This window comes from Argiope bruennichi, chromosome 3 (assembly GCF_947563725.1).
Source record: "Argiope bruennichi chromosome 3, qqArgBrue1.1, whole genome shotgun sequence".
In the NCBI taxonomy this organism is placed as follows: domain Eukaryota; kingdom Metazoa; phylum Arthropoda; class Arachnida; order Araneae; family Araneidae; genus Argiope; species Argiope bruennichi.
The window spans coordinates 8,708,133-8,780,221 of record NC_079153.1 but is presented as its reverse complement, the minus strand read 5'-3'; the positions used below and the strand labels follow the sequence as shown (position 1 = coordinate 8,780,221).

The 72,089-nt window shown below is 28.7% G+C and overlaps 2 protein-coding genes across 4 annotated transcripts; one reads left to right on the top strand and one right to left on the bottom strand.

Moving 5' to 3' along the window:
• The first annotated feature begins 3,993 nt into the window (after nt 1–3,993).
• Nucleotides 3,994–17,665, top strand: LOC129964168 (putative uncharacterized protein DDB_G0282133). Its single transcript, XM_056078877.1, has 5 exons — nt 3,994–4,155; nt 8,046–8,097; nt 10,801–10,838; nt 11,264–12,571; nt 13,399–17,665. Exons 2-5 carry the CDS (start codon nt 8,058–8,060, stop codon nt 16,606–16,608), a joined length of 4,596 nt encoding a protein of 1,531 aa, XP_055934852.1. The 5' UTR covers nt 3,994–4,155; nt 8,046–8,057; the 3' UTR covers nt 16,609–17,665.
• A 26,021-nt stretch (nt 17,666–43,686) lies between these two features.
• LOC129964169 (uncharacterized) lies at nt 43,687–60,482 on the bottom strand. 3 transcript variants are annotated; one of them, XM_056078878.1, is made up of 4 exons: nt 60,289–60,482; nt 51,311–52,133; nt 49,233–49,469; nt 43,687–44,648 (listed from the first exon to the last, which is right to left on the bottom strand). In XM_056078878.1, the coding sequence occupies exons 1-4, from the start codon at nt 60,329–60,331 to the stop codon at nt 44,501–44,503; spliced, it is 1,251 nt and encodes a 416-aa protein (XP_055934853.1). In that variant the 5' UTR covers nt 60,332–60,482; the 3' UTR covers nt 43,687–44,500. The 3 variants fall into 3 exon arrangements, with proteins under 3 accessions (XP_055934853.1, XP_055934854.1, XP_055934855.1); XM_056078879.1 differs by having other exon boundaries at nt 60,293–60,482; XM_056078880.1 differs by lacking the exon at nt 60,289–60,482 and adding an exon at nt 55,984–56,059.
• Between the last annotated feature and the right edge of the window lie 11,607 nt (nt 60,483–72,089).

Genomic DNA, 72,089 nt, shown 5'->3' with positions numbered 1-72,089 from the left:
GGGACGAATCATCAAATAATTCATTTTATTCATAATTATGATATATTTCGAAAAGAAATAGTAAATGCTTTCAGTATCCTTTTCTTTTCTTTTTTTATCAATTTCTCATTTTTATTTTATTATCAATTTCTTATATTTATTCTTTAACAATTTCTTAATTTTTTTTTTTTTTTTTTTTTTTGGAAATTGCTGAAATGAATATTGTTTTAAATAGAAGATAAGATATGCGTTTTTTTCCAAAATTTTATGGAAATAACTAGGATTTTTAGCAATTTCTTTGCTTATTTTTAACATACTTGGTAATAAATACATTTGATATAAACAACAATTTTTATAAATTAATTACTTTCCTGATCTCATATTTTTTACTCAATCTCTAATCAGACAAAATAGCACAGACTTAAATTCAAGGTTTTCTGAAGTTCTCTTTCAGAGAAAAGCCTTAGAAGGAAACTTTCTAAAATTGAAACCATTGTTTTTGCATCACAATCAGTCATCCTAATAAGTATCCCGAGTTGATGAAATTAGTAATTTTTGATGAATGTATCAGGATTCAAAACATATTTCACATGGTTTTGGAAAATCCATTGTCATTCAGTTTTCCACTCTGTAATTTCAAAAAGAAAGAAAAAAAAAGAGTTATCGGTGACATTACTTCAAGATATTGTGTTTCGTTTAATCCTCGATTATTAAAAGATTAAACGAAAGATATTAATACTTTAAGTTGACGTTGTTGAATTTCATTGACTCATAAAGAGGGTTAATTTAAAAGAACCAATTCTTACTTCTTCAATAAATGAAGCTTAAAAGTTTTGTATCATAAGTGAAAATTTCAAAATGTTCCCAGCGGTTGCTACACATTTCTTGTTCTGAGTTTACTCATCAATGATTGATACGCCCTTCCTTGTGCTCATACCACGGATTAATGGAGAACACAAACATGGGTAGAGCTAATTATACAATGAATTTCCGTGATCCTTTTTCTTAGGCTAATTGCAGGGTTAAACATAACAAATACTCCGGTCAATCTCGCACTTTTCTTAATACTTATAAAAAGTATACATTTTCAGATAAGTAACAAATTAATTATGATACGATCTATATCTTAGGACGAATAAAATTTTGTTTTAATGTACGTCTTCTTGTCGTGGAATTCGAAACTGAAACAATTTTATCAAACCAATGTATACATTGTATGTTCTCTATTCCCTAAAGTATAAATGCATTAAATAAATTGACAAGATGAATAAATATATATTTAAATATTTTTAATTTTAGCGTAGCATGATAAAATATGTAAGGATATTTCTAAATCTAATTAAGATCTTTAAAAATTTCCAAATTTTTTCTTAATTTAGTCCATATTAACTTAATTCTAAAATGTTCTGCCATTTTTCTAAATGCTCATAAAATTTCCTGATCCAATTCCACCTTTTTTATTTAATTAATGCAACAGAAGCGCCGTAAAAATAATTAAATCTACAATTTCACACGTTCCAAGTGAAGGGATAAAAATTTGTCAAGCTAAGTGAATTCTTTTTAAAAGATATCTATAATTCTCTTAGCTAAATAGACACGTGTAAAGAAATCCCTATCAGAATCTCATGGTATATAATGACCAGGGAAAATTATTTCGTTCTCTGCACGCTCTTTTGTCTCTGTGTCGCGCTGAGGATTGACGAGCCTCACTGCGTTTTGCCTGTACCTAAATTATGCCTCTCGGGATGGTATAAAGCGAATTTTAAAATTTCAAAGTGACTACTCTCTTCGGCCACGAAATTGCTAGAATCCCAGGTATATATATCAAGTAGTTCCGACATTTTTAATTTGAACGACTTCATTTCAAAGCTTATGTAACTGAACTCTTCTTGCACTATAGTTGTTTATCATTATTAAATACACCTCATTTATAACTTAGATTTCAAAATTCCTTGTTCACAGTCTTTCAACTCGGCTTTAATGCAATGACCAAAATTTCTGGTATTTACTTTTAAGATTACCCTTTACACTTAGAAAAAGTTTTGGATTTTATTTTGGAATTCAGATAGTTTCCTCAAATCTTCCCACTACTTTTTTTTGTTTTGTTTATTCTTGGTAAATAATTTCAGAGTTTTAAATTTTGAATAAATTTGATCAGTGTCTATCTATCTCATTTTTCAATGATTTTTCGGAAACAGGTTTAAAGTGGCATGGATTATTAATATCCCCTGATTTATAAAATCTAAACAAACCAAATTAGAATATACTCGTCTAAAAGAATGTCAAGGTTTGCTTACTTTTCCGAGGGCAATAACTACAAAGAGCATTTTCTTTGAAAGTATTTGCATCAGCACTAAACCTTGTTACAGCTTCATCCACTCAATTCTTCTTTTGAATGAGAAAAAAAAATTCAAGTTACTTTAATTCCAGTGTTTATTTTTATTTTATTTATTTAGTTAGTTTCAGTTATTTTTATTTTTCAGAAGTTATTCCTGTCTAATTTTCAGTTTTGGATATAAATCCAAAGAATTTCTACTAAGAGAACTGAAAATTAAACAAATATTTGCAATTATTATTTTCTCTTCCGTATTTATATTTGGTATATTAACCACTTAACTGTTTTATTTTCTTTACTATCTAATAAGATACCTTCTATTTTGGAAATATTTTCTTATTTTGATTCAAATGGAAATCCATTGAATACTTGACTTATCTGTGCATTCGAAGTAATTTTAATATTGAATTATAATCCTTGCGAATGGTTTATTTTTTGCTTACAACTATTAAAATTCGATAAATCGATGCACGTATGGCATACGGGCAAAACAATGGTTAAAAGATAATAGAGCCCTTAAAATTAAATTTTGGTTTTTAAAAATATTTTATCCAACTTTATAGCATATTGTTTAATAATTGTTTTTCTAATACTCGATTATATAGTTACTACATTATTCATATATTTTTAATAGTATACATATCTGCGATAACTTGATTCTTTTTCTAGTTTTCTTTTCAGTATTCAGAATCTTAAACAATAAGAATGTGGACTCTAATCTAAGTGTTGATAATTTTCGAAGCTTACTGATAATAATACATAAATATGACTTTTAGAAAATGGAAATAATTTCAATTTTTTTTAGAATTCACCGATAATAATAAATAAAAATAAAAAGGGAATAAATTATTTCAATTCCTTTTTGAGAATAATCTATAAAATTTAAAATATGTATTTTTAATCAGCAAACAGGTTACTGTTACATATCCATAGACTTTAATTGTTTAATGTACAGCGATTTTGCAAATTTATAATTCAGTTATCGATTATTTTTTTTCGAAAAAACTTTAGTTTAAAACTCATTTTTTTTATCAACATCAGAAGAAATTCAAAACAATTTCCCGTCAGATAACTCTGAATTTTTGAAAATAAATAATTTCGAATTGAAACATAACAATTAGAATAAAAAAGATTAACATTATTATTAAACGAACAACTTTTGAAAGTATATGTAATGTAGATCAAAATCTAAAGAAAAGTGGGAGTATTTACTTCTAAATGTACCTATTATAGCTGGTGAAAGTAAAAATAAAAATGAAAAACAAAAAACACGAGCTTTATAGATGAAAGAGATTTAATTCTTTGCTGATTCTAAAACGAGGAGTAAAGAGAGGCTGCTTAAAAAGGAATCATCATTTCGAGATATCTAAACTTTCCATCGCAGATTGCGATAGAACTAATTTCCGAACAAAATGGATGAAGTCCATTGTTCTCGCTTCCCGCCTTTTTTTTTCCTGTCAATGCGCCCCCGCATTTAAAATCGGGAAAAATGAATTGTTTTGCTCGTTGTTTCTAAAATTGGAATCGTCTGCGCTTCTTTATCAGAGGAGTTGAGTAGTGTGATAGCCGCTGGTCTGCTTCTATTCCCCCTCCCCCTTCCTACTTCCAGAGAAGATGTTCCGAAAAGTGACAGTGGCCTACTTGAGGGGCAAGACGGGTATAAAAGGCAGTCGGAAGCTTTCACCGGGTCACTTTTTAAAAAGCGAAAGCAGGCGGTTTTCCGAGAGAAAGCATGATCCGGAATTAGGAGGAAGACTTTCAATTTTATTTAGTCACTCCTTCTTCAAGTAGCAGTGGATTAAGTCTGAAAAACTGTACTTGCTTTTAGTTGCTGTAGAAAGGTCAGTACTGATAGTTTTCATCATAAAACTTTTTTTTATTTAATTTGAAATTAATAATACTTCTCCATATCTGATAAAAGATATTACTTTCTATTCCTTTTTTTTTTTAAGAATTAAAGATTTTAAAAATATATCTACAGATTGTGTCAACATATCTCAAAAAATTTTTATGTAATTTTATAAATTATTGCAATAGTTTGTTATTTGAATGAATTTTAAATCCTTTTTAACATTGTATTTTAAAAAATGTTATTATTTACTGATTTGAACAATTTTAACTAATTTTATTTCATAAAATTTTCAGCGTGTGATTTTTAAACTATTATATTTTATTTTTAGCATAATATTCTACATTGCAATGGGATATTGTCTGATTTTTTTGTATTATCTTCCTTATATAATTATGCTACATTTTGATGTAGAAAATCAGTCTTTACGTTCATTTTCAAGCAACTTCTAGCTATCTAATTTGCTAATTTTCCCTGTAATGTAAGCTAAAATATCTGCAAACAAAAGACATAGTCTTGATGACATTTGATGGTTTTGAAAGCTTTATGATGAGCTTTACTAAAAGGTTAATTTTAACGGAACAACGAAAATATCTAAATGAAATGAAATATTATATTCACGCTTTTTTAAAGTTTTAACAATAAGAAAAAAAATGGCTGCAGAATGTACTAAAATTATGATAGTCATGAACAAATTAATTAATCTTCATGAACGGAAATCTAAACTTTAAAAATGCTATTATATCTACTATTTCTCTTTCTCAAACACTGTAGTGAGGGCGCTCAGAATATTTAAATATCCTTTTCATGTCTCCATGTAGGATTAGAAAATTATTTAAACGTCCCACATAAGATTTGACAGACATATTAAATGTTTTTTCTTTCTTTCTGAAAATCTTTACGGAGGTAATAAATTTAGTCCAAGAAAATGGGACATTATTTCAATTTAAACAATGATTAATCACTTTTAAATGTCTCAGTACGAAGCTTTACTTAAATTCTCTTTATCAGATGATTTATCAAACTATTTTCGCTTACAAATATTTAAGAAACGGGGAAGATGTATACAGCGCCAATGTTTTCGTGGGCTTGGTACTTACCATTTACATAGATCTGATATGTACATGTGATGAACGTATGTTCTTCAAATAATTGATTGAAATAATATATTGAAATTCTCTGTTCTCCATATGATTCTTCTATTCTCCATAATAATATATTAAAAACAAATTATACAGAAACTTAAAATCTTATTTTAAACCAGGAGTGCAAAATTGTGTGAAATACAAACAATTTAATGCGAATTTATCGGAACTTCCAGTAAGATACAATGTATTATTAAATGAAATTAAATCCTCGGGATGATATTCATAAGTTTTAAAGGTCATGACTGATTTTTTGACTAATTCAAAATTTTCTGATTATCATAAAAGCTTGAATGACTTCAATGCTAATTTATCAGAATTTCCAGTAAGATGCAATGAATTATTAAGCACAATTAAGTCCTCAGGATTATATTCATAAGTTCTAAAAGTCATGGCGAATGATTTAAAACCATTTAGAAAATTTCTGAATGATATAAAAGCCACTTTCAATACTTTTGCATCTTATAAACTTCCATTGTAATGTCACTTATAATTTAACATTAAAAAATGCATTTTTTTTTCATTATATGGTGTAAAGATTTTCCTGAATATGATTATCGTTCTTAAAAATATTTTAGAAAAATAGCAAATGCGACCATCTTTAGAAAGCTGAAAAAAATAATAATTTTGAAAAGATTGAATTGTTGATTCGTTTTAAACGAAATTTTATATAGAAAAATATAAAAATAGACATTTATTTTTATATAGAAACATATTTTTATCAAGATCATAAAATCGTAAATTGCTAAAGAGCCCACAATGAACTTTTTCCTTTACTTCTTCTCAGTAATTGCTAATTTAATCATGGCATATTCAAATGAATGAGACATTTGGTTTTGTTTATTCGGAAAGAAATGTATACTGTTCAAAATCATGAATTTTTCTGATGCTACAGTTTAGTTTTAAAATATCTTTCTGAACCGTATATTGAATTTTGGTTATTGCAAAACGCTAAGCTAATACTTTTCTGTTAAAAAAAAAAAAAAAAAGGAAGGAAGGAAGGAAGAAAAAAAAAAGCGAAAAGAAACTAGATTTTTTTTCTGCTCTTTACTTTTTGCATTTATAATTTCTAAATGAAATAATATGTTTTTATAGACAATTTACAGTTGTTCCAAATTTTTTTTTGATTTGAAGTTTATTTTATATCAACATTTCTTGTCTTTCATTATTGATCGATATCAATCATACCTATGTAAATATCACTTCACGAAGCCTATTTTAGTGTTCTGCGATCTAGAAAAAATTTCATAGTCAAAGACATTGCAAATAATTTCGATAAATCCTCATATTGAAAGTGACAGTATGAACGTCCGCTATTGACAAATTTTCCCTACAAGAAAAATCTTCTTTAATATATGATTAAAAAAGCAATAATATTGTTATCAACCAAATATCCTATTTCATTTCAAGTAATGGTAATCATAGTATCTTTTGTGAAGTTGATTTAACGACTAATGATTAATCTAAAATATATTTGTCCGATTTAAATAGCGGTTAGTCTTTATAAAATATGAACAAAGATTTCGTCGCTCGTTGAAATTCAATTAATTTTGCTTGACAATTGGTATAGATAACTTTTCAGCATTATTTTATTTAAAGTCCTTTGAATCAGTAACTTCAGTAGTAGCAGCATGTGTCCATTTTTCTTACTTAATCAGTTTTCATTTGTGCACTAGAAAGAGTTCGGAGTGCATTTTAAATTTTCCCTAATTACACCGGAAATATTTTATTTTAAAACAATTTTATAATACTATTTTAACCTACATCAAAAAATATCTTTAACCCACAAAGCATATGGAAATATTTAATATTATAATGGCAAATTATTGAGCTATCTTTATTTGATATGTTTTATTGTCATATAAGCCATTATTCATAAGAATTTAATTTTTTCAAAATGGTACTCTAGAGTTTCCGATCAAATTGAATAAACAATCATGATTATATATATATATATATATATATATATATATATATATATATATATATATATATATATATATATATATATATATATATATATATATACGCAGAAGATATGAAGATATCTGAAATTATATTTCTGTCCCACAGGCCAAAGATATATAATTTTGATTAAAAAAATATCTTGCTTCAGCTATTATTTTCCTATTGCAGAATACAGCAGCAACAGCTTCAAAACTTCGAAACGTATTACCACCAATTCTTACCAACTTATTATCTTATCAAATCAAATTATTTCTCTCCAAAGAAAAGAAACAGATTTGTTAGCACATATTAGTTAGGCTGATTAGTTCAAATGATATCTAATAAGTAAATTGCAACTCAAGGAAACAAGAAAAGTTCAAGAAAACATTAGATTATTCTAACTCAATGATGAACAGTAATTAGAAGATATCCTTATGTGAATAAAGTATCTTGTTTTATACATATAATGATAAGACTCTTATCTTTTAAACACTCATGAAAATCATTTGCATAACGCTCTCAAACTCTCTGCACAGCTAACTTCCCCTTGTTATTGAACAGGAAGAAATTAAAGTGTTATTTAATACACAAATAAAATAAAATTCACTCCAAATTCCGTAATTTGATCTAAACATTTTCTAATTAAAATTGCAATCTTGTTATTAATGATTCTTCTCTATCAGCTTAAAGAAGCAGGTCAAGCATATGATTTTCCTGCTTCTCTTTCACTTGAAGATCGTCTACATTTGATAAATTCTGAAAAAAATTAATTAATTAATTTCTTTTTCAGAACTGTTCAGCAATGGGTCTTCTGAAAGTTTCCGTGGGATTGTTCTGTTTAGGTAAGTGCCGCTTAATAAGTTATTTAAAAGAAGAATTTTTTTACATATTTAAGGAGTAAGTATGATCTTTTGAAAAAAAATTCAAAGATAGCAGTTTTAAATTTTACTAAAAAAAAAAAAAAAAAAGAATATATTTATTTTTTATGCCAAATTTCCTTCAGAGTATTTCTTATACTGTCAATCGAAAAATTCATAAGTAATTGATAAATGTATATTATAAGTATAATATATACCTTCATAAGATCAATTGCGGAATTTCATTTTATTTACATTTCAGTATAATAACAATTTGCGCATTATTTAGAAAATTAGATGCGTTTTCTTTTCCTTTACCAAAGCCAATTCATGTTGCACAAAAGGAGAGATACGTGGTACAAATCATTAAGCTCAGTCAAATTCTTTCCATTAGGATCCTTAAGAGTTCAAAATAAACGATTATATTCAATATAATTTAGATTAACATATTAATATGTTTCATATCACAAACCTTCCACTAGAAATGCAAATTGTTTTATTTAGTTTGATTCTTAACATACTTCTTAGACACTTAAAAGCAATCATCATACCATCAACTTGTGATGCAAGCACTCACAAATCGTAATAAGTTTTTATTTTTAATTCATAGCTGCCTTAGTCACTCTTAGTTATATTAACGTCCCGTTTTTAAAGCAACCAACCCTAGGGCAATTTTGGGACGGACCTCGTAATTTTGAATCGAGGTCAGATGACGATGGCGACACCTGAGCTGCCCCCCCCCCCTTTCCACACCAAGCCATACCAGCGGGAAGACGTTTGGCCAGGACGTTTAACGTGCACCAGACCCACTTACACGACAGTTCTTCGGTGAAATCGGGTCTCGAACCTGAAACCGAATTCATTACTGCAGGATTCATATTAAAACTAGATGTAGAATTATATAATTGTTTATAGATATATTCAAAATTTTGATTTAACTAAGCAAGAAGAATTATTTTTTTTTTTAATTTCACATTTACTGAGTAAGGAAAAATATTGTAATCGTTAAAGGATATGAAATCGAAATTTTGATGAATCTCCAGAATTCAGATCTGTTCATAGAACATCTTTTTGGCATTATATTTGTCTCTGAACACGAAAATACTTTGAGCTAGATGGATGAAATTGGTACATGAATTTCTGATTAAATTTGTAGATTATTATGGAATTTCGAACGAACTTAATGTCTTAATGTCAGCTCAGGTATGGTCCTCGCCATCTGACCTCGATTCAAAATTGTGAAGTACGTCCCAAAATATACATATTATTGCTTTAAAATGGGACGATAGCGTAACTGAACTGAACAATACATAAGAGATAAACAAAATTTATCGCATAGTTTAGGAGTAAATATGTAAACTTTTATAATATCAAATCTGATAAAATGTTGATCGTCCGTCGGTGTGTAATTTCTTATGCTTATAAACTCAAATTTAATTTTGGCACTAATCTGTCGGAAAAAAGACATCCAAAATGGATATTTCCCTGACAGATTTAATAAAAGGGAATATTCACACCAGAGATCTATATTCCGTAACAATTATTCGAAAATGCTATGCAAATTAGCTCATGGCTTTACCAAAGATCTCTAATTTTATGTGTGGGAGAGGGAGAGATAATAATTTTATTAGAGGGCATACGAGAAGGATTTGAGGACACCACTATACCAGGACGAAATGAGTCAATAAGTTTTAATGAAAATTAAGCTAAGTTCTTAGCAAAGAATTAAGATGTATTTCACTATTTAATCGGGTGTTTAGGTAATAAAAAATTATATAAAAAAGGCTACTGAATTACATCCATCATCCCTTTTTGCATATTTATTTTCTATGTCACTCATTCATAACGAGAAATGAAATTTTATGATTTTCTTTGCTTCAAACAATGCATCTAGTAAGGAATTATAATATTTTTTTTTCCTTATTTGCGGGAGATCGAAAAATAACTCAAGGAAGTTTTATATATAGCATCTTCATTTCCATTCTTTTTTTTTAAGGGGGGGAACTGGGATATGACAATATGAAATAAATAATATCTCATTTTATAAATTTATTTCATTTTTTTTTTAATTTTAGGAATATAATTTGCTTATTAAATATCTGAAATAATAAAAATGGTTTTTAATGTATTGAACAAAAAATATGCATTCAAAATAGTAGAAAATGGAGGCGTTTTGTGACGGTATGTCAAATACGATTTAATCCAGACTTCACTTATTTCAATCTTGATTTTATTCTATTTTTCTTGTATCGCGAGGATTCAGATAAACCTATCAGGAATTAGCAATGCGTCAGTTATGTGATTATGGAAATTAAGTTTTAAAAAATTGCTCAAATTGTTTATAAAACAACATTCGTTCTGAAACTACAGAAATGGATAGATAACGCATTTTAATCTACATTTTCAATGATTTGAATAAATAAAATCTAATAAAGACAATTTTCATTTATGCAGTTGTAAATATATGTATAACTATGCTCTGTGTAGTTATGCCTATTAAAAAGATATTTTAATTATAGATAAAAATATATTTTTTAATTATAGATATTGAAATTTAACGAATCAAATATCTAAGATTAAGAAAGTTATTCTATTATGTTACTATCATATGCTTAATTAAATATAAATGTATTGTTTTTTAATCTTTCTAATAATTAATTAGCATAATATTCTGTTTTTCTTTTCCAGCCTGCTTGATTTGCTTGACGAATGGATCAGCAATTAAGGTAAGCTCTAATGAAAAATTCGTATGATTTTACCATCAAAATTTGAAATTTTAGATATGTATTATTTCATTGCTTTTCAAATGACGACTATTTTATCTTTTCCAGTTATACTGTGGTTAAAAACTATTAAAAGTTAAAGCACCTCTTAAGGTTTTAATTTATATAAATATCAAAAAGAGTGATTTTGTTTCTATTTAGTACTTTTTTGTTGCTTCATCTATTGAAATACGGCTTAAGTATTTTAATTGTTTTTATCAAAATCTTTGAACTGTTAAAGCATGATGAATGTTTCACAAATTATATTTATATGCAAAAAATATTGAAAACAAAACGGAATATATACGAATTGCATACTAAATTGCATTAGATTACTTTTTAATGAAATTCTAAATGGTTAATTCTAACAGTTTATTTTATTATTCTAGACAACGAATCAGAAAATAGACGATACGCTCCAAAGTGCAAGTAAAACTTTCGGAGTCAAGACAATAACGAGACAAACAACACACTCTAATAATGGCGTTGTGACAAGGGTATTCAAACAAACTCAAATCACAACTGGAAACACAGATGCATTCCCTGAAAGTGCAGGAAACCAAGCACAGTTTTCAGACACAGAAAATACTCAAGGTGACAATCAGCATCATAATTTTCAACATTTCCCAGACACAGTTGCTGTTGATCACTCATCCGGACAAAATGACTTTGTTCATGGATTGTTACCCCTCGATGAGGCTAAACCAGTACAATTTGGTACTAGACTGGGAAGCAATACTAAGAAATCTGATTGCAGTATCAAAGGAGGCTGTTTAACTCAAGTTACTACATCTGGAGGAAATAAATTTGATAAAAAAAATACTGAAACTCACCAAGAGCAATTGCCACAGGAGATAGACCATCAAGAACAAGAACAAAGCACAAAATCGAATTTTGAACCAGAGGACGTTGCAATTACCAAAACTCAAGAACAAGTTGTTGATCAAGGAGAACAGCAGCTGCCTGAAAAGGCTTTTGGTACTGATTTTGATGGTCAGTATGAAGAAACTTTGAGGAATCTTGGACAAGGAGACCAGTTCATAGAAGACAAAAAATTTCCAGGCATTGATACTCAATTTCCAGAACAAGGCGACAGTGAAACGAATTTTGACGTAGGAAACCTTGTACCTTTCGTGAAAGAAGAAGATTTCATTGAAAAGCAACAAGAAAATAAAGAACAATCAGAAACTCCTTTGGACTTCGGTTACGTTGAACAACAAAATCAAGGAGATTCTCAAGATGTATCAGGTGTATACATAACTTCAGCAGTAAATCAAGGAAATGTTAACTTTCAGGAACAGAGTCAAGCAATAGAAGATCAAGCAAGAAATTTCGAATCAAATCAAGGAAATTTCCAACAGCAAAGTGGAAGCACTGTGATCGATCACAACAATAATTTCGCATTTCAGCAAGATACAGGATTTCAAGAGCCATTTGTTCCACATTCACAAGTATCAAATGAATTCCAACAACAATTCGTTCCACAATCTCAAGTATCGAACGAAAACAGCTACAGTTTTCAAGACAACAGTCAGGACTTTTTTCTCACCGACCCAATCGAGGCACTTAGGTACAATGTTCCAGGTAATCCCGGGGAAGATTATCCAATATTTTATAAGGTTCCTGAAACATCTTTCCAATGTAGCCAACAACCATTCGCAGCAGGAATATATGGGGATATGGACGCCCAATGCCAGGTAAGAGAAAAAAAAACAAAGTCTAAGAAATCAGCATCTGTTTCAGTATTTTTTTAATTCTTCAAAAATTACTTTTATAACCCCTTAAATTTCAATATTTGTTTATCACCTTTATGCACGGAAAGGAATTAAATCTTATAATATAAAACGAGATAGAAATGATATTTCTACTGAAGAAGAAGGATTTATTTTTGTGTTCTTAAACACACATTAAATGATTTTTTTTTTGTAAATTCTGTACTCATATATTCAATCTATATATGTATTTCGTCTAGAAATTTAATTTAATTCATATTAATATAAATTCTATACTTATATCATTGTCGTATATCTTTAATTGAGGTCTAAACATTTTCTTATATATTTTCAACTTTGTGTTAATAAAATATATAAAGGGATAATACTGATTAGCTCTGAATTGGAGATTTTTTTAGTTTTTACACGATATTATAAAATATGAAACATTTGAAAATTTATGATAATCTAAAATTGATTCGAATATTATTCTAACATCCATCTTATTTTGGAATCAATTTCACTGTTTATCAGAAGTCTGAAACAATTATGATTAGTGATTATATAGGGATGCTTAATTTTGAAAAATCTCAATGATTTCTCCCATATCCAAATGTATTTGTTACAAAATTAAATGTAATGAATAAAAAAAAACCTTCAAGTGTATCATGTAGTTAATTCACAAAATTAAATGGGAAACTCTGCCAGTTTGTTATGAGGAGTTTTCACTTTCTTGATGCATTTACATCACGAATCATATATATTTCTTTTTCTTAAAACTTAATATAGTTTTTTTTTACTCTCTTTTGTAGGTATTTCATTTTTGTACAGAAAGTGGCGGCCAAAATTCCTTCCTTTGCCCCAATGGCACAGTATTCAATCAGCAATACTTTGTATGCGATTGGTGGTATAATTACAACTGCTCTGATACGCCAAGTTTTTACAATCTCAACGCTCAACTCTACTGGGACTTTGACAATTTCGAACCTACTCAGATCATAACCGGAACAGGAGTAGGATCTTCGGAAGAACAACATTTCAGCAATACGGGAGAATTTCAAGGTCAAACCAATTCACATCAGTTCTCTGGTTCCATTCCAGAACAAGTGCAATTTCAGACGCGTGTTACACACTCAGGTCAGAGTCAAGTTGATACTACGTCTACGAATCAGCAAATACATTCTTCAGTACATGGTTCAGTTCATGGTGTTGATTCTTATGGAATAAAGCGACAAGATACAAACAATATCCAAAGTAATGTAAGAACTAGCCTTACTCAACAAAGCAACTTAGCTCAAAATACAAATTTGGATCAGCAAATCATTGACACTTCCGAACACAATTTCAATACTCAGCTGGGCCAAACACAAATTAGTGATTCTCATCTTAATAATAAACCAGCCGCATCTGCTTCTGTTTCTGAAACGCATTCTGGAACTTCCAGTCAGCAAGAAGTATCATCAATACTACAGAACCATAATGTCAACAAAGAAGAAGGAAATAGTTTTGATCATTCTCAGGCAACCAAAACTCAGCAGAATGTGAATTCAGAAGATTTCACTGTGCAAGAAAAAAAATCACAACTTGATGTTTCGGTACCATCCATATCTTCTGACACTAGAAGAGGATGGAAACCTGATTCAGATAGTGGAACCCGGTATCCCGATCAGAGTGGATTCGAACAACAACATGTAGATGATCAACATCAATTTCAAACAAATGATCAAAGTGTAAGTAATGTTGCTTCTCAACAGACAAATTCAGCAGAAGTCTCTTCAGCACATGAGATCAACCATCATAATCAAGTTACTCAAGATTTTGTTCCAACAGAAAGTTCAGATGGATTTAACGGAGAAAATAGAAATATTGTAACGCAGTCAGAGATTCAACAACAGCATGTCCAGTTTCCATTAGAAGTGAGTGCCCGTTCGGATCAAGATAGCAACATAGATTCGCATGAGCAATCTGAAATATCACAGAAAGGAGCTTTCACTACACAAAGTCCAAAAGACATTGGGAAGCAGCAAAATAATATTGATGCAGTGCAAGATATTTCCTTCAAGAGACAGGCTGTATTTACATCATTTAATCAAGAAAATGCGAATCAAGACCAGTCATCATTTCATGACTCTGGATCTGTTACAGATCAGCCAAATTTATTAGACGTTTTGCTGCCGGAAACTTTTGAGGAAGTAGATCAAGACAGTCAATCAGCAAGGGATGGAGATGTAGAGCAAGTAAGTCAAGAGGAACAAATCGATGGGCCAGTAAGAGCAGCAGATGCTTTTGATGGTCAGCAAATGATAGATGCTATTCAAGATGCTGTTAATTATGATGATATTATAAATGGATTTCATAGTAGAAACGTTGCTTTCATGAATATTGCAACAACCCCTGAGCCTTTCGATAGCAACCAGCGAGTCTATGAGAATAGACCAGCACAAGTTCATGCCATTTCTTTCCAGCGAAATTCTAACCAAAATGTGAATATTAACACTGAATTACAAACTCCAAGTCCAAATTTCCAACAAGAAAATATTAACGTAGGTGACGTTTATACCATAATGAGAGGATCTGCTCATAAATTTCAAGAGCAAAATGGTCAACAAAGATTAAGTTTTAGACCTTATGGAATTAATTTCAATACACAGGAGAAGAAAGAAATTCAAAACTTAGTAAATCATAATGAAGGCAATCAACAAAATGTTAACCAAGGAGTTCGTGAACAAGTAATATTTCCAGTAGATCAAAAGCAAGAAAATGGACAAAATGAATGGTGGCGTAAGACACAAGATGCTGAAAACAACCAGTCCGTAAAACTCTCAAAGCAAGACGGTGGAAGAACAGAAACCAAAAATCAGAATATCAATACTCATATTTCTCAGTCTCATTTGAATGCCGACGTATCATCAAACGAAAATTTAAATGTACCGACTGATGATCAACTTGGGCAATCACATAATTCTCTTAATGCTAATCAGCAACATAATGATGGTCTTAAACAGCAGATTGTAAATCAAAACAATCAAGATTCATTTCAATCAAATGAGCAACAAAGACCTTATCAAAATATTAAAACTGGGCAGAGAAATCACTTTCAAACTGAACACTCACGTTTCCAAAATGATATAAATCAACCGCAATTTCAAAATCAAAATGCACAACCAGATATAGATAATTTTAGAAATCAGCAAATTATTCAGAGCCAACACCAATTTCAAGCAGTAAATGATCAGTCACATTTCAATGGAAATAACCAACCTGAATCTCAAAATTTAAATAATCAGCAGAACTTTCAAGATATTAAAAGTCAAGTTCAGCTACAAGACCACAGCAATCGTCAGGGTTTTGGAAACGACAACAGTCAACAGTACTCAGGGGATCAACGCCAATTTCAAAATGTAAATAACCAACAAGAGTTTCAAGACGTAAACAGCCAGCAGCAATTCCAAGAACAGATCCAGTTTCACAATAATAATAACCAGCAACAATTCCAGGAAGAGCCTCAATTTCAGAATGTAAATAATCCAGAACAATTTCAAAATGTCAATATTCAACAACAATTTCAAGAACAGCACGAGTTTCAAAATGTAAACAATCAGCAACCGTTACAAGAGCAGCATCAACAACAACATTTTGCTAATGAAAATTCCCATTTTGAAGATCCCAACATCAACAATCAACCAAGATTTCCTGATACAAATATTGAAAATGCACCTGGCCAACACTTTGAGCAAAATGCTGGTGTCAGAGACTTTTCTTCACAAGAGCATTCTCAAGCGCAAGACTCCGCCGAATTCAATTCAAGACGCCCAGCAGGAGGTAACACTCCTCAAAGCCAAGGTATAAAAGGATACCATTCTCAACAGCATTTCAGAGAAGCAAGAAATGGATACAACTTTCCAAAGCCAAATCTTCAAGTGATAAATGCAAATGATGCCGTCATCTACAGCCAAAACGATCCACGCTCTTCCGAGTCAGCTATTAGTTATAACGGTTGGAAACCCATTGTGAGGTATTAAATTCAACGGTGCCAAAATATTTTTCAGTAAAATGAAAAGAAAACTTTGACGATGGAACGAAAAGAGACACTTCACTTGCTCAAGGATTTTCGTGATAATCATCGTTCCTAGTTCCTGTGCCTCAATATTATTTTTTTACTTGATGTACTTATTTGTTTAGTATCATATTTGTTGATGTTCAGGTATTTCGCCATTTAATGTTTAGTACCAATTAAGTGTTTCTTTCTTTCTTTTTTTTCACCCAGGTGCTGTTACTCTAACTAGTATGTTATAAATGAAACATATTTTGATAATGCGTAATTTCAAATTAACTAAATATTTCTCTTTTTTAAATCAGATTATTAATTTCTACATTTACCAGATCATTATTTTCTACATTTACCAACATATCAAATTATTATATTTAATAGCTATAATTTTTTATGTTTACGTCCTTTACATGGAATTTTACAAAAATAGATTGGTTCGTGCTTTACAATTTTCTAGTATTTATAGACTATGGACTAAAAAGTTTAATTAAAATTTCATAAATTAAAAAATATTAAAATATTAATCTATCTGTATATATATATATATTAATCTAAGGTTCACAGAAATGCAGAAGGAATTATTTTAAGGCCTAGTATAAAAAGGAATTTCAGAGTGAGCATTTATTGCAGAGTGAATTTAATCTGAAACTTAACTATCAGTACTTCTATTTAAACAGAAAAATTTTCATTATTCAAAAAACTTTTAAAGTTTGTATTTTTTTTTCAAAGTTTGATTTATTTCGTTGATTTCAACTGAGAATCCAAAACTTTGCTTGAAAAAAAATAGTTTTGAAAATTTGTTACTTTTGACTTTTTTTATTATGTGGATTCATATTTGTACAGACTATAAGAATAGTTCATATTTTAAAACTTCTTTATAACTGAAAAGAAGCTTCTCAGATGTAAAGGCAGAGGAATGTGCTATTCATATGTTATATGTGTATGTTTATTCCATTTTTATATGTATTTCTTTGTTACTTATTACTATTTTGTAACTGAATGTGAAGTAAAAGAATTTTCAAAAGGAATTCGTTTTTGTAATTTTTGGAAATTATTTCAACTAAACAAGTATTTTTAAGTGACTGTGCTGTTCAATATTATACAATCTGATGCTAAACCACTAGCCTGAATGCATGAATCAGAGATTTATTTCTTAAATGTTATTTAAAGTGTCAAACTTTATGGATTTTTGTAGCTTTACTTCTTTTAAAACCCTATTCCTTTTCTTGCTTGACTTGCTATACAAGTAACTAATCGATCAATATAATGGCTAGATATGATTTCTTGATACAACACAGTAATGCAATTGTATAGTTAGAGGACATTTTATTGATTTTTTTATCTTATCTTTGATATTCGATATTTTGATGTAGAAACAATATCAGCTTTTTTTTTTTTTTTTTTTGGTAAGAGCAAATGCTTTCATTTTATTTTCTTATTATTATTGCAAAGAAACGATAAGAAAATCAAATGAGAAAAAAATTTAAATTAACTTAAACATTGAAAATGTTTTGATATTAACCAAAAAATTTTAAAAATATTTTTTTTCTTTATACAATTTTTAATTCTTTTATGATATAATTGCTTTTATAGATTAGACTATATGATTTAAATATGGTGGATTTCAAACTTCCAAGAATGTGAAAAAGATAAAATGAAAAAAATTTCATTGTGATAAATAATTGAAGGAAACGATAAAAAATTAGAACAGACTTTTTTTATCAAATGAATTAATTATATATCGTTTATATTTAAAATTATTAATTTAAATTTATACATATGTTAAAAATTAAGGGGTGAAATTATTAAAGATCTTAAGTGGGAACAATAAAATATGAATTTATATCTAATAATTAGTAACTTATCAATATTTTTTTTTTTAAAGTTTTCATAGTATCTCATCTTTTAGTTGCCTTAAATATTTTAAGCAATTAGAATTTATTTTTTCAGAAATAAACTTTAATGAATACAATAAATATATAATTTATGTGTATATCATTAAAATAAAAAACATTTAGGTGAATTCTCTCCATAAACCTTCATGTCCGATACACACGAAATATATAGTTTGTAAGGCATAGGAAAAACAAAGTGGTGCTCCTACATCCTTAAATATTTCCAATAAAAACAAAATAAATTTTACGCAAAGTTATTGAACCCCTTTCAACAATTGTTAACACTATTGCTACATAAAAAAATTAAATAAATTACTTAAAATAATTTTAAATAAATGTATCTCCAACTTTGATCTATAACATTTAAAGATTACTGTCATCTACGTTTTAAAATCAGACTTCCGCATTTAAGACATAATTAATTCACGTCATGTTTCGCATCCTTTAATTGATACTTCGATTAATGATGACACAGTTAAGATCACATTGTGATATAGGGCAAGAAGAAAAAAGTTGATAATTTCAGCATAATTATTTCCCTTAATTAAGAGATTTGCATAATGAAATTATGTCAATCGCGCTTTTTTTGTAAAGAATAAATTTAATGTATTTTATAAATAAAATATTCAAAAGTTATATATTTATTTATTAAAGGAAAACTATATATTTAAATATTTCATTAGGGGTACATCTTGTAATATGGACTCTTTTATGCATCTATTAAAGTTATGAATTTAATTAACAAATTTTTCATTGAAAATTAAAATATTTTATGATGAAATTAAAAGAAAATTGACATATGCTAATTTATTAACGTATTCCATAAAATTGGGTACGTTGCATTCAATAATAAGAGTCAAAACTTCATAAAAATATATATACTATACAGCTAATATAAATTTTTGATAAAAAATGCTGATTGACTGGAAAGAAAAGCCATTTCATTTTTTCATGAATTCATATAATAGAAATGTTTTGCGATGCATTGTGGAAAGTAATGGAGAATCGAAATTTAAGAGTTGAATAAACACATTTTTCATAACATATTTAATGACTTTTAAAGTTTTCCTTAATATTTTTTAATCTATATTTAGAATAAATAATAATAATAATGACATGTAAGCAATTATTTTCAAGACAAAAATAGTTTTATTTTTCTTAATTATACTATTACGTTCGTGCTTAAATATGATCTCAGGAAAAACAAGGCAACTGAAATTATTTCGTAGGCGAAATCGTAATAACTTTCCTATCAAAACCCCTGAAGCTCTAATTTTTCTTTGAAAATAGTAATCTCAATCTCATTTTGTTCAAATAAGCTAAGCAACTAGAATTAACGAAACCAGTAATAAAAATCATTATCAAAACAGTTTATATTTTTATTAAAAACTGAAGCTGGTTCTGGCAAAGAGCATTAATCATCTACTTCATAGAATGGGGAAATGACGAATAAATCTCTGCACAAACAAAATTATAAGCACATTTTCTAATTTTCTTATCGACAGGCAACCATCTGAGATTGCCAGCAGCAGAAGATTCTAAGAAAAGATCCAACTGCAATTAACCCAAGTTGTCCAGTTTCTGTGTGACCACAACCACGAAACTGCCGAAGATGTTATTTACGTATAACAGGTCGAAGAACAATGCTTGAGAGCCAGCTGATCTTGTCTGACCTTTGCCACCATTCTAGGTCAGGGAAAAAGAAAGTAAAAATCATGTGGCAGCAAAACTGGTTAAAGCGTAACCCACAATATCGTGTCATAGCATCTACCTTCAAATATATATTCCAGGTTATTCAACTGTGAAGTTTTTCTCAGGTGTCTATTTTTAAATTAAAAATTTTCATTTTAAGTTCCGACATTTGCTTTTCTTTTGAATATGGCAATACCGATTAAAATATAATAAATTGAATTATTTCTCCAAAAAAAGTTAAATTCGATTTACACATTATTAATATTTAATGGTTCCGAATGTTTTCTTTTATTCTGCTTTAATAACGTTTCTTTCAATTTGTTAATTTAATATTATGAATTTTCTATTTATAATATTATGTTATAATACGATTTTAGCCAATTTTTTTATAAGATGACTGGAAAATAGTATGCTCTAGATGGCAATAATTTAAAAAAGCTAAGCGTATATGTATTTGTAAAATCCAAAAAAAAATTCTAAACTTAAAAGAATTTTAAAACTTTTTTATAAATACTGTACATTCCAGAGTATACGCCCTAATGTGGTGGGAAGGGCAGGTCGGATAACAAAAAAGCCGGATAGACTGGAGTTCTATGAATTCATTTCTTTACTCTCGCAATACCAGAAGACAAAGTTTTTATACGTAAACTCACTGTTATAATATGTATTTTCTCACTTCTTATTGAGTAAGAAGCCCTCCATTTATATGAATGTGAAAGGAGTCACGACCCTGTAAATCATAGAAACAGTTGCCGGTAACGTGTCGAATTAAATTAGAAGGCTCTGTACTGGACGGTTATACGTGTTTATATACTTAACATCTTAACACCACACCACACCTCCGTTTCTAGAGCTCATGTAGCCCCTTTCCGGTTTCGCATAGATGTAGGTGGACTTTATTAAAAAAATTACACAACAATTAAAAGGAAAGAAACAAACAAATGCCAAGAAACATATACAAACAACATAACAAGAAATTATAAAAACTAGAATGAAAAATATCTTGAGTACGAAAAATTGGATGAATGAACATAATGTACAGTATGAGTGAAAATATAAAGGTATTAAAAATATTAGTAACTTGAGAGAGGTTAAAAAATAAATTATGAATAAAATGCGAGGTGAATTAAATGGTTCCTAAGAAATTAATAGGATTTCATCTAATTGAAGCAGTTCTCCTTGATCAATTAGGAATCTAATCACGTTTATGATTCTTTTTTTTTAAAGATGAATTATTAAGGATTCTTTTGTACCAAAGTCTTTCTAACGAAGATAAGGGTTTTCGGAGGTGCCATGAAAGAGCAAGATGTCGCAAAGTGGATGAGATCGCAGACTTCTCCACAAGAGCAATAGTCATCTCCTAATGAATGGAAACTGTGCAGAAAAGAAGGGAATGGACCATGTTCTATTACAAACAGGATTTCTTCCCGAGTCCAGGAGAGTGGTTGCAATCTTACTGTTTTGATGACTTTATAAACAGAGTGACCAGTAGAGCGACCATTATCTCAAAGATTTTGCCATATTTTTAGAAATATTTTCTGAAGACGCTTTTCCAATGGAAAAGCGTCTTCAGAAAATGGAGCTTCCAATGGAACTCCTTCGATAATGGCTGCTTTTGATAGAATATCAGCTTCTTCATTACCCCGATAGCCAGCATGTGCTTTGATCCATCTTAAGAGAATATTTGGGTTTTGGAGGAGTAGGGACTGAATGTCTCGGACAAGTTGATGAGGAGAATGGGGATCTTGTACTGCTAGCAAACTTAGAAGACTTTCTGTCCAGATGTTAATCGTCTCGTTTTCTTCACTAGCTCTTTTCAATCCAAGTAATTCGGCTTGAAACACAATATGGAATTCCTGTAGTTTTCCTTCCCATTCGAGGATTTTCATGCCATTTTCTGAATAATTTTTAGAGAATTCGTTACGTTTTGAAGAAGTGGCCAAAAATGAGTCTGATCAAAGAAAAGGTTCTTATGCAAGTTTAGTAAATCGAGAGTCATTACTTAAATAAAAAATTACTTAGTAAATGACTGTTTTCTGATATAAATGAACTTCTGTTATAGAGCAAAGACAGAAATGGGCAGCAGCAGAGTGTCGGATGTCATAATCAGTGCTATTTTTATAGTTAGATTCATCACAGTTTATGCAAACTGGATGCTTGGCCATACATGTGCGAGTGTCGTGATTTTCTGTACAAATCGCGCAGTATTTCTTTTTGCTTTACACTTTTTTTGGATATGTCCGAAATTTTGAGATGGAAAACAGCGACGAACACTGTAAAATTCTTTAATTTTAAAGAAGCTCCTATTAATTATCAGTTTTCCAGTTGCTTCCAGAGTGAAAAAAGCAGAAGTTGGAAGCTGTGCAACCCAATGTTGGTATCCTTCATCTCGCCCTGTAAGTTTAAGTAGGAATACTATTAAGTTTTTGTCGCATTCAGCGGCTATCTCAATTGCATTTGAAACTTCTTGCTCGGTTGTATCCTTTGATATATTATAGATGATGCATTTCGGAAATCTGTTCTTTGGTGCTTTGTGAACGATATTTTCCTTCAATTCTTCGGTGTTCTGAATTTTGCTAATGAGTTTTTCGATGTCTTCTTCATTCTCACAGTCTTTGCCATTCCTTTGTTGCGAATTTTCCAAACGACTTTCTTTTGATTTTTTCATTTGTGTGCTTAAGGCTTGGTACTTAAAAGTTTTCCTACTGAGTCAGCATTAGGAGTTTTTTTGCTTCCAGCTGTAGTTTCATTAGAGGCCGGATAAAGCAAAATAGTGCGCTTAGTTTTACTTTCCCTTTTGAGAGCTTCAGCATATGTCCCCGAATTAATAATATCTTGCTGATGTTGACAAGTGGTTGAGGTTTTGAGAGCATTGGGGGACTTTAGTGGAATTGCAGAGGGAAAAGCCTGAAGCAGCATTTTGGCGATCAATGTTTGATCATCGGCGAGCTGGTATTTCAACTTAAGCTTGCTGTCTATATTCTTGTACAATTAAGAAAGTATTTCCTCACTTGATAGGCAATTGATATCCATAACTAGAAAGTCTTTCTGATTCATTGAGTAATAATTAAAAGATTTGGGAAAATTCTTTGAAATTATATTCTAAGAAAATAAACAGGAAATGATCAGTAATAAGATCAAAGCAACCAATATTTTGACAAGTGAATAAAATGCTTATTTAAGAGAAATTAGAAATTGTGCTGTAATTAAAACAAAAAAAAAACATTTAAGAAAATAAAAATTATTACTAAAAAGAAATTAATATTTGATTTTAACTGTAAAGCTTCACAATTAACAGTGAATGATAACGGTAGATACTGTTAGTTAAGTATCGTTCAGTGAACTGCTATTTAACAAAATAACTGCGATATAAAACTACCTGGTCAAAAATACCAACAAAAAGAAAGAAAACCTTCACATTCAGGATTTAAACAGCCTGGAGATCATTAGAAGGATACAGCAATGATATTTATAAGTACAATTTGGTATTTGTTATACACTAGAGTAGAATACTAATAAAAGAGTAGTATATATAAATAATATATTTTACAAATTTTTATCTTTAACAATTAAATACAAAAAGAAATTATGGGTTTAAACATGGAAATTCTAACAGAGGAAGCAGAAATGTTGCATTTGGTGGAAGTTAAACAGGTTCTCAATATTCAAAAGTTTCTGATGATGATGTTATTCCAAAAGAAAACCAAAAATCAAAATCAATCCTACCATGGCAGATTGGAGACCTCGAGACATTGCAATCAAGCACAGTAGTCCTGTGAAAGTTTTCCTTTGTGATAGCGGCTTTGAATAATAGTTGACTCGGGATGTTTTCTTCGCCTGCGGATAACTTCACATTCATTGCGGTGGGGAGAGAGCGGGGTCGAAGGTCACCGGCTTGTTTACTTCACATGGAGGGGTTGGGCGCGTGTCGGACTGACAATGAGAGGCAAAATTCGTTGTACCTAAGACAGTTTTGTAATAGTAAACTCAATATTGATTTTCTTTACTAGCCAATTTTCAATATGCATTAAATACAAATATTAATTATGAAGTCATATCGAGTATTTTTTGTTTTTCTAGTCAGTTTTCTTTTTTAAATTAAGCCATTTTCTAAGAAGTTCATTTGCGCATTATTAACTCTTTACGGCAAACAATTCCGCACATTGAACGGAAGAATATTGTCTTGTGAATTTAAACTGAAATTTTATGAATTAAGAGTCAAAGCACTCTTAGAAACTAACGCAGCGTAAAGTAATATAAACTTGTACGTAGGTATTAATCCACTTTGATTTGATATTGGCATTTTTTGCTAAAATAAAGAACAAATTATTAAAAAAATAAACGAACATTATTAAATACAATTCAGATGATAGTGTTCACATATCTTCCAACTCCCAACGATATTAATGAATCCCACCAAAGCAAATAGAGTAAACAAAAGTATTACCATCTTTAAAACTTTGAAAGTTCAGATTCCCACAGTATTAAGATCACGCATCACTGTGACGTTATTTACACATTCCCATCATTTTAAAGTCAATTTATGTTTCATCGCTTTTTACTGATATACTTTCACAAGCCTTACTGCTCTTGTTATTTGATTTCATTTGCTTTGCAAATTCTTTTTTTTGTGTATATGTTACGGCCAAAGCCCGAAGTACGGCCAGTTCGCGAATTGGCTGGCCAATTCGCGAACTGGCCAAGAGGTTTGGCCAAAGTCCGAAATACTTGCATTTAATATTGTATTTTCTACTTTGGCTGGCCATTTCGCGAAGTGGCCGGGAATCCTTGGCCAAAGCCCGATGTGATAATCTGTACTTATAAATAAAGCTCAATGTATGTTTGTGCGTGCGTGCATGTGTTTGTGTGTTGGCGCTCTACAGTCCAAACCGTTTGATACACAGTTATCAAATTTGGCATATATATCTTGGAGGTAGGTAATGTGCACCATGGAGCGATTTTTAAAATTTTTTTAATTAAAATTCTAATTAAAAATTAAGCGTAATTTCGGCGTTTTGTTGCTATAACCAGAAAATATGACAGCACAAAATTGATTTTTGCATCAAATTATAGCTTATTTTAATTAAAGCTTCAAATTTAATTTATAAATTATGCTTAGATTAAATTATGCTAAAATTTAATCTGCACGATCACGTCAAATTAAAAAAGACAATAGCTTTTATCAACGTGTTGCCATCACATTGATAGAAGTTTAAATTAAAAAATAAATCAACTATTATTGCAAATTTAATAAACAAAATTGTAATTTTCGGCAGGTGTCTGTATAAAATGAAAAAAAAATGAAATAAAATATTTTCTGAAAAGTAAAAGGAGGAAAAGTTTTCTATGACCTTTGACAATATCTATATTATTAATTCAATAAAACAATTTAACTTACGACAAACATAGTTTAATATATTTAGGATAATCATTCTAATCAGCGACCATCAGCTGATTTGGGGCATACATTTGCTAACGAAATGGTCTAAAGGAACTAAATAATTATATTTAATATAACTTTAGTCAATAAATGTTCCGATGAATCAGGAATTTTAAATTTTTACATAGGTCCTCTGCCCTTTGAATCATATTTAACAAAATATTCTTGAGACACCAATATTTTTAATAAAAATTGTTGAACTTCAACCAACTAAATCAATCACAAACTGATTGATTTATGAAATTTTAATATCATACTTCTATAAAAACTGGTGATTTTAGACTACTTCACCGACTATCTCAATGAAGATACACTAATCCTCTGCAGGATTTCTCGACAGTGATTGGCCTGTGATTATAAAAATGTTGATTGTTCTAAAACTGATGCATAAAAACTTCATAAATCGGTCAGATTCATCGCAGAAGATATGGAAGTTTATTTATTTATTTAAAAGTTGGTGTCAAGAGTATTTCGCAGAATATGATTCCTGGGGACCAAAGGATTGTGTAAAATTTAAAATCCGTAACTTTTTCATAAGTTTATTTATTGACTGAAATAAAATAAAATATTTTTATTTGCATCGTCCTTTTGAAAGTAAGAAATTAATTTTACGATGAATCAGAGAAATTTTTGCTGAATAATTCTTTAAGATATTATATAAATTTTTCTGCAGTACACATATAATTTCACTGCCTAACGACTCTGATTTCAATTTTCATATTTAAAAAAAGACATGGTTAGCTTAAATATAAAACGCTTTTATATTGATTGCAGTTTAACATTTCCACTTTAATTTAAAGTAGAAATTTTATGGATACTGACAGAACATTAGAGAAAGCAGTACAATGAAACAGAACTGTTTAAGGCCTACATAAAAGTACGACTGAATCATATAACTACCAAAATATGAAGTTCAAAAATATTTTGCAGAAAAAGCTACTAAGAGAACAAGTTACAGTAATTGAAAATTTTAGCAATCATTAATACTGGTGAGCCGGCTGGTCGCAAAGGCGACTAGTGGTAAATAGACATTTGTTTACCACTTTTATACATTTTATACATTTATGTATAAAATATAAATAAGGACATGTTGTAATTGAAATTCGACAGATGGCGCCAACAAAGAAATGTCTTTAAATGATATTAATAACAAAACTATTTGTCCTTCATATTTTCTTTAATTAGCCTTTATTTTTGCAATTATTTTATTTATTATTTAATTATTTATTTTTGAAGCGATATTTCGGAAGACAATGTGATCTGGGATCTTTAACCTTAGGTCCATGGAGCAGAAAAAGACTAAGGATCACCCTTAAACGTAATTGAAAACTGAATACTCAGTTTGCCTTTGCATTCATACACGATAGGCAACGCCTTTGCTCAAGATATAATTCGTTCATTTTGAAGGACGCAAATCTAATCTTCACGTTGTTACAGTATATACGTTCACTGAATAATTTCTATTATGGCTTTAATATGAGAACAGAATAACACGAGATCATATTTTTATCTATTACAAGCTTATTTTTAACTCAGAGGTGTCACTTTAATTTAAACTCTTTTCTGAAACAATTGTACTTAAAAAAAACAGTACACAGAAGTACTCGTTTTTAAATACTTCATTTTTAACAGGGTGTAAAACAATCTACTCTTGATTCCTTTCTTCCTACTTTGGCCGATCGTCCCAAACCATTTCGAGAATTGGACGGCCAAAGCCCGAAATCAAGAAAAGATCGGACATTGGCCGGTAAGTTTACAGCAACGTTGGCCAGATCGCGAATTGGCCGGCCAATTCGCGAACTGGCCAATTTCGGGCTTTGGCCGTAACATATATAAGAACAAATTAATCGTAATTTCTCTTAAATTTTTATTGTAACCTTTGATTTTGTCTTAGTTAAAATCATTGAAGCTATTTTTGCCTGTTGGAATTTTGTAATGATATAGACAGAGTAAGTTTAAGAAATAACGTTTAACCAATCCAAACTGGCAGATTTTGTTGACTTATTGAATTCAGATTCAGGTGGGTGGGTTCAGCAAAATTATTCATCAAATTTCGAATACTCTCAAAATAGCCTAGCTGGCTTCAGATTGTGATCAGTGAGTTCTGGTTTTTGGAAAAAAAATTGACTTCTTTCTAAAGGGATTTTCCGAAATATTAGATAGTAGACATCTGTTTAGTATAACATGATTCAAAAATTTATTTTCGTAAAACCATTTCAATGTCTGCTACCATTTGAGCCTTTCTCCAAGATCCTTTTTAAATATATCACACAAAATTTCGAAATATTTATAAAATTTAATAACATCCATTAGGTAAAGCATATTTCTAACTAAATAATACCACGCACTAGTTGCGTGTTGCGGAGTCACTCCACACAGTATTTATTCATTAAACTGATCATATTTCATATAAATACGAATACACTGACGTTAAAAACGATCTATTCTAATTTAATCCGTCATATCTGATAATATTTGTGGATAGAAATTTTTATTATTGTTTAGAAAGATGATTTAACCCTTTCTAGGATCGTAGGAAGTATGCTTCCCACCAAATTTACCAATCTTTGTATGGAATTATGTAGGTTGGCATAAGTTCTGACATATTTTTTTAATAAGTCAGAAACTTAGATGCTTCAGTTCTTTATCTCAGACAAAATGATGTGTCTTGATTTTCTAATTAATTATTAATTAACCACATTAATTAATTAAATAAATTAAATTTATCTAATAAGCTAAATGAATCCCTTTTCTTATTCTAATGTCAAGCCTAAAAATATTTTAATATAATATGACTAGAAAAAAATGGCCCTTTAAAGGGTTAACTTAAAAACCTGAGGTCCTTAATTCTAGAGAAAGTGAGAATTCCATTCAATATCCAAAATTTTTCGGACAGTGATCAGAAACTTCAACTTTAGATGTCTAGCCTCATACATGTCCCTCCCACGTTATAGGAAAGTGGACCAAAATCATCTCCCATGCTTTAAATCGTCGGCAACAGCCATGTATGGAGTTGCCCGCTTCACAGTATTATTCAATTCTCTCTCATTTCGATATAAAATTTATTACAAACAAATGTTTAAAAATCAATTTCCATTTCTTAATGCAATGAATTGATGTCAAAAATTCAAATTAATCTAATATATCATTCCTTAACACATACAGTTTTGAAAAAACATCATAGTTATATTCCAGCATAGAATCTATAGAGCCCTTGATAACGAACACCTCATAAATTTTTCATCAAATTCCAGTAGAGCTATATGCTTAAAATACAGCTTCATCTGCAATTATTTTTAGAAATACTTTTATGAATTATTTTAGAAATTCATTTATGAATTATTTTCTTTGCAGAAAATATTTAGAAAATTTTACTTTAATCACAGATAGAGCAACACTTTATAAAAATTTGGTATCTTTTTGCATCAAATAAGAATATTAATTGCCACATTGCATTGATTGTTAAGTTTGTTATAAGTAAGTAACAAAAAATTTTTACACATCCTCAAATTTAGATTATTAATAATATGTATTAATATCATCTTGACTTAAAAATATGATTAGAAATAAATTCGAAAGAAAATCTATTCCAAATCCCAATCACAAAAGAATGATTTCATTGCAATGTAAAAATGATTTCTATTTCTATTTACTGATATCATCAATAATAACTGCAATTTGAAATAAGGAAAATATCTTTATTTAAATACTTTATATCAAAAATGTGGAATTTTTATCAAGATATGATTTTTGAATCATTTATTTGTCTAAAATATTATTTTTTGTTTATTTCATAACTTTATTTTTTGCATTATATAATCTACAAAAAGACATTCGATTTACTAATAAGAAAGTTTATACATAATATGTACAATAATCGCATAATATGTACAATAATTTGGCAGACATTAACGAATGTTAAATACATATTAAACCCTGATCAAGAAGTAATCACGCATTATATTAGATGCCTTAAAATAAAGCTAAATGAAAAAAAAATTCTAATTCTATAAATAAATAGAATTCAATCAGTCAATAATAAATCAACAAATAAATCAAATGTTCAACCAGAAAATTAATAAATTCTCTTCAAAAATAATTCATATTTTAACGCCTTCATTTTTATTACGAAGTTCTTCGTTCATTTCTTTTAACTTTGAAACTCGAATTTGATTGAGAAACATTTTACGGTTCTTTCATTTTGTGTTCAACAAATGTTTCTGTTTATCGAAAGCCTGTTATAGCTTAATTCGATAATAACACTTTTATGAATGTCAGGAAAGATGATGACAATAATAATCCGTTATTGTCCGCCTATCAAAAGGCAAGTTATATTGTTGAGCCATTGTGTCTATTTTTATAAACTGAAATAAGCGTTCTTTCCTCTAAAATAACCAAACGATAAATCTCAGCTCTCTTTCAACTGCGGCAATAAAAGTCGTTTGCTATTTTGATGCACACTGACCTGTCATTTACAATCAGTTTCCTGTTTTACAGTCGTTTATATTTTCTGGGAGTATGGTGAATTTCTATGCCCAAAATTGCAGGAAATCCTTGTCTTTAAACATTGATAGAAGAATGTGAAATAAGAAGACTCATCTTTCCTCGAGACATCCCCAGATTTTCGATTATCGCACGAGCAGAAGGGAGATTCATGCAAACTTCCTTATTAATAAAAAATAAATCGAACAGAACCAGTTGTGATGTAGATGATAGTTTACGCATGTTATTTTACGCCTCTGTAAGTGAAATCGCGTGTTGGCGTGATTCGAAAATTATCGTTTTAGACAGGTGGTTTGAAACTTCTTTTTCTTGTTACTCCATTTTTATTTTCGAACTAATTCGGCTCCATTTTTGTTTTTATAATTAAATAAGTGACCTGATGAATAATAATAATTCTTTTGTTAACAGGGCGGAGAATCATCGTCAATATATTTCACTATAGAACATGTTTTTGTTCTAAGAGTTACTGAGTAAAATACTTTATTGAATGTTCTGATATTAAATGCCTTATACGTAATGAAGTTTATCTGGTTATATTTTCATTTTTATCAGAAAATTATCTCTTGAAATGTTCTTCCATAATAAATAGAAGTAAGTGTATGATTGCATTGAATGTTGTTAACATGTCTAAATGGCAATTTTCAATTCTATATGCTTAAATAATGCAATTTCTGACTTGCTGTACAGTGGTTTTATGCTTAAACTTTATTCTTGCCTAGTTTATTTTTGCTCCAGTATCCAATATTCTTTGATATATTGTTATTTCAAATATCAGGAGTTTTTAAATACTTTATTTAAAAGACCCATGCAATTTTATTATTTATTTTAACAGTAAATAAAGACAAAATTTTTATGCAACTTTTATTAGATATTTAAACAAAAGTTTAAAATAATATAAATGCGAAATTAAAATTACACAGTAACATTTCTAAATTGTTTACTCTCCTAAATAAAAAGATATATATTTGAAAAACTAATATGAATTCAATAAAATCACCGCTCTTCGGAGTATGAGTTCCAGTTGCCACAAATATAAAAATAATAATCCTCAATTAATAAAATTTTTAATTTTTCATATAAACAAGAAAAATATGCAATATTTATAATTACTAAACGGTGAAACTTAAACACATTAATATTAATGTAAAAGAAAAACGTAATTAATGTTTCATAATTTTCTTTGCTTTAATTTCAAAATATTTATTTGTTATTTCACTTAAATTTCAGGTTTCTAAAAATTCATTTTTTGTGGAAAACTATATTTTTTTTGCTAATAATCACGAAGAATTTTTTTCGTTTCACTGAAAGATATTTCTCACAGAAGAATATAATTATATGAATTATCCTTTCTGTCATGCATAACTATATAATATATACTAAACCAAAAGAAAATTTAAAAATTTAATGTTTTTTTTTATTATTCTCAGATGAATAGCAAATGATTAAATAAACTCGCAAGATTTTCGTCTTTAAATGTTCTATTATATCTATTATATTACTATTTATTTTTAATGCATATAACTATTATTTATAGCTATATATTTTGTGAATGTAAATGTTCATTCTAAAGTGTGTTTTAGAGTGTGCATTTGAGAAGTGAGAAGTAAGGACTTGAAAAAAAGTAAATGAATCTGCAAATTGGATTTTTAGAATATTCTTGGAACCACCCTTCCTTCTTCATGAGAGTTGATTCAGAAAAATTTCAAGAAAATAAAAAAATATTTTTTTTTAATTTCTAAAATTTCACAATTCAGCATGAAATTTCTTTAAAAATTCCAATGTTTTTCTATAGAATTTGTGCATTATGATGACAATATCATAACGTTATTATTGGACATATATTTCTAAATGAGTTGCTGGTCAAGGAAACGTCAAATTTGCTTCTTTCAGTCCACTTAAATCCAAAGAATGTTATTTAATTTCAGCAAGTCGGAAAAATTTGGATTTCTTTAGGTATAATAGTTATTTAACATATTTCCTTTTTATAGCCTCATGTCCTCTGACATATTGTTAGCGGTGCGGGGGGGATATTTTCTTAAATGAATAAAATAAAACTGCAGTGAAGTTTAATACATAAATGGAATTGTTAGATAAAAGGATGGAAAATTGCAATATAGTCTACAAAAGAAGTGATAAAGACTTTTGAGGAAAAAATGAGTTTTTATTTTTTGCTTTATAGATAACATAACATAAAGTTAAAAAAGATTCTTTATAAAGCTCATTAAACCTTATTATATTTTGAAAAAATGTAGGATATCGAATAATTATTTATATTTTTATCTAAAGTTGTATCACGGAGGAAAATTCATTTGGGATATGAATTACATCAATTGCATGATATGCAAATGCATTATGCATGTTTGCATATATAACATATTTCTGCATTCTTCAAACTCAAACTTAAATCAATATGCCTTACGAATCAGCAATGCAATTAAACCCTGGAATGTTTTTTTAAACTATTGTTTAAATAATGAACATGAAAATTAAAAACAAATTAATTGAATTTAGTTCCTTTCCTTAAAATTTATAAACTCGGTAACTGGAAAGCAATGAATATCTGTGGACAATAATTTTATAATTATAAAAATAATTGACTTGCCTTTTCTATGGTTTGTAATGCATTTATTATTTTACAGTCCAAGCAACCTAAGGCATAAAACAACAATTAACTAAAGGGAAAACTTCAAAGAAAAAAAAATCACTTTTCCATCTCTTTGAATCTTACATGTCTTCCTTTGACTGGCAATTACGTTCATTTTGTGACGGAAGACAACGTTTCCTTTTACTTATTTTTCTTTCATAACTGACCTACTTCAACTTTACCATACCAGCGCTGATTGTAACCTAATTGGGAGCCATCTTCACGACGACTAGATTGCTTCAATCATTTTAACAAATGTGTGAGGAAAAACGGAAAGAAACAAGAAGAAAACAAGATGATCCCAGGTCCACTTTCGGTTTTCATTTCTTGTATTACTTAAACTGAACGACCTGTTTTCGAACACCTTAATAGTATTCCTCAACCGTTGTCTCATCTTCTTTTGCAACACATCAAATGCATCGGTGAGATATTGATTCCGGTTCAGTGTGGTTGGATATCGTGCACCCACTTGCGATCATTTCATAAATGCTAATTCTTCCATAATGGCATTTTTCGTATCTGAATGTGGTTGCAAACGATTTGTATTATTCATCGCAATAGTTTGTGGTGAACTCTTCTGGATTGCCATGACCGACCTGTATAATGTGACACAATAATAAGCATTACAATGATTATATATTAATATATCGTGTCGTTTTCCAATGTTACTTCTTACATACACCGTCATCGTATGATTTCTTCTTTAAGAAATAATTTATTTAGAGTTTAGTAATGCTTAGCAACAAGGATTGATTTGTATGATTTCACCAACTACGGAGACAGTTGTTCTTGCGAAACAGAGTCAATTGATTACAAAATTGTATGTACAGAAAGATCGGGATAGTAGTATGATAAAAACACTTGGGTAAGCAGGGGGGAATCTCTGCACAATTTTTTGAAATAAGAATTGAATGCGAAGATTTGAATAAACATAATCAGAGCATGAACTAGCTGTGTTTGATCTTTTAGCGAATATACAGTGTCTCTCAAAAGTGATGGGACACTTGTGCTTTACAAAAGGAAACTGTAATAAAATAAATTAAAAAAACGTACAATTTTTTTGTGGGTGTGTTTCCTACTTACATTTAGTAACAATTATAACATAACATACATTTTGTCAAAATATTAAAATATAATTTAATAAAAATGCAATTGTTTAGAACGGAGCAAAAAATAGCTCACATAAGTGATGGGACACCATTAGATATGCAGCAAAAATCGTCTGAAATAAGCAATAAAAATATTTTTTGGTGGTTTTATTTTTACTCAAAAGCAATTGGCAATAATTTATAAAATCGTCTGCAGTATTTCTCAAATTTGTTTTGGAATTTTTGTGTTTTTTAGCTCTGTGCAGCCATGAATGCTAAACGAAAAGAAACTTCGCCTCAAATTCGAAAATTAGTTATTAATTTGCATATTGAACGTGGAAAAATCTGTCAGAAAAACTGCTGAAACAGTTAGCTTGAGTCATTCAACAGTTTTCAATATCATTAAACGATATAAAAAGAATCATATTATTCAGGATAAAAGAAGACCTAGCCGACCACCAAAGCTATCCAATGGAATAAAGCGAATTATCGTTCGAAATATTAAAAAAAAAATCCAAGAAAGAGTGCTCCTAAAGTTGCTGCTGATTTACAAGCATTATATGGAATCATTGTTAATCCTGAGACTATTAGAAGGGTAATTCGATCTGCTGGATATCACGGTAGAGTAGTCAGGAAAGAAATCTTCGTAAGTGAAAAGAATAGAAAACTCAGACTAGTTTTCCCAAAATCCAACATAAATAAGAATTCTGATTACTGGAAGAAAGTTATATTTGCTGATGAGAGTAAATTTAATATATTTGGTTCTGACAGTAGAATCTTGGTGTGGAGATAACCCAGGGAAGAATTTCGCAAACAGAACTTGCTGCCAACAGTAAAACATGGTAGAGGAGGAGTTATGGTATGGGGGTGTATGTCGTCCGCTGGGGTTGGTAATATTGTTTTTATTGACAGTATAATGGATCAAAACAAGTATATTGACATTTTAAAGCACAATTTGAAATCTTCAGCACGAAAATTGAACCTTCATAGCGATTTTAAATTCTACCAGGACAATGACCCCAAGCACATTGCTTTGAACGTTAGACTCTGCTGCTGTATAGCTGTCCTAAAATAATAAAAACACCACCACAATCTCCAGACTTAAATCCCATAGAGAATATTTGGCAAGAATTGGAATCAAGAATTCGCAAACACACTATTTCTTCAATACAACAATTAAAATAGGTGCTTCAAGAAGAATGGAATAAAATCACTCCAGAAATCACAAAAAAATTAATCGAATCCGTCCTAAGAAGATTAAATCATGTTTTAAAAATAAAAGGAAATCCAACAAAATATTAAAACCTTTTAAAAAGTAAAATTTTTGGATAAATATTTGATGGGAAAGTAAGTGTCCCATCACTTATGTGAGCCATTTTTTGCTCCGTTCTAAACAATTGTATTTTTATTAAATTAACAATCTGAACTATTGTTAGTTTAATAAAACTCTATTATCTGAACAATAATATTGGTATTATTGTGAAACTGGAAATAATAAAATTTAAATCAAATATGAGGTAACCAAATTGCATTGTGTACATAAAAATAGGAAAAATTCTGCAAAATATTACAGTTTCGACTTGTGTACATTCTACAAAATATGATGATAATTTTCTCGCTATCTCAGAAGGGTTTTGTCTAGAGATTCAATAAGGAAATTCAAAGTACAAAAATAATGCGCTTTTTTTTTTTTTGTCAAATTATATGTCATATGTTAATGTTGCATAAAATTAAAACAAATCGTAAAATGGAACAAAATACAAGACAAATATGTTCTGAAATATTTATAGAAAAGACTACTACAAATTTTACTACAAAATGTAAGTCGATGAACATAATATATTTTGAAATGTTTAAAAAACGGCTAAATATAGAGGAATACTGCATCAAACTGAACACTGTGAACATAAAAATACATAAAACAAAAACTGAAATGCTTTTAAAAACCTTTCAATATTTTAAGATGAAGTGAAAATATTTTTCATGCGACAGTATTTTCTAACAACATTGTCGACAAACATAAGAATTTCACCAAATTAGCTAAAATTCCGTGAAATTACCAAAAATTCACATGTACATTTTCAAGCTATATATTATATTTGTATCAAATTTGCAAACCATTCATTGTGGAATTCCAAAAATCAAACGCGTACACGTAATTGTTATTATTATTATTATTGGAGATAACTAAAGCGATTCTATATTAATTTCGAGTAGATTTAAGTTATACAATATTTTTTCTAATAAATCACAGATCGAAATCGCAATTCCAATTAGTTTATTATCCGGTTGTTTTTGGCTTTCGGTGTTAATTCATATTTCGTTTTCCTTTCATTGAATATTCAAGTGAGAATATGTAAGAATCCTGGGCATATGCTTTTAATAATATATTCCATCAATGTGTTACGTTTGTCTTATGTATCAACCACCTTTGTAATTCTTTTAACAGTCGAAATTGATTTATAAAAGCAATTCTATTCTCCTTTCCGGTGTCACTAATAAAGCTCGGTTATAATTCAAACATAATTAAAGTTCTAAAAAAGAGTTTTGAATGAAGAAAAATTACTCTTTTTATACCAAAGATGCTTTATGCAATTGCATAAACAAATATGTCCATTTTCTCATAAAATCATATGATTATTTTTTTCAGTGACCGAAACTATTTATTTCATTGTACATACGTACTGAGAGTTTTACATATCACTCAACTCTTTGTCTGCTTTAGAAATATGAATTCCATTCGTAATTTTATGTTTGCTTTGCACAAAGATCCCTCAAAGATTTTTAGTTCTATACGAAATAATTTTATCTATGTATATATTCGTAGATTTTTTAATTAAATAATATCCAGCACATTCATCATTCCATATGTTTTAATCATGAAATATCTTTCTCACGTTCGTGACAGGTTTTCCATTTGTCCAGTTTTCGAAACCTTTACGGCTTTCTCATGCAGTGTTCGATTTCTCAGAGAGATTCAGTGTTTCTGGTACTGCGTAGAACTTGTTCTATTTCTCTAAAACCATTCCTCAAGAAGTGATGTATTGATGATGTTTTAAGATATTTTCTCAAGAAAGCATTGTATATTACGTCAGTACTATATTTTAGGAGTCAAAATATTGTCATCTTTTTAGTACACCCTGAGATTCATCATGATCATTAAATTTGTGATAGTGATATGTGTTCGTGTTTATATGTTGAAAATAAAGTAAATAAAATCTTGTACTATGGGATTTGTTACAAGCTCTTTAAACAGAACCAATGCATAGTTATATGGATATATAGATATAGTGGCACCGCTTAATATGATCACGATTAGTGTTATTATATTCTTTATGTTGTCAAATTCCTTTGCTACCAAATGGTAAATTCGAAAATGTTCGTTTAGTGTGATGATTGCATTATTTAGTATTATCGGTTTTGAAGTAGATAATTGACTAATCCTTCATTTTTAATCAGCGTTTATTATTGATATTCGTGGGATTTCTTTCTTCCTTAGAAAAGAAATAAGGAAGAATTCTTTTTCCCCCATGTAATAAGGATCACATTCTTTTGCCTGGACTTGAGTGGTCTACGTTGATTTAAAAGACAGCTAAGCTGCGAAACCAAGTTTGAAATCTGTTGAAGTCGTAACCATTTGTTTCTTGAGATTCTGATTACGATAGCAAAATTTATAAAACAAAAAAGGTTATTTCGAATTTTAAAAACAAAATTGAAATTCATAACATGCATAAAAGTTTTTCTACGATGAATTAACACAACGTTGCGGTATATTTGAAAATTTCTTAACTTCTCCTTTGGAAAAGTTTGAAAAATTATGAGCTTTTAGTGAGAAAGTGTAAGCATTGATAATTATGATAGGAATAAACCTATTGTTGAAAAAAACCTTGCAACAAATGCAGGCATGAGTAACGCATTTGTTATTTTGAAACCCGGCAGGCAGCATCGTTCAATAAATCTTAAAAAACAAATATTAACAATAAGTGAATAGTTGAGGAACACTTGTTAAAAAACAATGGTCAAATGTTTTTAATTCTTGTTTTTGAAAAAAATTAGAAATTATCAAGAAGTAAGTGCCTTCCTTTTTTTTAATCTTTCCTGTGATATGATTAAAATGTAACTGCTTTTTATCCATTTTGGTTACCGTTAATATTTTGTTTGTGTTATCAAAATTCTTAAGTCCAGAAATGGTCACATTAAGTTATCTCTAATGCATTGGATAGCATAATTATTTTTTTATCTTTTAACTGTTCACTATTAAAAAGTATTCTGTTTCTAAAGAAATAAGCAGAAAAATTTTTTTAAAAAATCAAAATTAACTTTTAAAAAAAATAATTGCTTTAAATTACAATAACAATTAAGAAGATTTTAAAAATTTCCATTCATATACAATTTTATGTTTCCATTTTTATGCATTTAAGATTAATATTTTTTTTTTTCGTAAAAAGTCTTGTTGCTTTAAATTAGACAGACAACTTTGTGATTTGAAGCATGAGAAATCTACGAAAAGAGAAAGATTGAAAACAATGCTAAAATTATTTTTTTTAAAAGAAGAAGAATACAGAGTTTTAAATTTAAAATTTATCAAATTCAATGTACTTGAGTAACGCTGAATAGAAATGCGATTCTGTTTGTTTTAAAGCGAAAAAACAATAAAATAAACTCGGAATCTGAGTTTTACCGAAAATATTCCATCCGCTTCGAATATCAAAGGGATATATTCCACGAGAAAATTTCATATTTCGGAATGATAACGATCAACTTCTATCAGACAGAATCTTTTCACAGACGATTTCCTGAGTTGTCAGTTTTGATGCCAGATATTGCTCGTTATTGTTAGCCCACGGAACTTTCTTCCTTCCCGCCCTGCACGAAACATGAGTTCTCAAAATAACCTTTAAATAAATTTTAAAAAACGAAAAAGATTGACCTTTATTCGCTTGTGGTATTCTATTTTCCCGGAAAGTTCTTTTAGAAACTTGGCCTCTTTATAGCGATTTTATTTTCAGTTAAATAAAGGTCTCCACAGAACAAAAATGGAATGCTTTATGCCGCTCGTAAAATCAAAGAAAGCTTTTAAAGCGTGCCCATCTTTTATTCAGTATCATCAAGTTAAGTATTTGGCAACGGATGACTAAGGTTTATTTGTAGGTACAGTTTATTCGAATTCGAATTCGTCTTTGGCTTTCTGTATGGTAAAAAAGTACCAAAAATAGAGTATGTATTCAAGTGATACAAAATATTTCATCATTAAAATTAATAATGCGTTAAACATTTTCAAATGACGACTAAGAATGAAGGCTTAAAAATTTTTTCATGATAAAAATATATTAACAAATATTGTTGAAAATTATTCACATTACTTTGATATATTAATAGAAGTCATAATTACAGGATTTATGTTATAAATTAAGGAAATAAACTACAAAATTGTATTTTTAGCAAGCATTTTATTTTAGAATGATTGTTTTAAGCAAAGGTCTTTACATAACTTTTCATCATAGAAAAATGTAAGGAAGGCTACCATATTATATTCCTCCAATAAAATCATATAACTTCCCGTAACATTTTTTTTTTCATAATTATTTCCCAAAATAAACTAAGTTATATACTTCCATTGTGACATGAAGCCTTATTTTCTAAATAATAAATTAAAACAATAGTTTGTTATTTCTCACAAATTGTTAATCATCTAATATAGTTTTGTTTATAAACTCTTTCTCCGTTGATAATGAAATAGACTTGAATAAAACAGATTTAACTTCAAACATATAATAATATCGAATCAAAATCAAACGTGTAAAATGGATTTTATTCATGCTAATATTAAAATAATATTAATGGAATAATAAATAGACTAACTTAATAATAAACTTGATCAAACTTTTAATAGTAGGTGTCAAAAAGGAAATTATTGACTGATTTATTTAAAGGTTTTGAAAAATTCGTATTTTTTTTTCCTAAATAAATGTATCAGATAGCAAAAATGCATTTTTCTAAGATTTCGATTCAGAAAAAATGTTACGTACATTTGTACAGTACGTAATGTTTTGTGAGAGAACCAGATTGCTCCTGCATGACTCGGACCTTAATACTATTCGTGTTAAAACTGTTGAATTTTTTAGTTTCCTAACTTGGATATCCCACAGTTTTCGTTCTTGAATTCTTTCGCGGGATTCGAAAAATCATTAACTGCTCCTTTTGTTTTCCAACAGCTGTTTTTATATCATCGCTATCAGCATTCTTTTGTGCCAATTTTTACGGATGGCTCGAAATATTGGCCGTGTCGGTTGTGGAATAGTTCTTACAACTGACACATTGAGCTATCGTCTTCACAATTGCTACTCGGTTTTTACTGCTGAGTTAGTGGCAATTTTCTGTACTCTTCAAAAAATTTCAACCTCTACTCAGTGTAAATTTATTATCTATACCGATAGCATGAGTACTTTGGAGACACTTTCGCACTACAGCATTCGGATGCATCCGATTGCGATTAAAATTTTATTCCATTTACGACTTTTAAAAAATGTTGACTTGCACATTATTTTCTGTTGAGTACCGAGTCATGTTGGCATCTTGTGAAATGAGAAGGCGGATTTGGTGGCAAAATCTGCAACTACCTTTTTAAGTATAGGACTACCCTTTAGTGACATTAAAAGGTCGATCTATCATTATATTTGTTCTAACTGGCAAATGTCATGTGATCTGCAGATACAAAATAAATTACATTAACATTGTTTCTTGGCCTGTTCATCCTATACGTGAGATGGATGTAAAATTGACTCGTCTCCGTATAGGGCATACGCGCTTCATCCACAAACATCTCATATTCGGGGAAAATGCTCCTATATGCAACAGCGGCTATTTCCATTTTGCTGTTCTTCATGTCTTGATTGAATGTGCTGCTTTTAATTCTTATCGTGCTCACTTTTTTACCTCGTCTTCAATATTACACGACTTGGTGGGTGAAAAATACCACCGAAATATTTTTAAATTCTTAAGAGCTATTTGCTTTTTTACGTGCATATAGTTATTATTATTATTATTATTATTCTATTTGTGTTGAACATTCCTTATTGTGTTCTTGTACATAGTATCATTGTTTAAAATTTTCATGAATCATTGTTTAAAATGTTCAGACTCTAAAATAGTTTTTTACATTATACTTACACAATTTTATCTCTACACATCTGTGCTAATTTAACAAATGTTTTAAATATAATTTTATACTTTTACCATTTTATTGGCGAGTATAGCTAAATATGGCTTTTGTGCCTATAAACCACACAAATCCTATCCATCCAAACAATACGTAATGATTCCTCTTAATTTTAAGACGTAACTTGTGTATTGCCGTGATATCTGAACTAGTCAAACAGTAAAATCTAACATTTACCAGAATTTATCAGTCCTAAGTATAATTAAAATTATGTTATAACTGTATATGTACTATTCCATTTAGTATCTTATTTTTTCTGTAAAATACGAGGATTATTATTTCAATCACCAATTGATTATTAAAAAGGAAAAGACTCAAATGACTTTATCACCATCTGTAATGTACAAATGAGATTACTTTCGATATAATCGCCAAGAAGATTCGGATATTTTTCAAATCAGTTGAACAGATTTCCGAACCGTTCTTCGATGAATATTACCACCAATGATGTGAGATAGTCTTCACCTTTCTTTTTGAAACTTCTCTCCTTAGTCAGAAAATTTGGCTTCCAAGTCACTAGTTCAATTCAGGGAAGATAAGAATATTACTCAGCTTTACTTGACATTCTTGGTGATTACAGATAAGAATGCCAGTCTGTTGCAACAACAGATCTTGTTAATGAATTTATCACATAATGAGATGGGGGTTGATTACATGGAAAAAAGGAGGGAGCTGGAAACCCAGGCAACGAATTGACCACAAGCCTTTCTTTCTTTCACCACAGAATATCCCTGAACTTGAAATCCCTGTAGGTTGAAAGGATATACGTGGAAAGATTTATTAAGAAGAGAATATTTTTTTTACATGCGGTAAACACAAAAAAAATAACTATATACAATACAATGATGATAAAGGGAGTGTTCGATGGAGAATATGAGTTGAGAAATTCTGTTGAAGTTAATATTTCCTGGAGAAGGGCTTGATTGAGGTAAAAGACAAAAAATTATTCAGGGCTTGGGTCTGGGTACATCAATTTCTTGTTGCCTTGCTGGAACTGCACAAGATTTCTAATTTTGAACATGGACATCTTGTTTCCCATAATGCTGATCCACCAGATGTGTTCGAGGTATGGGTGGGTTTGTTAAGATGGAAAGATGTGGTGAGAGGGCAGCTAGTGGCATAATGAAAGAGATCGCCTACTTCACAGCAGCCACATTGAATATTAAATCGCTTGAAGTACGAAGGGACAGGACCATGACCAGTTGCAATGATAATATCTTGCCTTTCCAAGATGTTGGGTTAAAGGAGACTTTGGAGATAAGTCGGTAAATGTTTCTACCAGTTGAGCCCTTGTCCCATTCTTCTTACCATCGCTGTAGGGCTCAATTTATTTTGTATATTTTTAAGAGGGCCTCTCGGAGCTGGGTATTGAATGGGAAGAAATGTCCTGTTCGGCTAAGGAATCTGCAGCCTCGCTGCCTGAATTGAGACTTAATAGGCTGAATGTTTAGAATGGTTGAACATTTTTGCTCCAGATTCTTTTTTTAAAAATTCAAAGAAATCCCAGACTAATGGAAAGCTTCAAACAAGCATTAAAACCCCTCTCGTATAATTGGGTTAAATGTTTTTCTAAAAAGGGATCGAAAACTTGGTCCATCGATATGACAAATGCCTTCATGGGTATTATATCGAAAAATAACTATGTTTGTCCGTAACTTCCGGTAATAAATTTATTCTGTTTTTTTATATCAATCTTTTTTTTTCTTATAGCCATCGAAGCTTGAATAAAAAGCCTCTCATAGCTTTTCAGTTATTAATCTTGAATCCTTGCCTTGTTTTCAAAATTTATTTCATATTACTTGAAATTTACAATAAGTCATCGCTACAAAATGGTATAACTCACATTTATATTACAACTCACACTTTCATTAAGATTTTAATATTACATTATTAAAATATACCAATTTTCTGTAGTAATCTTGTCATGATTCGACAAATCTTCTCATTTTATGAAATGCTCGATGCCTTTTGCTTATGAGTTAGCTTCATTTATACATCCCTAATTTGAATATCTTCACAGCTTATCTTTTTAAGTCAATGATTCAAATAAAATTATTAGCTAATTTCATGTCAGAAATGAAGTCCCTGGAATTAAAATATTATAATAAAATGAAGAAATAACTAGAAATGAAACTTATTTACCACGAAATTGTAAAAGCCTATAAACTTTTAAACCAAAATATTTTTATTAAAAAGAATATAAAAGATAATTTCAAAAATTGATGGATTTGAAAGCTTGGTGCTAGAAGTACTCAAGAAAGTATTTCTCAAATTAAATGTATGCATCTTCCTCTACATTTCATGAAGATGGTAATATACTAAATAAATATGCAATGAATAATTTAAAATAACTCAAGTTATATATAGAAGTTTTTATTTGTTTAAAATTCTATAAGATATAAAGAATTTCACAAGAAGTGATATAATTATCATTTGAAATATCATCAGTAGATTTAGCATATCTATACAATACAGGACAATAAATTAAGAAGATACGCATTTTTTTTATTAATTTTCCTAACTATATAAAAAGAATATAACGATAACTAAAAAAATGAATATCCAATACAAAATTATTTCCTTGTAAGGATTAGAATATTAAAAGAATAAAAGCCTACAGCTTATTTTCATATTCTGTCTTAATAACGATTTTTTTTTCATGTGAAAACAATTTCATTTTTGAACTACTTTTATTTCAGCTTTTAAATTCATGTGCTATAAAGAGTTCAAACTAATGCGATAAAGTCAACAATTACAGTATGATTGAGAAAGTGTAGGTGATGATTTAATTTAGTTTAGTTTAGTTATATTAAGGTCCCGTTTTAAAGCAACACTAGGGATATTTTGGGATGGACCTCGTGATTTTGAAGATGATGAGGAAGACACCTGAGCTGGCACCTCCTATCCAAACATCCAAATCACACCAGTGAGAGGACGTTTGGCCCCGACGGATTTAACGTGCACCAGACCAGCTTACACGACAGTGTTTCGGTGAAATCTGGTCTCGAACTTGAAACACTAAGTTTTCCAAGCCGATACCTGGCCATCGTGGTCTATAAGTGATGAAAGAGAGCGAAGTAATAGTTATTGAAATATGAAACAATCTCAAATGTTCCTAATTCATAAATTAGGCTTATTTAATTTCTCCCGTTCTTTTATTTTGATAAATAGTTCTCTGTCAACAATGCAGGATTGTTTAACAGAAAATAAAATTTATAATATGCTAAGCATATTTTAAAAGCTCTTGATTCGTATTTGCTTATAGTAAATCTTTCTCTCATCGTAATATTTTTAAAATATGAATGAAAACTTTTTTTTCTGTAACATAATATAATGTATCTGTAACATAATATTTTCTGAAAACATAATATAATGTTGAAATTTATTTTTTAACTGTGTACTTTCCCACAGCAATCGTTTCATGTAAAAGTCTCCGTCTATCCTCTATCAAAGGTAAAATATTTTGATTTTTTACGTATACATTATTTCTATGAGCTTCGTGGTGGAAGTGATGGTCTTTCATTTCATACCTGTAAAGAAAAGGAATTGCATATAGAAAATTTAGAAAAACATAAAGTTATTCCTCAAAAAATATAGAACACATTAATGTTTCAGTAGAAAACTAGTTTATTTGTGACATTGTCTGCTCACACCGGGGCGCACCTCAGAAATAAGGACGAGAAGCTACCAGTATAGTGGTTGATTCTAGCCACCCTGATGGGTACAAAAATATTGGAGATCCGCTACCTCTTATCGATGATGGAAATAATTACCACCGAAAGTATTGTACTATGGCCAGTGTTCCGGTGGTCCGATCATTTAAACTTTTCCGCAGGCCACCTCACCGGACGTGCCTCAAAAATGAGGACGAGAAGCTTCCGGAATGGTGGTTGATTCTCACCACCTTGGTCGGTACAGAAGTGGTGGTGTTGGTGATGGGGGTGGCTCCTCTTATCGCTGACGGGACATACTTCCTAAGGGAAGAGTTGTACCGTGGCCGGTGATGACCTTTAAAACTCACCCATAGTTCCCACCAGTGTTGCTGTCGCTGGGTCGTTCTGAGTCGCCGGTCATTAAGTCTTTTCCGGATACTTTAGGGTTGGTCAAAATAGCGGCTTATGGTATGATTATTACATAGTTTGTTATGCGTTGGTTATATCCAGAACGTATACGTTGATACATTGGAAATTTCCAGGACAAAAAAATATATTCTAGTCTGTGATATCATTCTCTTTTTAATTTTCTTTATAGTGCCAAATAGAACAAATTAATTTTAAGTTAATTTTATTTTATGTTGTTTCCAAGCTCTAATATAATAGTCATTATGAGAGGAATTCTGAAGGTTAAATTTTATTATTATTTTCTAAAAATTATGTATAAAAATTTATGTGTTCTAATTCTCAATAAACTTACCATTTTAAAGAGAAATTGTATAATTTTTAAGGAAAAAAAATTGCTAAATGTACAAACTAAGTAAAATTTTTAAGTAAAAAAAATAATAATAAATGTACGTAAAATAAGAGTAGAGAAGTGAGAAGTGTGAAAGACGAAAAAGCTAATTATTAAATATACTTTGAAATCAGAAAGCAGGTGAGGGCGGGAGGGGGAGAATCATATAAAATTTTGATTTTAGGCGCTTCACACTAATATTTAAGTCATCCTCTTTTTATCTGATAGAAATTTCAATATCTTATAATAAATAAATAAAATATTATACTTTTATTTTAAATTGTTATTATCATTATTTACGTACTGGAACTTTTTTATTATTTTAGACGGAATTCAGTGTAATCCCAATGCAGCTGTATCCAATACCACGTACTAAGTTCCATTTATTTATCTTTTTGAATTATTACATTTACATTCATGCGAAAATACAGATCTATAGATGGTCAACCCATTGACAGTTTCAATTCAAAGTCTGATAAAATCTATATTTTATTTGCTGAACTTGCGATCTAAATTTTATTTATCTATATCTTTGCGTTATGTAACCATCGAGTTCACGTATATTCGAACATCTAGACAGACAGACAAACTTCCTTTGTATTCGCATTCTGATTAAGATTCGTAACTCATATGCCAAATTTTATACAATTTCGAGTTACTTTGTGCACAAACACATAGATAGATATATTGCTAAATGAAATTGCACAGTGAGAAATATAATGATGGATTTATAAGGTGAATGCTTTTTTAAGAGGGACAGGAGTTTTTTAACATCTTTTTAACTTATAAGATTTTAACTTTTTCTCTTTAAATGTAATGTTGTTTGTCCATTATATTTTTAGAGTTATAAAGAGAGCGTGTGAATCTGATTTTTAGATTCGTAAGTTGTTTTGAAACATACATAAAATTTTTTAAAAAATGTGCTTTTATTATAAAATACAGAAACTCTCACTAAATTCTCGTGAAAGTATCAGTATTAATATATATAATATTTTTTTTATTTATTTCATCCTAAAATAAAGTAAAATAAATTTTATGTATTTTATTTTTAAATGCAAGTCAAACATTGACGCAAATTTCTGCTTCAAATACTTTCAGGACTTTTACAGAAATTTTATTGAGTTTGGAAAATTATCTGCTGTTCTATAAATAAAAATAAAAATATTTTTTTTTCTTTCCTTTCCCTACTTTTTTGCAAAAGATATTGGTTTAAAAAAAGGGAATTATTTCTATAAGGCAATAAAATATCTTTTCACATTCAGTGGAGAAAATATTGCATTTTCCCACATTTAAAAGGATATCGAATAATATATATATACATATCCATATTTAATATCTAATTAGAATTTAATATATTGATAACGAAAGAAATGTCAAAAATGAACATGTAATGTTTAATTCAGAAAAAGACGAAGTACAGAAAATGGATTTGAGGTTGAACCAGTACGAAACCTATACGTATATCTAGTATTATAATTAGTACCTAGTATCATATCTAGCATCCTTATATTTAGAAACACAACTAAGGAAATTTTGAAAAAAATTATATTTATCTTCTAGTCAAACTTTAAAATTATGTGCAAATTTATTAATTAAATTTTTGGTTAAATTACTTAAGAAAAAGTTACTTTTTCAACAAAAATTAGCTACTTTTAGTTGAATGCGACAAACGCAGGATTTTATAATAACCACTGCAAGCTATTCCAAAGTTTTTTTACAGAAAGCTATCTTTTTTTTAACCTTTGCAAAGCTGAATCAACTTCGTTAGACAAAAAGATACTTATCCTTTATAATTTTTTGATGCCAACATCTATTTTTTCAAATAATAATAGGTTTACGACGGTGAATAACTAGATCGAAATCTAGTCATTCGTCTCTAAATAGAAATTTTTACCAGTTTCCTACTTTAAAAAAAGGCTCTAGTGGAAGCCTGCTCTAATTCAGAGACTGAATAGAAATTTATCTTCTTTTCCATCGTTTTTTGTTGTTTGAATTTCTAGCTATTTTCTAAGTATTTTAACAAATTTCGGAAATGAAAAAACACTTGTTGATGCATAGATAGATTTAGATTCATGTCAGACGTGTTTTTAACAAGTTAAACAACGCAAAGATTCATAGTGCTTATATATATATATATATATAGAGAGAGAGAGAGAGAGAAGCATATATATATATGTAATGATATTTTAACTCTAATTTCAATTTAATTAATTTTCAAGATTTTATCTTAATTTAGCCCATAGTAACTTCATTCTAAAATATTCTCTTATTCCGTGATCCAATTCCACTGTCTCTACTTAATTAATTCAAGAGAAGCTTTTTGTTAAATTGCTGAATCGGCTAAAATCTAACTTTCCCACACTGCGCGTGAAGAGGCAAAATACCGCTCATGAGGCAAATTCTTTTTAAAAATCTCCCTGTGTTTCCCCTACCTTCTCCACGCTTGTAACAAAAATCCCTATCGAAATCTCGTAATACATTAGCACTGTAAAGAAATATTTTCCCTATCAAAATCATAGGATATATAAGACCTGGGATAAAATGCCCAAGAGCTTTTTCCTCATTCCTTTTCTGTGTCGTTCTGTGTGCTCATCGCTTGTACATATGCTTGCTTCTTCAAAATGAAATAAAACGACGTCACGAAATTAAAAGTATCTTCACTGTCTTCAAACTGCATTCTGCTACCAAAGAGAGAGAAGATACTTTGAATTTTTAAACTTGGCTTTTATTTCATCCCGGGAGACATAATTTATGTACAAGCAAGAAGAGATGAGGTACGTCCATCTACAGCACGACACAAGAGCGAAAAGAGAAAAGAGTGGCGGGAAACTTTTTGCCGATGATTATATGCTATGGGATTCTGGTAGGTATTTCTTTACACGTGTCGATTTAGGGAAGGAAATTATAAATATATTTTAAAAGAATTCGCTTAGCGTATTAGATTTTTTATCCCTTCACTCGGAGTGTGAGCACCGCTGATTTAAGCATTTTTACAGAGCTTCTGTAGCATTCATTAAATAGAAAAGGTGGAATTGAATCAAGAAATAAGAGAACATTTTAGAATAGTTTTTGTTAAAGCATGTAGTATAAAGTTGGGGATTGTATTATGACATAAATGGTGTATTTAAAAAGATAATGTGAATCATCATTAACCTGCGGCAAAAGATATTGTTACATCATTAACCTGCATCAAATATTTTCAAATTTTACTTATTTTCCACTTGCATATGTCACTAAATTGAACTGAAAATCTTCTAATTGTCAAATACAGATTTGAGATAAAATTAACTCAGTGTTAAGGTCAGTTAAAGGAACATATACATTACGGTTATTTATTATTGTTTCTTTCAATACGTAATACTCAGAGAAACTAAATTTCCCATTGCTAAATTGTGAAAGGTCAAAGAATTCCAAACGTTTTTTTCCATGAAGGCTGAATCATTTTACTGATTTCCTTATAATAAAATTATTTGCAATTAGTTGTGTAATTCATTAGTTATGATCAATTCAAAGAAAATTGGTACTTATGAGCTTAAGTAATTTAGAAAAATAAGTATTATCAAAAATCCCGTTATAGAATATCCGGATGAAAAATATTTTACGAAGACCGTCATATCTTTCTGAATTAACTAACTTAAATTTCTGGACTAGACTCATTCACGTACCATTTATCAACAGGTGGTCTCAGTCTTTCCAATTCCAAAGCCTGCCTTCGTTTCAAAAGCATCTTTTCCTCGATTTTCAACTTCTCCTTGCGAAGCCTCGCCAGTTCCATCATGTATGGCGATAGTGGGATCGCATCAGCAGCGATTGTTTCCAACGGAGATTTCGGTCTTGATTCTGCATCGGTGGAAATATTCCATTTCCCAGAAGAAGAATTAAAATTGTTCTTGTGATGATACCTATCAAGAAAGAAACCTGAGCAGCAAATGAAAATAAAATAACTCATCGTGCTTTTTCTTATATTAGGAATTCAAAGGATAGCGATTATGTTGCTATTTTTTAACTGCCTTGGGCGAGAAATCAGGAGTGAGATACAGTAATAGCTTACAAATCTGGTTGTTGCTGAAATTTGAAGCTTTTTGACTTCTATAAACCAAAAAATAAATTTAAGTGTTTATTTTTAATTTCAATTTTCGTCTTAATCTTCATGAGCTTGAGGACGGCTTGAAAACACGAACTGAATAGAAATTTTGATATGTACAGACTTTTGTTTATATCCAAAATATTGAATATGCTTTAAATTCTGGATGGAAATCATCTGCAAAAAAGATTAATCTTTTTTTCTATGCATTCAATTTACATATACATACTCGATCCTTTTGTCGCACTCTGAAACAAAAAAATAATAATGTTTGCAAAGATTTTTTATATGGGTGTTGACATTCATATTAAATGAAAATATAATAAATATCTATTTTATTACTCATTGTAAGTGTAAGTACGTTTTGCAAGAAGAAAGTGTTACACAATGTGAAGTTAGGGTTAGGATTTGTGTGAAATCGTCGTGACTTTTTATTAAAACACATTTTGATACTTTATAAGTCAAAAGGGGAAAAGTGAGCAACAATAAAAGAGGTGTCGTTAAAAATTTAAACTTTTTAATTTTAAGATTTTGAAAAAATTATTCCTCACAATAATTATTGGCTAAATTATGATCTGAAAACATTAAAATTAAAAAAGAATTGGCCAAAGAGTATTAAAAAAGATATTAAAAATATATTTACAGTATCTTTAAGGATAAAATATATAACTGTTTAAAAATATTAAACACAAATATTTAACTGTTTAATAGTTACTAATAATGAAGGATTATGTGTGTCTGTGTGCATATCGATGCTATGAAAGGAAAATGGTTTATAATAGAGCTATCACATTGAAAGAAACATACTTGAGTGGGAACGTTTTAAAATTTTAATTAATTAAAGATTGAATCTAATTTTTATTCTTACCCATCGTAACACCCAAAAATATTATTGCTAAAAATTAATTTTTATTCATTTTTAAATTCAAAAAATTCTTTTATATTTTATTTTAATGAAAAATTTTCAGGCATTTTGAATTTTTTAACATATGCATTTACATGATTTTCAGTTTAAAAGTTTCATTGCTGTAATGACATTCAAACAACTTTCGATGTTTTGTCAAATATTTAATGGAACAATATTCTTCCATCATTAGAAGCTATAAAGCAAATATTCTGCCATTTATCTGCTCAGACTGAAATTGAATCGAAAATGAAATGCATGTAATTTGAGATTAGTACCCGAACACTTAAGTTTTTAACGACACTGGTATTGAAACTGGACTCTTTAACAAAGTATAAAGCTCTTAAACTAATATTGCTTTAATGTCTGGGGCAATTTAATGTTTCAAAATAATCTGTTTGTGGAACCATGGGCATTAATTTATATATTGTATATTTAATTGAAAATAAATCCAACCAGTATTCCAGGTGAATCAGCTGATTACCAATTGATCGCCATATAAGAAAAGTCATCCTTAATTAAAAATTATAAATAACATTCTTATGTGTAATAGAAAAGATATTCCAAAAGAAATTATTCTCGATTTTTAATCTACAGATTTTAACATCAAATGTATTTTGGAAATTGTATTTAACACCAATTATCGAATAATTGGCTTACAACAGCATTCTCTTATCATCAGTTGTAGTGGAAGAATTATTCCGCTTATATATGGAAATGGATGGAATAACTAAAATATAAATGTAATTCGTTACCTGCACTGAGGGAAATTCATATCTGTAAGATTTGCCATTGGTAAATTTAAATTATTCATCAGTTCTTTTTTATGGTCAGCAGATTCGTTTTCTTGTATATTTCTGTGACAGAAAGTAGACTTAAGATTATCTTTCGATGTAGGTGAATTTTCTGTCACAGATGGAAATGTTATAGAATCTTTGTAGAATCTTTGATTGCTTCCTCGTAGCTCAAATTGTTCAATATTTTTTCGCTTTGCGAATGTATTTTTTTTACACACATTCGTGTTTGTCAAAGTCATTCCCCTATTTATACAACCTGTGCAAAAGTTTTTCGTTAGAATGGGAGACGATAATCTTTTGTTATTTAGCACAACATCTGGCAGCAGCAATTTCATGTTTTCTTGAGGATAATTCACTTTATTCGGAAGCAAAATTTTCATCCGGAACTTTTCTTTATCAGGTTTTTTAATACTTTCTACCAAAGGCAAGGCATCCTCAGTTCTTTCAACCGGTTCGTCTTCCGAAGAGGAGCCAGAAATAATCGGATGAGATTCTTCCAGATGTTTCTCGAATTTGTTCAACATTATTGTATCGAACTCTGCTGTCGCATCTTCTTCTTGCTCTTTCGTAGAATGGCGAAGATCGGGCAACAGGTGGTTTAGAGTTAGGGGACAATATTTCCGAATGGAATATTCTTCATCTGGAGGTAAGAAAATATGGATTTCAGAATGCTTATTAGAAGAGAAACCATTTTCAAAGGCATTCTGTTTTAGGTGCGGAGGCCTCAGGAACCAAGAAGAGGACGTCTTCAGTAAGCTGTTAGTCATGATGGATAAAAAACCTAAGAAAGTAAAGTGAAACATGAAAGAAGAGATTAAAGTCAAACTTCAGTAATGAAATATGTTGAATATTTATTATCAATAGTTGCGAAATATTCCGCATTATTAATATAATGGAATTAATTGAAAAATGAAAATAATCACGGAGTTAACATTTCCTGGCTAATGATGATTGAGAGTTATCGTGTAATTAATTTATAGGTGCAAATGATTGAAGATTTTTTACATTATAATCTTATAATATCGAACTTTATCCTAAGAAAATACGGAATTCCAAACATTTACTAGAAAAAAATATTTCCAAAGGCATTTTGTTTCAGTTGCAGAAACCTCAGAAATATCGTGAATTCCGTTTATGGATGCAAATGAATGAAGAATTTTTACACTAAAATCTTACAACAGCGTCCTTCATCCATAAGGTAGTATTGAAAATAAATAATAGTGAACTTAGAAAATAATATATGCTCAATTAATTAATAGAGCATGAGTCCAAAATAGAACTTTATAAAAATATTTCGCTTATTTTTTCAGAAATACTACAATATTAAAACGAATAACTTAAAATCTTAATTGCCTTAATTTGGACACTTTAAATAAAGAATCACAAAATACAAATTTTCTTGTTTTGTTTACATTGTACACATTAATTAGTTAAATTTCAGTATGCTTATACAATTTCTCAACGAAATTTTATTATTATTATTTTTTTTTTTTAGTTTGAATAGTTTACAAATTTTTTCAGTAAAATGAATAATATAGTGCAATGTCAAGAACACAACATGAAACTTTTAAAAAATATCTGCGTTTCGATTTTATTTACTAGTTCAAATATTTTGTATTTTAAACTCCTACTTATACAAATTGTTCATTCTGAAACATTTATTATAATCTCTTGCCAAACTGATGTACAGTCAAGTAAAAAAACCCTACCCAGCCTTATTCGGCCATTTATTTTCACATATGGTATTTAAGATTACCCTCTTAAATTAAATAACGTGCATTAAAAACTGTCTAACATTTTCTTGAGAGATTTTTATATGCCTCTAAAACCATACTAACTGTGATATTTCGAATGAAAATTTCTTTGTTTATATGTACACATTTAATTTTTAAATGAAAAAACATATCCATAATATATGTTTTAAGTATATGTACGGTATATATGTTTTGGTTAATATATCAAGATATCGGAATACATTTCTCATTCAAGTTTTTGACATAAAAAGAAGCATTTTTTTTATTAAGATAAGTAAACATTTTATGTTTTTTCTACAAGGTGGTGGTAAAGTATTAATTTCTATTGAATTTAAATTTTCTGAATTTCATCCTACAAAAGATGTAATTATTCTTAAATATTTTTTTTTCTTAGTTGAATTACTGTTGCATTCAAAGAACTAAAGGTTAAGCTTTGTTTGGAGTGGGAAATAATAAATTAAAATAAATATTTAATTGTTTTATAGAAATTTTGAAATTATTGTGAAATTTAACCGCTTGTTAAGAGATGATTTCTATTTACTCTAATTTTTCCTTCTTGCCATTATTTCCTATCAAAATATAAATTTATGAAAGAACTAAACAAAATAATAAATTACCACTTCAAATAAAATATTATTTGACTTAGCATAATAAGCTTTATAAATAAATGCTTGTTATTTTATCTTTAAAAAACGCTTATTATTTCAACAGAATTCAAGCAAATGATGTATCATTTATTAAATGATAAAAATAAATAAATTTCGACTCTTTCTTTATTAGAAACTTACTGCTTTTGAAAATTCGCTTTAAATACTTCAGACTTTACAGCAAATGATATGAAATGTATGCAAGATATTTAGTTATTATAAACGCTAAATGAAAATCAAGAAGATCATTCGATAGTTTAGTTCAAAAATTTGATCTTCGACCTTAAAATATTTGTTCGGAAACTTATTTCTTTTCCTAAACCTGTCTTCGGATGTATCGATTTTCTCTAATCATTTCTTCATGAGGAAAATGGAATAGCTTAAACTTGGTACAATTATTATATGATATTACTAGAATATGAAACAAGTGGTGATAGTTTCATTTCTGAATGATATTTAGTTCGAATGTAAAGGTAAATGTTTTCTATCAAAATATTTTCTATATTTTATGTTCTAAACGGGAAATTAATGCGTCAGTAAAGCGCTTGTTTTATCGAATTGACTATCTGTCCTCCGTGATAGAATCTATATTTTGATATAAATTATATCGAACTGATTTTCGCAAATCTCTAATTTAGAGGAAGATAAAGTATTCGATTTTCAGCAAAATTTTATTTAAAAGATTGAGAATTTGTTTTAACCCAGTAATAATTTCACAGAAATGTATACTGTTAAAAAATATTCATATAAACCGGTTGATTATAGTTTGTTTGAATAATTTGGAAAATATTTTATTTTAAATTAGTTTATCATTTTTTTTTATTTCCCATAACTTTTACATTTAATTAATTCTTATCTTTCGGACTTTTTTCAGCTTTAATGTGTGTTTTTTTCCTTCTTAGCTTGCATAGAAAATAAAAACGTTGGGATAACTTCAAATTTACCTGTTTGAAAATTGAAACTAGAAAAATATAATATCAAAACTGAAAATCCTTTTCTCATAATAGCAGCCACATTCAAATTTTTTAAACATTTATTTTTTTAAAAAAATCTAAAATCAGTATATTTACAAAACACCGATTTGTGACAAAATATGAAGAAAAGAATTAAATATCTTTTAGTGTAAATAGATTCAAAATTCCTGGCAATAATAATATCAATAAGCATGGCATTAGACTAATGTCGTGGCAAATCTTGTGTGACTTCTAGCTCAGAATTCATTTATAAACACTGCGGCATTGCGTTCTTATTTTTTTTTTTTTTTCTTGAAAAACAAAGGATCCAAAATCTAACTAGCACGACAAATTCAATGTGATTCTATGAAATGAACTAAGAAACAAATTTCGTACGGATAACAATAAAAATAAAAATTTATTTTCTAATTTTGCAATTTGCCTTCGGATGTGTAAAAAATTTTATTTTTCTTTTTTAGCAAGAAAGAATTAAGGAGCAAGGGTGTTTTTCTGCATATAGATATGCTTTTTTGTTTCAAATCTGGAGTATAAAGAATGAAATAATAATTCAGACTTTATTATTTAGAAGAAAATGACATCCTTTATTAAACAAAAAATACGTTTATGTTATTTATCTATATTTATGTTATGTTGTTACATCTATGTTATTTAAAAAATAACATAGATGTAATATTATAAAACTATTATTTTCAGTATCCCCTAGAGAGTTTTTTACAATCAATATATGTTATTTTAATTATTGTATCATCGACCTTTTGTATTTGCTCTCATTATCTATATAGTTTTATCCCGAAATTTAAAAATTCGTTTTTATGATTGAAAATAAGTAGAATTTCCTCAGAAGTTCAAAGGGTCAGACTAATTTCTTTGATCCGCGTTTATCTTTTTAGTTGTTTTATACAAGTTTTATTACAAATTGAACTAGACAGAGATTGTACAAGTTTGTACAAACAATATTACAAATTTGTACCGTATTTTTGTACAACTTTTATTACAAATTATAGAAAAAATTTATTACAATCTAAATTATCTTTATAAATTTAATTTCACTTCAAAAATATTTATAAGTTTTATTTAGAGTAATTTTTTCTATCTAAAAAAATTGTTTTTATGTAATAGACTGCTTCCACTAAACAAACAAAAAAAAAAAATAGTTGATTAAGAATAGCAATTTTTTTTATGTATTTGCTTTCAAAATAGTAAACACAAAATTCTAAAAAATTCAGGTTATTAAAGAAATTGAGAAGATAATTTACCTGGGTTTCCTTTTTCTGGAAACGCTACATTGGAGACGTAACTTTATTGTGTCTCACCCAAATTCGATTCGGTCGTCTAGCAACGTTCATCGTATCCATGGCCTCGGAAGTGTTTGAGATAGAAATTGAATTCATATTTTCTTACATCGCAAGAATAGCACGAAACGAGCTCTCAGACAAAAGAGCTCTTTAAAAGTTCTTTGTTATCGAATAGAACATCGAAATTGGGACAAAAATAATAAGGATTATTAAGCTATGAAGGGCATAAAAAGATATTTGGAGTGCTTTCGACTGCTGGATAATTCTTGTGTTACAAAAATAACACAATTGAAATAAAGTTTTTTAAGTATCAGATGAAATTTCATCATGTGTGTGTATGTGTGCGCGTGCGCGTGTGTTTAGTGATGTCTCTAAATATAAATGAAATCTTAATTCATTTCCAAATTTTTATCTTAATTCAGCCATATTAACTTCATTCTAAAGTATTCTCTGATTTTCTGTTCCAATTCCATCCTTTTTATTTAATTATCGCTGCACGAGCTCTGTAAAACTGGTAGGATCGGCAAGTTCCCAGTGAAGGGATAAAAATATATCAAGCCACGCAAATTCTTTTAAAGATATCTATAATTCCCTTATCTAAATCGACATATGTAAAGAAATTCCTATCAGAATCTCATAGTATATATTGTAACCGGAGGAAATTATTTCAGACTCTTTCGCTCTTCTGCGCTTGTATCGCTTGTGAACGGACGTCAGTTTTATCGTCACTTCTTTCTTGTACATAAATTAGGCGTCCCGGGATAGAATAAAGCGAAGTTAAAAAAATTAAATGTGTCTTTTCTCTTCTGCCATGATACTGGTTAAAAAATATGTGCACGAATATAAATATATATATATATAGTAACCATATCTAAAATTTAAAAAAGTTTTGGAAACAAAACTAAATAATTTCGGAATCGAAACTGAAAATTAATTCAAACTAAAACCATAAAAGGAACAGAAAAAGCACCATAGTATTTAGCGAGAGCAAATGCAGCTACTACTAAAACACAAATGAATTGAGACAATAGTAATAAAAACCAAGTTAATAGAAAAAAACCAAAATTAAACAAAATAAAAAAGAATCCGGCCTGAAGACTTTCTCAAGAGTCACCCTCAGCCAGGGGTTAAAAAAAGGGGATTTTTTTCTGTGCAGGAATGCAGACTACACAGTCCAAATTATCGATTCCTCGTGACCCGAAAATCACCTGAAATTAGACCTAAGAGATATACCATTTTAACAGAAAAGAAAAACACGAAACAATAAATTAGAAGAATACGTCCACTAATAAGAAAAAATACAATAACAAAAATAACACAAAATAGCCATATAATAACACTCAAACCGGTTATGAAAACCAAAAAGAAAGTACATACCAGCAGCGGGCAAAAAAAATTTTTAAGCTTTTCCGTTGTGTTTACCCACGCTCTAAACTTCCAAGCTAACGCATTCAAGGTAAAAAATAATTGGAGGGTCTCAGCGCCATCTATTGAGTTATCTAATATGCAACGGAAGGTCTATTTTTATTTTAAGCAAAGGATTAATCCCAAATCCTTCCCTGTTTGATTAAAAAATTTATATTGTAGTAGTTTCTGGGAAATTCATTATTAGTTAAATTTTTATGAGGTTATTTAATGCTTCAATATAAGAATTTTTCTTATTACAAACTCGTTTGATTCTGTTAATCAAACAGAGAATGTCATTCTGTGAAGTGCTCGTCGCTTCTGCTTATGCAAAAAAAAAAAAAAAAAAAAAAAAAAAAAAAAATGTCCCCCCCCCGGATGAAATAAAACGACTTCAAAAAATCGAAAGTCTCTTCACTGTCTTCGAAACTGCGTTCAAAAATAATGCTTACACACACACACACACATATATATATATATATAGAGAGAGAGAGAGAGAAATTTTTAAAGAATCTTAAATTAGCCTATGTCAGCTTATTATAAAATTTTCTCTTATTTCCTGATCTAAATCCTATTTTTTTTATTATTTCTAACACACCCTCTAAAAAGATTCCCGATTCTGCAATTCTCACGCAGTTAGCGAAGCGATAAAAGTCCTGAACGCCCAGAACCTAACTATCAAATATACCTTAGCTTATTACTGTATAATGAATGAAATTGTAACAGTGTATTCATCAACCAGAATAACATTTTTTTTTCATACTGTAGTGTCTGATCCTTCCTGGACGTCGCGTTACCAGTGTCATGTGTTTAATTTTGTAGTAGTCCTTTATTGCGAGTCGGTTTTTATTTGTTGTTGAGTAAAGGAGTCTTTGCGTTTAATTGTAGCATCGCATAGCTACGTTTCTATGAAATACATTGTACTGAATTAATTTCATTATATTTGTATTATCTTTAGAAAAACGTATTCATCTTCAATGTTACACTGTGAAAAGAGTTTATTATTATTATTATTTCATGGTGTGTTTTTTTAATTTTATACTTTAAACAACTTAGGAATATTGTTTTTTTTTAATTTTATTTCATTCTATTTCTGCTTTTTTTTTTAATTTAACAGATTGGTGACAAAATGGCTAAACTATATAATAGTGATTCTTCTATGGCGGTGGAACTCCAAACGTAAAAATAGGGAAAAACGGAAACGTAAAAATAAAACGTTAGGGAACCTTGTAAAACATCAAATGAAACAATTTCTTTTTGCATAACTGATGTTTTTAGCAGATAAATAATCACTGAATTCCATATCGAATTTGATTAGTAATTACAAATTATTGTGGGTTATTAAATGCATCACATATACAAAATAGGCTGGAATAAATAAGTCCAAGAAATATGCATACTTTGGTATTAACAACTAGAAATTTGCTGCAGGTAAGTAAATAATCGAAAATTTAAGCAGTAGTTTATTAGTATTAAGCAAATTAAAATATTTAAAAAAAGCAAAACATAAAATATCTATAGCTTATAATATCTTTCTGCAATAAGTTTTAAGCCACTGTAAAATTTAACAAACGTATTTTCAGCCAAAATTTGAAGTTTTATCCTAACAATTATCAAACAATTTTTATATTAAAAATATAATAACATAATGTATGAGATACTTGCCATTTCTCCTATGTTTTAGCATAAATTAGTATCTATCAAAATTTTTCAGAAAAGTGCTAAATAAAGCTATTATCTCATAATTAGCATAATTCATTAAGAAATTGCAAGTAAATGGAAATACTTAATAGGTAAATGCACATTTTTAAATGTCACTGTTAATATAATATCATTGTATCAAAAATAAAAATAAATCATGATTTTATTTTTTTTAAAATTTGGTGCATACATTTCTTTAAAAATATTATAATTTTTATTTCTTTCTACATTAATATCAGATTTTTTCCAAAACACTCAATCTATCCAGTCTTTTATTAATATTTTAATATCAGATTTTTAGAATCAAACAGAAATTATTCGATAATTAGGCTTTACTTTTTTATGATATCAAATTTATATTCCATAATAACTTTTTCAGTACTAAACATTTATATTTTTTAAAAAAAGAATTATAAATTTAATTATAAATAATTATAAATTATAATTTTTTAAAAAAAATTATAAATTTACATTTATAAAGTACTATACATTTATAAAAAAAAAGTTGAATAGGGTTTTCGATTCTTAACTTCAATTGCTTTCATACAAAAAAAAAAAAAAAAAAAAAAAACAGTTGATGCAATGCTGGTAGCAGTTACATCATTTATAACTCATTTTCCCTCTAAAGCAAATAGCTTAAACTATTAATAAATTAGAGGTGGAAATTACGAAGGAAGATTCTTTTTAACCTTATAAATTCAGACGAGGGAAAGCAATTTCATCTTTTCGGCTTGCCAATAAGAATATTTTTTTTCTACTTCAATATTATAATTTTGATGAAAGAATCAAGAATCCAATAACAATATGAATAACAATGTAATAATGTAATTGAAAAAATGGAAATCAAATAAATTAAAAGTAAATGTTAGATAAAATTAAAATAAGATTTATATTTTGTAGTTTTTAATATGGTTTACAGGTGATGGACAGCAATAGTTTAGATGATGTAATGGTGGAACGGAATGAATGCATCATTGTGCCATCTTTCTCCAAATTACACATTTATTAGATTTCTTTATGAAGGTAATAAAATGAAGAAAAACAACTAAGAGTAAGTTTTTTAATATAAAATATTAAATTTGTAATGTCTCAAAATGATAACACTAACTTGAAAACTAGATAAAATTAATGACAAGAAATGAAAAAAACAGAGTTTCATACCTACACTGCTTACAATCATCTGTGCATTCTCAAATATGACCATCACGTAAGTGAAAATGAATTCTTCAAATGAAACTCAGAAGGCCTCAGTTACCGGTTCAAGAATATTCTTCAACAAGTCTCTTAATTTCATTAAAAATTATTTCTATAATCAAAACTCAGATGATTCATGAAAATAAATCCTGACTTTCTAATTCAAGTCTTTTTCTCGACTATTTCAGAAACAACGCTCGTGCTGCCATCTAGGAAACCTACATCTAACTGCACCTTTCAAACAGATTTATAGTTCGAATAGATTTCCATCAACTATCTTCTAACTGCACCTTTCAAACAGATTTATAGTTCGAATAGATTTCCATCAACTATCTTCTATCTTCGATAAGATATTAATGTTCTGCTTTTTCTAAGGTGAATTATATATAGAAGAATTATATGCATTTATCTTATGGATGCACTAACCGCCTTTGTTTGTCACCGTTTATTTTATGAATATCATTAGCTACCTGTTATTGTAAATAAGCATCTTGGCTTTATGCAAAGGGCATTTCACCACCTAAAGAGTTATATAGCAATATTCTTTATATTACAAAACTTTTTCCAAGTTTCTCTCTATATATATTGATTTTTTGTTTGTTTTGTTTATTTGTTTGGTTAAAACAGCCAGTAAATCAAACATCCAAAGCAATAAAGGCTTTAACATACACATTTCATAAGGCCAAATTTATATAAGTTAAAACATTAAAAATATTGTGAAAATGGGTTCCCTAACAATAATAAACCGTCATAATATTGCGTGGAAATCGAGAAACTTATTGACAGATAAAATATAAGTATATAAAGTAAGAAGGAAAAAAAAAAGATTATCCTGTTCATGTATCAAAATCAGCTAAACATGATATCTGAAAACCATCTTTTTTCCCCCCTCATAAATCCTTTGTCTTAAAATTCTTGACTTAACTTTTTTCCTTAAAAAACATTCTTTCGCTTCAAGAGGAATGGCATAAAGCCAGTATCGAACTCCATAAATCTAAACGTATATAATAATTCAACATTTTTGGTTTAAATAACATATTTAAAAAGCATGTTTGCTTTAAATAAAAAATAAAGCAGGGTGATTTTAAAATTTTCAAACTTATTTTAATTTATTTCAAACTTATTTTGCTGTTAAATCTGACATATGAAATATTTTCATATTTATTTCGGTAGTGGGACAGATGCGTACAACCATTTGCGTACGAATCATAAAACTGTCAATCAGTTGTCTCGTTTACAATGTGGTTGTGTTACTGAGAAGGTTCAGTTCTAGAAGAGGTTACAACATCTTAAACGTTATCTAAAAGTGTCATATTTGGCGAGAGTTAGCCTGATGTTTGACACAATTTCGAATACTTACCGATACGTTCATTAATATAATTTCATGCGTTTTAATACTATAGGAGTAATTTCTACTTGCTTTTTATGAAAGATGTATTGCTTTTCAATGTATATATTTAAAAATGTAAGATAAAAACATTGGGGAAAGATATTTCTGCTCATATAAATAGTGTACCCACTTCGAAATAATAATAATGTTTTCTAGATTTCAGATATAAATGCATTACTTTACATAAATGTAACGTTTTACATTAAACGAAAGAGTTTGCGTTTCATTAATTTTTGATTTATTTCTTCTTGATTCGTTTATTTAATTCAATAAGTTCGTTATTTAAATATAGGCAATTAAAAATTATTTCTTAAATTTAAAGTACAATTAAATGAGGTTAGTGGAATTGGAAGGATTTGTAAGGAGGGATTTGTATTTGTTTTTAAAAAATCAGTTTCCAGAGTAGAACGCCATTCAAATTTAAACTTTTCTGTTTATCATCGTAGATTTAATTTAAATGTTGTTACATTCTTTTCAAAAATTTGTACTCTGATAAAGATAAATTATTTGTTCATTATACGACTTTGCACTTTATGTATGAAATATTTTAAGTATAAGGTGCGTAAAATAAGCAGCTTACTAAATCAGAAGTATATTAATATTTTGCTAACTGATCATTTGTACCTGCGAAAATTTGTAGGAAATATTAGCTGAATTCAAATTTAATTTTCTTCTAGTTGCACTATTCATTAAACTATAATCGAAATCTACTGTTAAATATAAAACAAAATTAAGAAAAAGGATTTTTACATTAATATATGGAGTATATTTTCTTCAGAAACTTTAATTTCATTAAAGATCGTTCTTATATGTACAAAAAGTCATTAAAAATAGTGTTGAATGAAGTTCTGGTAAAATACTCTTCAACAATATACATCTACCCCTTTATTGAAATGTTTACTTATTAGCTATGCGTTTTTTTCCATATTTTAAACAATGTAATTATTTCTAATTTCAAAAGAATTCATGGCCGTTTTAAACCTTCCTGGGGCCCTGAGATAATGCAAATCTCAAAGCCCCTTTTTCCCTCCAAATTTTTTATTGATTTTAATTTAATTTTTATTCACCAATTTTAAGTAGTAAATTTTGAAAACTGAAGTCGCAAGTCCCTTTCTAAAAAGTCCATTTCAATATTGTACAAATAAAAAAAGTGCACTGTCAAGACGTAAAATTAATTTTAAGCAAAATATCGAAAACAAAAGAAAACTTTCTATAACACTCTAAATAATATTGTAAAAGGAGGGAATATATTTCTTTAAACTGTAAAGCTTCAAATTTTTTAGGATTATAAAATAGCATAACGAGTAAATGGTAATTAGAAATATTACTGGAGTAAAGTCTCAAAATTAATTTATAATTTTGATTATAACTTGAATAAATTTGACTGCACGGCCCACTGTCATTAAATGAAAGTATAAAACTATTTACCTTTCTACAACTATTAAAAATTATCAAGAGCTGAGGGGTTCCTTGACATTTGCCAACTTTACCTATTTAAAAATCTTGCCCCCTCCCCCCCCCAGGTTAGAATTATTTAAATTTTTTTGGACTGTTGACATAACAGCTCCTGTATAGTAGATTCAAATCTCTTGAGAATTTAATTATATTTAATAGAAATGGCTTCAAGGGCATCTTTCGATTTTACCATTGATTCGGACGTTCTTAAGCGATTTTTTTCGTGAAAACAATGCACAATTTGCATATATTTTGCTATGGAAAAAGTCTGGTTATCTCACAATGAGCCCATAGTTTTCAGAAGTCAGTCGAGATCCATATAAGATTTTAAGAGGAAATGAATTTAGAACATTAGTTTCTTTATTTAAAAAAATAAAGTCAGACTTCTTTTACTGCATTGCAAAAGAAACACTTGCTGTAACATTAAAGAAGTTTTTAAAGAGATGTTTTATTTCTTCATAACTATATAAGTGAACATTCACTTCTATTTCTGTAATTTACTTTCATTCATAATACATGAAACTTTGATTAAATCTTCAGTATTCCATTATAGAAATTTGCAATCTTGTAATTAAAATAAAATGAATAATTTCCTATTAGTATATTGCTAAATAAAAAAAACTGCATTATAATACTTATGTAACAGTTATAATTTTTTTTCTCAATATAGGCTAAAAGTTTGGTGAGTTTGTATTGGATTTGAAGGAATATTTCACAGAGCATTAATTCTTTAATGCTACTATGTACAAAAAAATAATTTAAATGATTTCTTAGATCATAGTATTCAATACACTGCAATATTATAAAAATCAAATAAATAGTAAATGCGGGATAAGTTTAAAAATTGTGAAAAATGCTTTCTTACGTATTATTATTCCATTTTCATTTGTAATGTTCCATTAAAATATCCCGAGTTTTATTTTTAATTCATAAAATAAAATAAGGACTGTTTTAGGAACTTAAATAAAAAATTACCTAATAACATACGCACACACACACAAAGGATGGGGGGAGGGGTGGAAAAAATTGGCTTTTAACACAGGAGCATATATTTTAAATTTCACAAATATCTCCAAATTTTTCGTTTAAAATTATTCAAAAATTAAAGTGTGGAATATTCAGACTTTAATCTAAAAGTTTTAATTAACAAAATAAGATTTTCTTCCAAGAATGAAAGTGAATGTATATATATGCGTCTATCATTCTATTTAAAATATCGACCATTGGACGTAGAGATACTAAATTTAACACACGTATATTTGGAAGAAAAAAATATGCAATTCAGTGCATTTAAAAATATTAATACAAAAAATATTTTCTTACGTAATTATCTTAAATTTTTAAAAAAAATCATTAATTTTATTGGTTTATCAGTCTTTGCTTAATTTTATTCTGCAAAAAGAATACAGATCTTAGATAGCATGTATGTTTTATAGTCAAGATCTTCCGTTTATATTTACGTACGAAAAGATAAAGTTTTCACATAAAAGAGAATACTAGATTTTTAAATATAAGATAAGATGTATTTTTATTATATCAGGCTTCTTAAATTATTTATTTCATGTGTATTTGAATTATTCATTTGAGTTCCAGAAATTCAAAACCTTTGAACAAATTTAATTTCAAATAGTAGTAAATTTATCACTGTTAAATTCTCTTATTGATTTATGTGCTATTAATTAGCTGAAATGCACATTTAAATGATCCACTTATTTTAAAACAATGGGAATCGTTTGTGATGATAATAGTTAAATTCAGGTGTATTTTTTTTTAGAATGGAATTTCTATTTCGGATTTTTTTAAAGTTTATTGATTTTCATTTCATGAGAACTATATTTAGCATACTTTGATTTTGAATGAATAATGCAGAGAATTTATATGATTTGGAAGTAAAAACTATTTTTTACTGTAAATTTTTAGAAAGTTATCAAATAATTCTCTTATTTTTTGATAAATTAAAATTCTAATTAAAAATTCAAAAAATCACTTTCCTACCCTCCAAAATATATATTTGCCAAATTTGATAGGCAGACGGCAAGGTGTGTACGGAGCCAGCATATACACATAGAGACAATTTTTTTCCCTGTGTTTAAGCATCAAAATTTAGTTAAAATACCGATACATTTTCTCGCCAAATATTCTTGCCAACAGATAACATGTGTTTTAGCAAACCTAGACTAATTACTCCCTACCCCCTTTTTTCAAAGAGCTACGCGTGATTTATTGGCTTTTTTATGAGCTGTACGCAAATGGTTGTACGCATCTGTCATACAACCATTTATGGTTTTCTATATCTAAATAGAAGTTCGATAATGTGGAAAGAATAAATAAATAAACATTTGAAGATGTAATTTATCAGATAATATTTTTTTCTTTGGAATAAATTTTATGTATTTAAATAAACGTTCTAATAAATGCGTAAAAGCATAGCCATAGGATGATTTCAGGTTTCGATATTTGACGAAAGGGGTCTCTAAGAATCCTAACAAATCCCTTGCAATTTTCAAAGTTATTAGATTCTTTCATGTTAATTGAATCAAAGCTGATTGTTCGAATTCACAGAAAGTTTATATAGGGTGCTTATAAAGACCAGTTCTGAATAATCAATTGAACAAATACAACAAATTCTGAAATTATCATTTTTCTATTTATGGTATTAGAGGAAAGTTTCTGCATAAACTATAAATATCGAGAGGGCTTTCAAATACAACGTTTACAAAATATGAAGTTGAATGATCGCGGGCTTCGTTATATACTAAAATTGTTTTTGTATTTCATAAAAGAAAAATTTAATGCAAAGTTAGGAGAAGTGAAGTTCATAGAATCACCACTTGCACACGAATTTCTGGCAATAAAAAAATGATGTAATAAATTTACAAAGTTTTCAAAATTTCTCTTATTTTGGCACGGAATATACTTTATGTAGGCATCAGTTGTTTTAAAACTTAAACAAAGAGAGAGAAAATACTTCCCGTAATTGATTACATTTTAATGTTGTCGCCAGTATTAGAATTGAAATATTAAAAATAAAGAATAAAAATAGGAAAATTAATGTTTAATTAATCTTATAAATTTATTCATAAAAGGTACTATCGAGAATGAAGACATTTTTTTATATTTTATTCTTAAATGGTTAGTTATTAAATGAAATAAAAGTAATTTTAAGTATGATTAAAATAGCTAAAAAAAACAATGTATACATTTTGATAATCAAAATACAAGGAGCATATTTGTGTTGATTAGTATCTGTAAAAGCAGAGATAATTTAGAAATTATATTTTTATTTGGCATTACTTATAAACTTAATGAACTTTGAATTGAATCAAAGGTAAACTAAAGAGAACAAAGCAATTACAGTAGACAGAATTGTAGTAGCCTCAGAGGATATTTGTGTTGGATGCTATTTGTTTATAAGTAGCACATTATGTTAGAAAAATGCAAAATAAGTAGCACATTAAGTTAGAAAAATGCAAATAAAGATCAAACAATAAATGTTTTTTTAAAGATGTTTTCATTTAATGATCCTATAATCATTAAACAAACTAGTTAAAAATAAAATAACAAAATATTTAAAAAATATGTTAGTAAAATAGTTAAAAATAAGAAAATTTGGTTGAAAAAAAATTCGATATAAATAATTATTCAATTTTGTAAGAAATTATTTTTTTAATCTAGCCATTTTTTACGAATTTAATGCAATTTAAATATTTTCTAAATTACATATCTTTCAGAAATGTTTTTAAAATATATAAACAATGTTTTTGCTAAAATGTAATGGGAATGTTTCCGTGAATTAAAAAATGCCTTCTATTTTTTTTTTTCCTTTATAAAATTTATTTAAACGAAGTTTTCAAGTAAAATTTTTATTTTGACCAATTCCTTGTGGTTTGTTCAAATATATTGTTATTAAATTAGCAAAATTAAAATTTTAATAAAAAGATTACATGAAACTGGAGGTCAGAAATATGCCTTATTCTTAATTCTATAATTTCAACTACAATCCCTTTTTATATCCCTTTTTATACAATTATATCCCTTTTTATCTTTTAAAAGTTTGAAATATTGCATTTAATTAATAACAAATCTGAATTTGCAGCGAAGGTGAATTTTTCCCTATCAAAGTCAAGTTGGATAAGAGCATAAAGTGGTAATATTAAATTTTAACCAATTTGCATAACGAAGCCGTTGACACTCACCTACCAAAATTCACTTTTTGGATGCTTTCACGATCAGATAAAATACATCGCTTTCTTCTGAATTTCTTCTAGATAAAATGAAGAGTATGGAGCCAAACAATGCCTTTCAAATGCGAAGGGATGGCATAGAATGGGCATCAAATGTCCTTCGCTAGGTTGTCCCAATGTCATGTGATGAACCCAAAGGAAAGACCTTGATGTTTGGGTCTATTTATGTTCCTCTAAATAGATATGTTGCTTTTCGCTTCAATTTCACAACAGAATCTGCAAATATAAAGAAGATGCGTGTGTGTCGACCCTCTACAGTCCAAACTGTTTGACTTATAATTACCAAATTTAGAAACCTTCAAGACTTAAAATGCACATATTGAAGCATTTTTTAAATTTTTAATTAATTAAAAATTAAGCTGAATTTTGGCGGGGTTTTTTTTTTGGGGGGGGGGGGATGGCTTCTATATACTATTGGAAATTGGATGAAAAATACTATTGCACAAAAATGAATTTTAGGAAATTTGAGCGATTGCGTTTTTAATTACACCAGTTTAATACTCATAAAAAAATGTTTGCTGCATTTTGGATTTTTTTTGCTTAATTTCTAACAATAGATAATATGGTTTTCCTGAAATTATCATTGTGTCACTTTTGTTATTGTTTCATCAAATATTAATCGCAGGATTTTCTGCGATTGTTGAAAGTTGCGAATTCTTTTTAATGCCTGTGTTTTTATGTACTTTACAAGACGAATAAAAAAAATTAAAATACGATACTCTGGAATTCGTATGATAAATAAATCTTACATTTATCTTTTTAAAAGCACTGGTCTCTATTAGAAAGGTTCATGTACACAAAGCACAGAATATATATATAGCAATTAAAACAGACGGCTTTAACATCTGGCGATTTAAGGAATCATAAACATGAAATTATATCTAAACGAATCAACTGGATCTAAATATAATCAATATCTCCGTTGAACAAATGTTTGTTATTAATAATAATCACCATTGGATTTGTCTGAGCATTAAATGAAATTACGGTTAAATTTAGAAATTATTCATCGTTTTAACCATAGCTGTGTATTATAAATTCACATTGTGTTTAGCCTTATTTTACAGCTTCTGTCTAATACTTTGAGAAATACAAAGCTGTCCTTGACGGTATAAAGTAGAGCAAAATATATAGGAAAGAACTGTTTATAATACCTGTTTAGGTTTGAAAACTGCCTTTCTACTGCTTTTATTTATTGCCTTCCTTAGTTGCATTTTGCTTAAAGCAACAAAGAGAAAGAGAGATTATAAAGAAAAAATGCTGTTTATCTTTAAAAAAGGAAATCTAAAGTTATTGATTTGAATTATCAGAATTGTATTTCGGAACGTTATTTACATATTTATTTTCTAGTATATATAATATAGAGGAAATATTGTAATAGTCCAAAAATTCGAACTCAAAATTTTAAAGAAATCTCCATATTTCAGATTTCACTGAATTCGACAACAGAAATTTAGCATTATGCTTGTTTGTCCGTGAACATAACAACTTAGAAATACTTTGAGTTAACTAGGAAGAATATGGACTTATGACCAAATTTGGGGCTCAAATTTATTTGTATCAAATTTAGAAGGAAATCCATTCACAGGAAGTCTGGGTGTTCAAGTAAAAGTGAACTCTATAACTACAAAACGCAAAGAGCTTGGTATATATAAAATTTGATGCACATGTTTAGCATCTAAAATACAGATTTCCGTCAACTTTTGATATCAGATCACTCAAACGATTCACCGTTTGTTGGTCTATACTACCGCATGCATGTAAACACAATAATTCATTAATCCAGTGGCTTGTATTGACGAAACTGACCTGTTATCTTGTGACTACAACTGTCGCTCTGACTCATATTTCGGTATCCATCGGAAATTCTAAGTATTGGACTAATTATTTCCTTACATTGTCTTATTATTGTATTATTTTATATGTGAAAGCAAAGAGATTTTAGAAGAAATAATTTTATTTACAAGATCGAAAGAAATAAAATATCTTCTAATGATTACAAAGCGCGGCTAAATCAGAATGAATCCATAACATTGTTTTACTCTAGTGCATTGGAGAGATTTTGAGAATTATCAGGCAGTATGGAGTACAATGAGAGCATGTGACTGGAAAATAAATGAGAAAATCAATCTTTAGAATCGATGAAGTTGTTCAATATTTAGTTGTTATTACTAGGAACTGTAAACTGTGTGTATATATTATTTACAATTAATGTATACACAGATTTAAACATAACATTACAAAGTTCATTCTCTCTTGTTTCAGAATGCAACACGTACATGTACATGCACAGTACTCACTAATCAGATCACGTGACCTTTTACACTCTGGGTAGGCTATTTTGTACACCTCTCTAGCTAAAAACTTACATAAAAAAATTTGTAAAAGTGGATCAAAAATGTATAGATATTTTAAATTTATCAGCACATTTCAGAGAATAATAACAGATGTAAAGAAATGATGATGACTCACTTTTGATAATAAGCAGAAAGAATTAGATTTTTTTTCTAAGTTTTAGAACTTGAGCAGCCCCTTTTCTGTATTAATTTTTAGTTTGATCTTACATCTATTTAGGAATAAATTGAATGTTTAATGTCTTTCAAAAATAAATAAATAAATTACCGGTTTTTTCACATTTCGTCAATTCTATAGTTCCATACTGATTTGTAGATGGCAGCACGAACTGAATTCCACGAAGCGTTAAAATTCATGCAATATATACTTTCTACTTTTTAATTACAACATTTGTATTATTTCATAAAAGATTTATTTACTAAGAAATTTACATTAATTTATAATAGTTTCATTTTTCAAATGCAATAAAACAACTTAGAATTTTAGGAAAAATTCTTATACAGTGTCCTCACATCATGATGTTTTTATTCTTTTTTTTTATAAAGAAATAAGATATCAGAATGAGAGAAGATAATGTAGACACAATTCAGAAATAAAGCACAGTTAGCTCGTTATAACTTTTTTATTAAGTACTTTTCAAAGTTTTATTTTGGCAATCCGTTTATTAACCCAATATATTTCTTTTTTTAAACCTTCAGAAAAATAAATTTTTGAAATGCTATATAAATCAATTCTAAAATTATGAGAAATTGTATCAGTTACATACTCAATTCAATTTAATTTTGAAGCATTGTATACTTAAATACATATTTTATGCAAATTTTAATAAATAAAATTCAAAGCGTATTTCAATTGGATGGCGCATTAAGTAGTTGATAAAAATACAAATTTATAATTTTCACACAGAACTTAAAGAATGGAATGATTTCTTATTTACATATAATTATTAATTATTGAATTTAAAATAAAAAAAGTACGGACTAATACATTTGGGTAAACTTTTTTTTATTTAAAAAGTTGAATTAAAATTCAATTTTTGAAACTGTGGGAAGAAAATATACAAGTCGTTTTAAGATGTAAGGAGATGACTAGAATATATTTTCATAGAAAAAGAGCCTTCGTGTAAATAAACTGTAGAAAATGAAAAATTTACCAAATGAAATAATTGAGATTTTTTGTGATATGTTTGTTTTCTAATAAGCCATATTCCTCAAGGAAATCTTTTTGTTAATTCCGCTTACAAAACCATGCTACTCGATAAATCAGCATATTCTTTTGTATATCTTATAGTAGAGGAATTATGCTTTCTATTTCAACTATTCGATTTGTTTCTGTGCAATTGTTCTGTTATTATTTCTATTTATCCCAGTTTCCCTGTTTCCCAGTTATCCATTATCCAGTTTAAACCTTCAAATTCACATTTAAAATGAAATGAATATCTGTATCCTTGCACAATTCAAATATCTAATTATATCTTCTACAATCAAAGTTTCAAGAAACAATTTTTTAGATAAGTGCCATAAAGCAGAATTTTAAAATTCAGTTGAATTCACATTCTCAAAATATAAAATAACTCACTTTATAATCAGTATTTTTAATGCAATTTAAAGTTATTATTAAAAACTGTTCTACTAGGAAGCTTTATTTTTATTAAGGAATATAATAATCAACTGAATTTTATAAAACATAAAAAAGGAATGCGGAATGCACACCAAATGGCTAATGAATGTTTAAAAAATAATTTTCGCAAATGTTCCTCTAATTATTTTAAGGATTCCTTAGAAAAAATCCGATTGTATTATTTCTCAAATTAATTAAAATTGGCATAAGAAACAATACAATCATTATTTCGAAGTAAAACAACCTTCTGTAAAAATTAATTCAAAATAAATATGAGGGGATTTTTTTTTTTGTTCTGACTTTCAAAATCAAACACTTCTTACATTCTTCATCAAAACAGCTTCGGAAAATGCTGACTTTATTGAAGTGCAAACATCAAAACAATGCTTTCATTGAGTTATCAGCATTCACGGATAATCTATGTATATATGTAATTTTTAAATTGTAATTTTTTCCTGTAAATTTGTAAAAGAAATCATTTTGCTAAGAAAATAGTGATGAAATGATAAGTTTTTAACCCACCCCTTTAAAAACGGGTTTGGGTTAAGTAAAGAATATTAAAAATCGCAGTATTTTGATTGTCTGATTTTGCATTACTATAGCTATATAAAATAAAGCTTTTTTGGCAACTTTTATATAAATACTGTAGGAATATAATTTTTCATTAAAAATTGTCTAGCTTTTATTTGTTAGTTAAGTTTTCA

Excerpts from the sequence above, each read along its gene's own strand:
- LOC129964168 (XM_056078877.1), top strand. The coding sequence starts at position 8,058 with ATGGGTCTTCTGAAAGTTTCCGTGGGATTGTTCTGTTTAG. Across the intron at positions 8,098-10,800 it reads CGTGGGATTGTTCTGTTTAG|CCTGCTTGATTTGCTTGACG; the intron begins GTAAGTGCCGCT and ends TTTCTTTTCCAG. Across the intron at positions 10,839-11,263 it reads CGAATGGATCAGCAATTAAG|ACAACGAATCAGAAAATAGA; the intron begins GTAAGCTCTAAT and ends TTATTATTCTAG.
- LOC129964169 (XM_056078878.1), bottom strand. The coding sequence starts at position 60,331 with ATGGTCATATTTGAGAATGCACAGATGATTGTAAGCAGTGTAG. Across the intron at positions 49,470-51,310 it reads ATGAATTTCCCTCAGTGCAG|GTATCATCACAAGAACAATT; the intron begins GTAACGAATTAC and ends CTTTCTTGATAG. Across the intron at positions 44,649-49,232 it reads AGACCACCTGTTGATAAATG|GTATGAAATGAAAGACCATC; the intron begins GTACGTGAATGA and ends TTTTCTTTACAG.